Here is a 70,942-nt window from a genome sequence, read left to right as displayed (position 1 = left end):
TAGGAACTTGTATTTGTTTCCATAGGCAAATTCACAGAAAAATAACATAGCCACTATCTGCATTATGATTAGGATAATTCACCAGCATTCACTCGAACTATGTATAAAGTACTAGTAAGGTGGTGAAAAAAGACATTAATTTAGTTCTAGTGTCCATTTAAGTTCATTCAACCTTGCTCTGCATTAGACACATTTTTTTCTTTAATTTACAAAAGTTTGTAATCTTTTTCAGTTTTTTGGGGGGGAAACAGAACAGTGACTCCAATATTTCACATTTCTCCAAAGCTGGACCTTTCAGAGATTCCCAGTGAGAGGACTCACTATTTTTTTACAAAGCCAAGAATCAGGAAGTAGACAATCTTAATCATCAATGACTTAAGAAATGGGAGAGGGGGACAGACCCCCCCAAATAAACCCTGGAAACACAGCTGCCATAAAATATCTTCCACATCACACAAAGAAAGCCACACAAACAGTGCCAAAATAAGGATTTTGTTTTTAAAGGCAAAGTTCAGTGAAGGTCAGTGGCCCACCGGCTTTTTTAAAAAATAAAAAACAATTTAAAAAATCAGCCCAAATCAGGCAAATTCCACTCTTAGGATTTTGAGGTGAGGAAAAAAAGCAGAAATAGCAATGTGAACAAGGGGGGGAGGGGGGAGAAAAATGAAAGAGGTTAATGACTAGTAAAACAAATGGAGAATTCCTCCCTGAGAAAAATAATCCATGTGTCTCACATAAGTTAGCCTCAAACACCCCATACCCCCAAATAGAAAAGACTAAATTATCCCCAGTTCTTCAGGTTGCTAAACTATGATGGCAAAGACCAAAGGCTGGGCAAGAAGTGGGCAAGTGCCAGGAGAATATGATGGTCTCCAGAGAACCTTCTTCCCTCGAAGCTCAGCCATCTCCACAATCTTCAATATGGCCTCTAAACTTTTCAACTTCTCCTGTGTCCTTACAGCACAGAGGTCCGCATTGAAATCAATTCCCAATTTCCTTCAAACCCAAAACATTTTGTTGGAGAATGAAGCTTTTTATTCATCCGGGCAGGAAATGGGCAGAGGCAAGAGCTTTCTCTCGTAAAAGCTCCAAGTTGTGAGGCAACAAGAATCCCCTTCTATTAAAAGGCCCACAAATCTGCTGGTTGGGGCATTTGTGTCCAATGGGGAGGTTTTTTATTAATTTTTTATTTTTGGGTGAAAAGTGACTGCCAGCAACAATTCAGACTCCCAAGCTTCTCTGTCTGTTGCGGCCTTTCCATAATTGGATGATACCCCAGTCCATTTCTACATGCATTAACACAGCCCTGACATACCAGCAGGTAGCTAAGAGGTGTTGAAAACAAGTGTCACAACACAACTTGTGCCAAGAGACACAAAACCCTCAACTGTAGCCAAGGCACTCACAAAAAAACTGCAGGCGTAATTTCACTGTTGTTCCCTAAAGATATCCCATGGACTGCTAATTTTGTGGGGATTTTTTTTTAGCTTTTGCTCTCAATAAATGAATGTTGTATTGGGAAACTAGCTTATTCTTTCTCTCTGGATAAAGAAGGAACTCCTTCTTGCTCTCGTTTCATAGTTGTGGTCAAATTGCAGAAAGGAAAGAAAAAAAGAAACGGTTTCTAAGATTTTAGAGTTAAAGAGAAAACAATGGAGCCATGAAAAATTCGGAAGCGATGTACCATTTATGAAATACTAAACACAATGTATGAAATACTAAATGAAATAAAGGGGAACGCTGATGCCAGCTTCTCCTTCAACTGGGAGATTGAATGAGAATCACTTTTCCCAAAAGTTTTTTTTTTCAATTTTTGGGGGGAGGGTGGGGTTGGAGTTTGCTAAGATTAAAGGAAGAAGCTGTTATTTTGGGGTTAAGATCCTGTCCATTATGAGCAATCAAAGATTGGCTGTCATCCAACAGCCTGTTTCAACTACTTCAGAAAGCTGTTATAAGCCCTCGGCAAGAAAAAAGTCACTTCTGAATGCTCAGCTTTACTTTGGACCTAGGAAGAGTAAGAGGACTCGTTTAAACAATATTTGTGTTCACATTACAAGCTGACAGACCACAACAGCCTGGCATGGACAAGGGTGGCACAAACAGTCCCCACATTCTAGGAATGTTGGATTTACTTAACCATTATAATCCAACCAATTAGGCTGCCAATTAGGGTTTTTATATCAGAATTGGAAAGAAGTAATCTAATTACCCCCCCTCAAGAAAAAAAATATAATCAACTACCATGTCCTTCACCAAAAATCCGCTGGTCAACCTCTTTGAGTGAGTTTCTAACATTTGCCAGCCTGATGCTCAAAAAAACCTGCCCAGTTTTCGATACCGCCACATTTAGAACTATCTTACAGGAACATCAAGGCAACCCCCCCACACACACACACATACACACCATCTAAATTGAAAATATAAAACTTTCTTCTTCAAGCTGCTTTGGAAATTCAACCTCCAGTGGGGGAAAAATAATAATAAAGTCTGCCTATTTGGTCCAGCACGTTTTTTAAAAAAAGAAAAAGAAAACTGTATTTCCATCCAAAGTGGTTAAGAAGAGAGAGAGGCACAGTAGAAAACTGTTTTAATTTGACAAGATCGAGACCTTAAGTGACATATAATTGATTTTACAGTCTGCACTGCTTCAGAATATTGTTCTCCTTGGCTGCACAGTCTTATGATTTCCTAGAACTGACTTCTGGATGACTGATTTAAATATTTCTTATTTTCACCAAGGTGCCCAAATATAGGACAACTGCTTGTCCGTGACTGTGTGTGTGTGTGTGTGTGTGTGTGTGTGTGTGTGTGTGTGTATCTATACCCCCAAATATTGAATTATTTTGGGGGATTGAGGCATGGGGAAGAGATGAGAGACAGAGGGCACCCCAGTAAAATTTATCCAAGTTAGCCTGAAACTAGCAAAGAGATGTGAAATTTAAGCAAACCTAGCATTCTTGGCCTCTAGAGAGTTTTGTAGGGGAAAAATGATCTGACCCAAATTTTTGCTAAAAAAAAATCCAGGTATAAACATTCGCTGCAATGCCCCCTCCCAATGATGACTAAGCAAATATCCATTTGCAAAAAGGAGACTAAAAGTGTTTTATGCGAGGTATTCTTCCAGCCCCTTAGTATAAACTATTTGCAATCATTACAAATTTTAGGAAGATGGGATTGCCTGATCTAAACTTCCAGACAAACCTAAATATGACACAAGAACACAGCAGCTGAGCTAGAAAGAGACCAAAATAGCATCTCTCCGCCAGCCAAAAATCGCCCCCCCCCCAAAATTTGGTCATCATTAAAAAGAAAACAAAAACAAAAACAGGTCACTTCCCAAGAGTTTGTAGGTTAATCTTCCTCACGCCACTCAGGATAAAACTCCACTTTCAAACTCTTCTGTCTTCTGCACAGCTTGTACAGTGATGATACAAGCGACAATGTGGGATGCATTTTTTTAAAAAAAGGTTAATAGTTTGGAAGAAACTTTTTTTTTCCTGAGCTAGAAATATTTCCTCCAGCGGTCTCTTTTTGCAGCAATTTTTTAAAGTGTCTTTACAAAGGGGTTGTGTGTGGGGGGGAGAGCCAGAGATTAGATTGTTACCTCCATTTCAGGCATCCCAAGTGGAAAACTCTTATTCATCCCACTTTGTCCAACGTCCCCCCAAAAGTCTACAGGGAAAATCCAAGCCCCCCCCACCATTCCCCAACCTCTTTTCCCCCACAGCCCCACCCCATTCAAACGCAACTGAGGACAGACAAAAACCTTCCCCCCACCCCAGTTCAGCTCGGTTCCCTTTTCCACTTACCTAGAATTGGTTTTGTTCCAGTACACCGCGAAGCGATCCGAGATAACTTTGCTCCCGTCTTCCGTCCAGACACAAACCCCAATAAGGGCGACCACAAGCGCCGCTACCTCCGAAAGTTGCATTTTACTTGATTGGCGCTCGGCTAACCTCCTCCTTTTTCCTTTTTCAGAGAGATATTTTTTCTTCCTCGCCTCGTATTTTTTTCTGTTTTCTTTTCTTTTCTTAAAGCACTTTGGTGCTTCAAGAAGAAGGACTCCCCCAGTCCAGTTCTCCTTTTTATTTTGGCATGTTTCTTAAAATGTCTGAGGGTGGGTGGGAGAGGTCATCTCCCCATTAAATCGCCTCCGTCTGGCTTTCTCTTTCGCCCCCCCTCCCGCCCCCCTTTGTAATGCCAACTCTTTTTTGGGGGGGTGGGGAGACTAGGATTCCTAATTTATTGCAAGGAGATGAAGCCGGTTCTGGGTATCTTTGCAGTTCTTAAGATCTTCTTAGGCATGAAAGGATGCAGCATCCTACCTGCCATCAAGGTTGGGGAGCTTTTGCAGAGCTATCGAGAGTCAGGATCATAAGCAACAGCAGCGGCTTTCAAATGGGAGGAAAAAAAAGTCTTGCTTTCTAGGAACAGATGGTTGAGGGTCGTTTTGCTCTTCTTCTTCTTTTTTTGTCTTCCCCTAAAAAGGAGCGCTCTGCAAACTTCCTCCTCCTGTTCCCCTCAAACTCTCTGCAGGCGTGAAACCATCGCTACAAGACCTCCATCCGCTGAGGGTTCAATTTTGGGGGTGCTTCAAGGGGGAAATCCAGAGGGAAAGTAGCTAATGGAAATCACAGGGTTTGGGAAGAGGAATACACCCCCACACACACCCACACACCCCCTCACAAGTCTCCCAGTCTCACAAAGAGGCAGAAAAACTGTCAAGTCAGCAAGCAAAGTCTCAAGAGAAGTCACTTCTGGATTCTGCCATGTCTAACCCCGGCAACAGCCACAAAAAAGAAGGAATTAAAACAATTCCTGGTTTTGGTTGTTGTTGGTTTTTTTTTTTTTTTGAAGGGGAGGGGAGAGAAAAGCTTTTTAAGAGCCGAGCGCTTTCTTTCCCAGATGGCAAGCAGTTGCCCAGAAACGGAATTAGATTAGGAATTGTTTTTTCATCTTCCACCTCCTCCTCCTCGCTACAATAAAATAAATCTACTTTTCTTTTTAAAAGAAGGTTCCAAGCATACGTACACGGTTCAGTCCGAATTTTCCAGTTTTAATGAGCGTTCAGCTATTCTTTTCCTCGGTATCTTCTCCTCCGCTTTTCTTTCTTTTTTTTTTAACCGAATCTGTCACGCCGAGGCTTTTTTTTTTCCTTTAAAAAAAAGACAAATAGATAAGTCAAACGGATCCTGACTGAACTGAAACACCTCTTGAATACTTCTATTTCATTTGCCTTTCTTCACTCCCCAGAAACTCCCAAAGACGCCTCTCGCTCGTTCACACAACAGGTTTCTCACTTGCGAGACGCCCCCCCCTTCCCCCCCAAATCTACTTTTTTCCGCTTTTATTCGCACTCTACTTTTCTTTTTCAACAATGCGAGAAGCTCCCCTTATAAAAGCGAGAAGAAAGAACGGCGAGGCGCAGCGGCACAAGCAGCATTGCAAGGGGGGGGGGTGAAAGAGAAGGAGGCAAGCAAAGGGGTGTGTGTGCGCGCGTTTGTGAATATATTAAAAAAAAATAAATGCAAGGTGTGTGCGCCCGCAGGGGTGCCGACTGCCCCTGACTTCCTTCCTTCCTTCCTTCCCTCCATCCTTCCTTCCTTCCCTCCCTTCCCAATTTAAAGATTTTTTTTTAAATTAGGATCAAGACTGCAATGCCCATCCTGATTTGAAACGCACGCGCTGGCAACGTGAGTCTGGATAAAACATGCGCCCACCTTTTCTCTCTCTCTCTCTCTCTTTTTTTCCCCCGTTCTGGAATCAAATGGCAAAAAGAAAGAAAGAAAAGAGAGAGAGAGACAGCAAGAAAGAAAAGGTAGCTAAATCAAGGTTCTTTTTTCTTTTTCTTTTTTCGTTTAAGCCTCTGCCGGCGATTCCCTTTTAAGCCTCGCCACTTTTATATGAAGAGGGTCTCTCCCCCTCCGGCTCGCCCGTCCGTGCCGGGGCTTCGCAACGCCGCCGGCTTCCTTGCCACTCTTCCAAAGAGCTGCGCCGTCGCCACTTGGCCGGGAAGCCTAAAGTAAGCGCGGCTCTCTCGCCCCAACGCCCCCGCCCCAGCGTTCCATCGGGGCGGAGCCCGCCCGGGCTCAAGGTTGGTTGGCCGGCGAGGGGAGCCCCACCTTCCGCCATGTGCTGCTGCTGCTGCTGCCGCCGCGCCTGGCGCTGCTGCCGCTCCGGCCTCTTTGAGTCAATTTCACGTCTCTCGGGGAGGGTCCGGGGGAAGGCAGGGAGGAGAGGGGGAGGAGGAGGGGGGAGAGCGTTAAAACACAGGCCGGTGTTTTTTTTGGGGGGGGGGTAAGGGGACACTTTATGAAGTCCTCCGCCGCCGCCGCTGCTGCTGCTGCTCCTAAAAAAGGTAATTCTCTCCTGCTTTTCTCTTTATTTCATTGGTTTTATAATATAATAGTAATAATAATAATACTGTTTATTTGCATCCTGCCTTTGCTATTATATTTATATATGAATTATACACATTTCATATAAATAATTTTACATACATACATATATAATTCAGGGCGGCAGATAAATCCAGCCTCCTATAATAATAATAGCCCACAATAACAACAACCCTATGAGGTGGGTTGGGCTGAGGGGGGGGGACTGGCTCAGGCGGGACTAGAACTCTTTGGGATAGAATAGAGCTGGAAGGGACCTTGGAGGTCTTCTAGTCCAACCCCACCCAAGTGGCTTCCAGTGATGGAGCACCCACAAGTTCTGGAGGCAAGTCGTTCTACTGGTTAATTGTTCTCACTGTCAGGAAGTTTCTCCTAGGTTGCTTCTCTCCTCGGTTAGTTTCCATTCTCTGCTTCTTCTCCTGCCTTCAGGTGTTTTGGGGAATAGATTGACTCCTTCCCCCCTTCTTTGTGGCAGCCCCTCATATACTGGAATACTGCTACCGTGTCATCCCAGTGCTTCTTTTCTGTAGACTGGCCATACCCAGTTCCTGCAACTGTTCTTAGTCTCCAGGCCTTTAATCATCCTAGTTCAGTGGTGGCAAACCTATGGCACACGTGCCAGAGGAGCACTCGGAGCCCTCTCTGTGGGTTGCCCCAGCCTTGCCTCCCCCACGACCCCCTCCTCACAAGCAGCCCCCCTGGAGGAGAATCACCCCCAAGCATGGCCCACACGTAGCAGTGCAACCAAGGACATGGCAGCCAGACAGCGTAGACAAGACTCTGCCCTCATGCCCCATCGCAGGCAGTTGATGCTGCGGGGCACGGGCAGAGGGCGTGGCCGCCATGGCGCTGCTGGGCTGCCTGGGTGATCTGCTGTGAGCCCTGGAGGCGGTGAGTGGCCCTGCGGGCAGGCGAGGTGGGGGCGGGGCTGGAGCGGGGGCAGGGCCAGTTTTTGGGCACTCGGTCTCTAAAAGGTTCGCCATCACTGTCCTATAGGGCAGTGATGGCGAACCTTTTAGAGACCGAGTGCCCAAACTACAACTCAAAACCCACTTATGCATCGTTGGGTGTGGCCATTGGCTAGGTGTGGCCCATTGGGTGGGCGTGGCTGCAGTGGTAACGGCAGACTGGGTGGGACTAAAAAGTTCAATTAATCAATTCCAACTTTGCAAGATCTTTTTTTTTCCCCCCGCAAGAAGTTGAAATTGACTAATTGATTGAACCTTTTTTTTTTTTTTTTGCACACGGTGGCAGAGGCCTAAAGCGAAAAGATTTTATAAAACTCAGCTGAAGGCCTAGGACTGGGGTGACAGCGCACGTGCCCACAGAGAGGGCTCTGAGTGCCGCCTCTGGCACCCGTGCCATAGGTTCGCCACCACTGCTATAGGAAGATAATCCCCTTGAATATAGTACGGCTTATACCCATATAATTGGCACTAAGGGCTGGAGACTCACTTTATTTTCATAAAACTGAGAATTTGTGTGCACATTTTTCTAAGATAGTGGGATTTGGGCAACAGGATGTTGGCTTGTAAGGAAATCTCTAGATTATTGATCCTAGCTTGCATACAATAGCATGAACCTAACTGAGTTTGTGACCTACAGGGGGTCCTTGACTTACGATGACAATTGGGACCAGATCTTCTATTAAGCAAGGAGGTTATTAAGTGACTTGTGCCTTTTTTGCCACAGTTGTTAAGCAAATCACTGCGGTTGTTAAATGAATCATGCCGTCATTAAGCGAATCTGGTTTCCCACATTGACTGCTTGTTGGAAGCCGACCGGGAAGGTCCCAAATGGCGATCATATGACCCCGGGATGTTGCAGCTGTCGTAAGTACATGCCAGTTGCCAAGTGCTCAGATTTTGAGCAAGTGACCCTGGGGATGTTATAATGGCTATAAGTTCAAGTACCAGTTTTCAGTCACTTTTTCAGTGCCGTTGTAACTTCGGTCACTAAATGAATGGTTGTAAGTCGAGGACCGCCTGTACTTGACAAAGTGTGTCTTGACTGACTGGTCTTCCTCTTAAACAAGGTTTGCTGCATGTGATGTGGGCACCACAAAAGCTGCACAAATTATGTATCTGCTAAAAAAAAGTGAAGTGGATGGGACAGAAGCAAGCATAGACTGCAAGAATGGAGAAATACAGTGAATCAGAATGGTGCAAAATTGCTTTGCTATTTTTGATCATTTTTTTCTGCATTATGAAAAAGATCACATGCCCTAAAAGGGAAGAGAGTAACAGGTATGCATGCGGTTACAAACCTAGGGACTGAATTTTATCTGCGGCGTAGCCTGATATAATAATAATAATAATAATAATAATAATAATAATAATAATAATAATAATAAAAAAAATTGGAAGGGATCTTGGAGGTCATCAGTCAGGAAACTCTATATCATTTCATACAAATGGTTGTCCAGTCTCTCCTTAAAAACTTCCAGTGTTGGAGCATTCACCGCTTCTGGAGGCAGGTTGTTCCACTGGTTAATTATTCTCACCATCAGGAAATTTCTCCCTAGTTCTAGGTTGCTTCTCTCCTTGCTTAGTTTCCATCCGTTGCTTCTTGTCCTGCCTTTAGGTGCTTTGGAGAATAGCTTGACTCCCTCTTCTTTGGGGCAGCCCCTGAGATATTGGAAGACTGCTATCATGTCCCCCCTCGTCCTTCTCTTCCTTAAACTAGACATACCCAATTCCAGCAACCGTTCCTTATATGTTTTAGCCTCCAGTCCCCTGATCATCTTAGTTGCTCTTCTCTGCACTCTTTCTAGAATCTCAACATATGCAAACCAACTTAAGATTGTTTGTTTGTTTCTATCCTGCCTGTATTATTTTTATAAACAACTCAAGGTGGCGAACATGCCTAATGTAGGTAGTCCTTGATTTAAGACCACAGTGGAAGCCAGAATTTCTGTTCCTAAGCAAGGCATTTTATAAAGAGAGTCACGTCTGATTTTATGATAGTGTTTGCCACACTTGTTAAATGAATCACTGCTGTTGTTAAATGAATCATGTGATCCTTTGTCCGAAGCCACCTGGGTAAGTGACAAATGGTGATCACGTGATCCAGGGATGCTACAGCCATCCGAAATGCACACCAGTTGGCAAACGCCCAAATTTTGATCACATGACCATGGAGATACTCCCGTAATCATAATTGTGAGGACCAGCCATAAGTTACCTTTTCAGTGCAAGTGTAACTTTGAAGGGTCACTAAACGAAACGGTTACAAATTGAGTTTACCTGTACTCCTCCCTCCTCCTCCTTTGATTTCTCCAAAGCAAATCCTGTTAAGTAGATTGGGCTACAAGAAAGCGATTGGCCCAAAATCATCCAGGCAGCTTTCATGCCTTAGGCAGGACTAAAACTCAAAGGCTCCTGGCGATTGGCCCAAAGTCAGCCAGCCAACTTTCATGCCTAAGGCGGGACTAGAATTCTCAGTCTTCTGGTGATTGGCCCAAAGTCACCCAGCCAGCTTTCATGCCTAAGGTTCAGTGTATTACATACGTCCCCAAAGCAATTAATTCATTAATAATGGCAAAGCCTGTTGCAGTACATAGTGATAATGTTTCATGAGCAATAATCGTATTTTATTAAAATAAGTCTACTCCTTTTCAAAACATTATTATTATACAAATCTCAGTCCTATTATTACCGCCAGTTCTATCTTTTTCTAATTAAGAACTGACAAAATAGTTTATAAAAAGTATAGTGGCATCAGCTGAAGGCAAAAGAAGCTACATAAGTCACTTCCTGCCACAAGAAGCGGTGGGAAAGACATTTTACCCCCCTTTTCTTAACTAAGAGCAGAGTGAAATGGTGTTTACAAGTCGTCCTCAATTTACAACCATTCATTTAGTGACTGTTCAATGTTACAATAACTCTGAAAAAAGTGAATTATGTCCATTTTTCACACAACCATTGCAGCATCCCCATGGTCACGTGATCAAAATCCAGACACTTGGCAACTGACTCATATTTATGACGGTTGCAGCATCCCAGGGTCACGTGATCACCTTTTGTGACCTGACAAACAAAATCAATGGAGGAGCGAGATTCACTTAACAACCATGTTACTAACTTAACAACTGCAGTGATTTACTTAACTGTGTAAAAAAGATCATAAAATGGGGGCAAAACCCAGTTACTAACTGTCTTGCTTAGCAACAGACATTTTGGGCTGAATTGTCATAAGTTGAGGATTATTTATACCAGAGTTCCCCAGCCGGCTTTCATGCTTATGGCGGGATTAGAACTCACAGTCTCCTGATGATTGGCCCAAAGTCTCCCAGCCAGCTTTCATGCCTAAGGCGGGTCTAGAACTAAGAATCTCCCAGTGATTGGCCCAAAATCACACAGGCGGCTTTCATGCCAGTTTTCTAGTTTCTAAGCCACTGTGCCAGGGGTAGGCAACCTTGGCTCTTTTATGACTCGTGGACTTCAACTCCCAGAATTCCTGAGCCAGCATGGCTCAGGTTGGAAACCTCCCTCTCCCCTCAGCATGGCTGGCTCAGGAATTCTGGGAGTTGAAGTCCACGAGTCATAAAAGAGCCAAGGTTGCCTACCCCTGCTCTATGCTAAGCTGGCTCTACCTCTGTTCTGCTAACAAACCAGGGGAGAGGAAATTCCTGGCTTCTTGGATCTGGGACTAACATTCCCATCATCTTTGATAGAGGCCCATAGTACTTTTAGCTGCTGGAGATTGGAATTTAAAACTCTCTGGAAAGCCACCGAGATCTGTTCATCCACATACACTTATACACATGTACACACACTACAGATAGTCCTCAACTTATGTCCACAATTAGGCCTGAAATTTCTGTTAAAGGTTGGTAAAGTGGGTTGTTGCATGACCAGATCTGATTCTTTTTAGCATTTTTACCTTGGACATTAAGTGAATTACATGGCCATTAAGTGAATCATGTAATTGTTCAGCAAATCTGCTTCCTGAATAGGCTTCGCTTATCAGAAACCAGCTGGGAAGATCACGTGGTGATCATGTGATCACCAGACGCTGCAGCCATCATAAATATGAGCTAATTACCAAGAACCTGAATGTACTTCTGATTTCAGGCAAAAAACACCCATTGGCTAAAATGGGTTCGCTTAATGACTGCCACAAAAAAGACCATAGAATCGATCATGGTCACATGATGACCCCTTTTTAACAACTACCATGATTTATGATCGTAATTCTGGACTTAATTAAAGTTGAAAGTTGAACATTACGTATAGCTGGCATTGTGTACAGGAACATCTGCACAGTGTATTCTCCAAAGCACCAGAAGACAAGAAGCAATGGATGGCAACTAATCGAAGAGAGAAGCAACCTAGAACTAAGGAGAAATTTTCTGACAGTGAGAACAATTAACCAGTGGAACGACTTGACTCCAGAAGTTGTGGGTGCTCCATCACTGGAGGTTTTTAAGAAGAGACCGGACAGCCATTTGTCCAGAATGGTATAGGGTCTCCTGCTTGAACAAGGGGTTGGACTAGAAGACCTCCAAGGTCCCTTCCAACTCTGTTATTGTATGAGCTAGAGCAGGGGTCTTCAAACTTTGCCCTTTTATGACTTGTGGATTTCAACTCCCAGAATTCCTCAGCCAGGCAAGCTGATTGAGGAATTCTGGAAGTTGAAGTTCACAAGTCATAAAAGGGCCAAGTTTGAAGACCTCTAGCTCGTACAATGAGCTAGAGCAGGGGTAGGGCCAAGTTTGAAGACCCCTGGGCTAGAGCATCCCAGATCCAGAGATTCTTGGAGATTCCACAAAAAGTTGTGAGAATAAGAAAGCTAAGATCCTGTGGGACCTCCAGATCCAGCCAGGCAGGCAGGTACTAGCCAATCAATGAAACATTGTGGTAGTAGACAAGGACCTGAAGACAGCAGCAGTGATAGATGTAGCCATGCCAAGTGACAGCAACATCAGCAAGAAGGAATGGGACAAGATGGCTAAGAGCCAGGGCCTCAAAGAGGAACTAGAGAGGATGTGGAAAGTCAAGGCCAAAATGGATCCAACTGTGGGAATTGCACTTGGGGCTGTGACTCCTAAGCTGGGAGAATGGACCCAACTGTCATAGCCCCATCAGAGCCCAGTTTGGAGGAGAAGGAACTGGGACTGTCCGACAGGGATGGCACTTCTCACTTGGTATGTTTGGAGAGGCCAGGGGCTAAAGATGATGCTGTCCCAGGCCCCTCAGCATTGGGGCAAGTGGTTGACCAGACGGACAGCTGCCTGCCTTAACAGATGCAGCGGAGGATCAGCTCTGACAGGCAGTGGTGCTGATAAGCAGCACATCCCCTGTGACGAGGAACAGCTGCCTCCCTCACTCGATCCAAGGGCACGGAGAGCAGAGCATAGGCAAGCCCAGAGAAGGGCTGCAAGGCTACCACAAGGAACACCTGGAGTGGAGTGGCTTAAAGAGAAGCCATGGGGAGTTAGTCTTTGACAGGGATGATTGTTTATTTTGGCTTTGACTCTGTGCCTTTCTGCCTTGCTTCGAGGACTGCTTTTTGCCTTTGCTTTGAGGACGGCCATTTGTCTGGGCCTAGCCTTGTTTTTGCCCTTTGCTTTGCTTTACCTTCAGAACTGCCTTTGCCTTGTACTTTGTCTTTGCTCTGAGGACTGCCATTTGTCTCATGTCTGAACTTTGCCTTATGGACTTTTCTAGTAATATACGGGCTGTTGTTTGGGAGACTGAGGGCGGCTGCCTTCAGGATAGCATGGGATGGAACCAGTGGTGGGATTCAGATATGTGAACAACCGGTTCTCTATATGGATGCCGCTTCTGGAAGTCTGTTCTGGGCCTGGGCAACAAAAAATTAGCTACCGGTTTTGCCGAACTGGTGCAAACTGGCTGAATCCCATCACTGGATGGAGCCTTACTGGTCGTTGAAGGACTGTTTGTTGAACGCTTCTTGAGGACTCTCTAAAGGCCTGCCTTGCCTTGACCACCTGGGTCATAACAGACCCCAGGAATGACATCAGAACTCTTTGTCCAGAAGTGTGCAGGGCTAAGAACAGCTAAAATACTGTGCAGAATCCTTAAACTCTCAGTCTTTTCATAGAAGACCCGAGATTGAGGAAGACATAGACCAGGGGTAGGCAACCTTGGCTCTTTTATGACTCGTGGACTTCAACTCCCAGAATTCCTGAGCCAGCCGTGCTGAGGGGAAAGGGAGAGGTTTCCAAGCTGAGCTGTGCTGGCTCAAGAATTCTGGGAGTTGAAGTCCACAAGTCATAAAAGAGCCAAGGTTATGCTACTTATTATCATATTTGGTGGTCGTGTAGAGAGATAAAAGTATTTTGGATTAAGATATGGTGGAATATCCAGAGAATTTTTAAAAGGAGGGTAAAATTTACTCCGCAATTATTTTTGTTGGGTATAGTTATTGATTGTGATACAAAGGAGGTTATATTGATGTTAAATTTGATTACAGCCGCGAGGCTGTTAGTTGGACAATATTGGAAGAAGGAATCTTTGCCTACACTGCAGGAATGGTTTCTTAAAGTGTCCTATTTGGCGGAAATGGCAAAGATTTCGGCTTTTTTAAAGCAACAAACGCAAGAGAAATTTCTTGCTGTTTGGGATAAATGGATAAAATTTATACAGTTTAAAATGGATATTAAAAAATATTATATAGCTTTTTCTTAATTTTTATTCTTATATATATACATATATATTCTAAAATATAATTTTTCTAATTGTTTTTTAATTAAGCCTATATTCTGCTCTGGGAAGCTTGGGGGGGAGAAGGGGGGGTGTTTGGGGGAGGTTGGGGAAGGGAGGGTTTGTTGTGTAATGTTTAGTTTTTTCTTTGTATATGTTTTTTGTCTTTGTATTGTTTTGTTTTTTTCTTTTTTTTTGTAAAACTTATAAAACTTTTAATAAAATAAAAAAAAAGAGCCAAGGTTGCCTACCCCTGATATAGACCATCCATAGGGATGAGATTTTTTTGTAGGGAGTCGGGCAGTATACAGACTTACTACAAAAAAATCATGTTTCACAAATAACGATATTAAAAAGAATAAAACATGAATGAAGGTGAATATACGTGTCCCTGGATAATGTTGCAGGATCCAATCTGGGTCGGTTACCGGGACTAGAAGTTTTGTTTTCCGAGCTTTCGGACTTGTCCTTGAGCCCATCCTCAGGGAACTGAAAAGGTGAGTCTGGGGGCCGATCCAGATTGGATCCTGAAAGAATAAAACAGTTTAACAATAAACAAGAACAAAAGAGTAAAAAAAACAAAACTACCGTATATGCCGGCGTACAAGGCGACCCGGCGTATAAGACGACCCCCGTCTTTGTTGTCAAGCCGCATTCCTAGAATGTCGTCTTATACGCTGGAAACCACCAGTATTTCCGGCGTATAAGACGACTCGGCGTATAAGACGACCCCCTTCTTTGGCGCCGATTTTAGCGCTTGCGGAAGTCGCCTTATACGCCGGCATATACGGTAAGCAAATCAGACAGGAGCAAAAAACCCAAATCCACGTCATTTAAAAGACGCTTCGCTCACGTTCACCAAAGGCCCTGCACATGATGCGTGTACACGCACACACACACCCCACAACATAAATACACATCAGAATCGGGCAAGCCACAGTATTCCCCGTGACCTTCTCTGGAAGTGAAAGTTGGACTTTAAAGAAGAACCGGGATAGGAAGGGTAGTGATAGCTTTGAACGTCGGTGTAGCAGAAGATACCCGAGGAGATTCTCGTGAACAGCCAAGAAAACAAACATGGATCATTGAATAAATCAATCCAGAGTTCTCCCTCGAGGCACCAGTGACCAGGCTCAAGTGATCCCACTTAGGACACACGAAGCGAAGACCCAGCTCTCTGCCTCTGATAATGGGAAAGGCAGAAGGGAAGAGAAGAAGAAGGGGACGACCAGCGATAAATAGATGAACTCAGTCACCGGGATGTTGGCTGCACCGCTGGAAGACTTGAAGGACCAGATTAGGGACTTATCATCACAAGAGAAAATCTATCCGAATGGTTGCTAAGGATTAACCCCGAGTTTATGGTACAAGAAGTTCTTGACTTACAGCCATAATGGAGCCTGTCCATCACAGTCGTAAATCGTGACTGTTGTAAACTGGGTCATCACATGACTGACCCAGTTTTATGACTTTTTTTTTTTGCGGTGGTGATTAAGCAAATCACCATGGTTATTAAGTGAATCCATATTCATTAACTGAAACCATTGTTCGCTAGGGGGAGTATGTTGCCAAAAACCGGATGTCAACACCGGCTTTCAGCAAAAATGTTGTAAATCGTGTGTCATGTTTGTCATTAACGAAACACTTCAAAGAACTTTCAGGCATTTTTTCAACCTAAAAAGCCTTTATTAATATTACAGAGATGTCAGCACAACATGGTGGATGCTAAGATCTGAATTTCCCTTCCTTTGCACATAACATTCCAGGCATTTCCCCTCTCCTATTTTGGGGTCATGATTCACATCTTCCAATTAACTTGGAGGGCAAAGATTTACTTCAGTTTCTTTTTCCAGAGCTTTCCTTATATTCTCCTCCCCTTTCACTGTCACCTGATTTAACTCTAAAAATACCAGACAGTTCTTCATATATTGTCAAAGCAAGAATATTCAATATTAGCAGCGTTGACATCGTGGTCACTTGAGCACAGGATGCTGCAAACAACTAATGCAGGCTGGTGGTAGAGTGGCCAAAATGCAGTCATGTGATCGGGGGGAGGTGGTTGTCAACCACCAGAACTTTGGAACCGGATCATAACTACCTTTTGGAGGGTCCATGATAGCTTTGAATAGTTGCTAAGCGACTGGTCCTAAGTCGAGAACTACCTGTACATAATCAACCAATGAATCAATGAAATAGTTGCACAGATAGTCCTCGATTTACCACAGTTTGTTTAGTGACCGTTCAAAGTTACAACGGCACTGAAGAAAAGTGACTTATGACCATTTTTCACACTTACGATCATTGCAGCATCCCCTGATTCAGATGCTTGGCACAACTGGTTCATATTTATGACTGTTGTAGTGTCCCAGGGTCACGTGATCACCTTTTGCAAATGTCCGACAAGCAAAGTCAATGGAGAAATCAGATTCACTTAACAGCCGTGTTGCTAACACAACATCTGCAGTGATTCGCTTAACGATGGAAAGAAGGGTCGTAAAATGAGGTAAAACTCACTTAACAACTGCCTCGCTTAGCAACATAGACTTTGGGCTCAGTTGTGGACGTACGTCAAGGACTACCTGAATACGTGATACGTATTTGTTCAAAATGGCCCTCCAGATCAGGATTGCCCAAATGGAGGGGATTAAAAACGGGGAAGAAATGTTGTATTCAGTACTTCTGGGTTTCCTGCAGACACACAATGCTGACCTGTCCTGGAAACAGGAGAGGAGGCGAAGAAAGATTTTTGTTCCGCTTGGGTGAATTTCTTCTCAAGTTACCTTGTGAGGTAGGACGCTGCTGGCTTTTATCAACAGTGGCAGATTGCATTTACTTTCTTGGACACAATTTAGAAATCCTTGTCTCCAGGTAGGTGTGCAACTTATTTCCTCCCCACTGTGCTTCAGGATTGCACCCAACGCTTTTCAGACCTCCAGAGGCGGCCTTTCATTTTCTTCAGGTTTAGATCGGAGACATGATTTTGTCAGCCCGTTTAGCTTTTACTCTAACACAGAAACCTGGGTGGATTTGAGGAAGAAGCGTATTGGGAGCAATATTTACTCCTTTCAAGGTAAAAAAGGGTAAAGGAGTCCCTGTGGATTTTACTCCACTGGTTGTTGCCAACTATAGGAGGTGGTGCTCATCCTCCGTTTCAAGGCTATTGAGCCAGTGCTGTCGGAAGACATTTCCGCAGTCATGTGGCCAGCATCTATTACCTTCCCACCAAAATGGTACCTATTTATCTACTCGCGTTTGCATGCTTTCAGATGGCTAGGTTGGCAGGAGCTGAGGCGAGGATGGGAGCTCACCCCATCGCGTGGTGCTCAGGTCTCGAATCTGGGTTGCTGGCTTTCCAGCTGACAAGACCAGTGTCTTAACCACTGAGCCACTGCAGCCCCATTTACTCCTTTAAAGCAGAGGTCCCAAACTATAGGCCGCGGCCCATTACCGGGCCACGGCCTCTTGGCCACCAGGCCGCATGAGTAGTTGGCCAGTGCACATGCGCTCACCTCTTGTCCTTATGCCGTTACTAGCTGGGCTGCGAGCTTCTCGCCAGAGCTAGGAGAGCTGAGAGTCTCTCCCTGGCATTAGGACAGCTGCGAGCCTCTCCCCGGCACTAGGAGAGCCACGAGCCTCTCCCCGGCACTAGGACAGCTGCGAGTCTCTCCCTGGCACTAGGAGAGCCACGAGCCTCTCACTGGCATTAGGACAGCTGCGAGCCTCTCACCGGCACTAGGACAACCGTGAGCCTCTCACCAGCACTAGGAAAGCCACGAGCCTCTCCCCGGCACTAGGACAGCCGCGAGCCTCTCCCCGGCACTAGGACAGCCGCAAGCCTCTCAACGGCACTAGGAAAGCCGTGAGCCTCTCCCCGGCACTAGGAGAGCCAGGTCTTAAGCAGCTTACGGAAAACCAACAGGGTGGGAGCGGTCCTAATCTCCGGGGGGAGCTGGTTCCAAGAGGTGGGTGCCATCACAGAGAAAGCCCTCCTCCGCGGCCCCGCCAAATGGCACTGCTTGGCCGACCGGACCTGAAGGAGGCCCAGCCTGTGAGATCTAACCGGACGAAGGGAACTATGAGGTAGTAGGCGGTCTCGCAAATAGCCTGGCCCTGAGCCATATAGGGCTTTAAAGGTAATGACCAACACCTTGAATTGGACCCGGAGACCAATAGGCAACCAGTGCAGCTCACGGAGGATAGGTGTAACGTGGGTGTATCGAGGAGCACCCACTATCACTCGCGCGGCTGCATTCTGGACCAACTATAGTCTCCGAATACTTTTCAAGGGTAGCCCCATGTACCCTAGTGCCGGTGAGAGGCACTAGGAGAGCCGAGAGCCTCTCACCGGCACTAGGAGAGCCGAGAGCCTCTCACCGGCTCTAGGACAGCTGCGAGCCTCTCACTGGTGTTAGGAAAGTCACGAGCCTCTCACCGACGCTAGCAGCCCCATTTGTGGAGCGCGCATGCTGATGGCCCCGTTCACATGCTTGCGCATGCAGCCACATTTGTGTGCGCGCGCATAAAGGTGGCTGTCCCTCCCTTTCCCACCGGGCGGCCAACCCCTGCTTTAAAGCATCTGGATCCTGCCTTCCAGCCCCAAAGGTTCCTGACTTATGTTAGAACACCGTGCATTTAGTATCTGTTCAAAGTTACAACGGCACTGAAAAAAGTGACTTACATCCAGTCCTTGCACATACGACCATTGCAGCATCTTCACAGTCATGTGATACAAATTCAGGCACTTGGCAACCTGCATGTACTGTATTTACAGGGGGTTGCAGCCTCCCGGGGGTCACGTGATCACCATTTGCAACCTTCCCGGCCAGGTTTTCACAAGCAAAGTCAATGGGGGAAGCCAGATTTGCTTAACAACCGCATGATTCACTTAACAGTGGATGTGATTTGCTTAGCAACTGTAGCAAAAAAAGTCATAAAATTGGGTGCGACTCGCTTAACAACCAATTTGTTCAGCAATGGAAATTCTAGTCCCAATTGTGTTTGTAAGTCAATCATTATCTGTATTACAGTGTTTCTCCACCTTAGCAACCTTAAGATAAGTAGACTTCAGTTCCCAGAATTCCCTACCCTAGCATAGCTATCTGAGGAATTCTGGGAGTTGAAGTCCACACTTCTTATAGTTGCCAAGGTTGAGAAACGTTGGTCTATTTACAACCTTAAAGACATGATTTAAGAGGCAAAGGTTTTTCAAGGGAAGAAGACAGCAATGCAGTTTATTTTATAAGTTTATAAAGGTCTTTTCACCAAGAAAAGGACAAAGAATTCCCCCATAATTAGTGTTCCTTGGAGGCAGAAGAGGTTTCTTCGGATAGGTCTGGGCTCCCTGCCTAATGAAAAAGGGACAGATTAAATTAATTTTTAGGCAGTTGTTGGAATTAAGTGTTCCTGGAATTGTGGCCTCTTTGGCCGATATATGGAGTTCATTTGTGATGCGGCTATCGCTTTTGCAGAAATGCTAAATACATAGAATCACAAAGTTGAGATTTACCCCAGAGGTCATCTATTCCAACCCCCTATTTGGAGCAGATAGCATTTGGAGCAGAAATGTTGCAGAACAGAAGAAATGCCACTCTTAGCCTATTTCACCTTGCAGGGTTGTTGTGATGGGAAAATAGAACGCAGAAGTATTTGGTATGTTTGCTTCATTGAGATAACCAACATACATAAAAGGGGGGATTAAAATATTATAACAGTAATAATAGTAAAGCAATTATTGGGTATGTCTAGTGAAAATAAGGACTAGGGGACGACATGATAGCAGTGTTCCAATATCTCAGGGGCTGCCCCAAAGAAGAGGGAGTCAAGCTATTCTCCAAAGCGCCTGAAGCAGCGAATGGAAAATAATCAGAGAGAGAAGCAACCTAGAACTAAGGAGAAACTTCCTGACAGTGAGAACAATTAACCAGTGGAACAACCTGCCTCCAGAAGCGGTGAACGCTCCAACACTGGATGTTTTTAAGAAGAGACTGGACAGCCATTTGTCTGAAATGGTATAGGGTCTTCTGCTGGAGCAGGGGGTTGGACTAGATGACCTCCAAGGTCCCTTCCAACTCTGTTATTCTGTTGTTGTTATTATTAATCTCCAACATTTCCCATGGGGTTCTTAGCACTAACCCTTTTCTTCTTCCCTCCCAAACTTAACTCTGTGCTGGAGGTAAGCAAGACATTTTAGATTCAAAACTTAAAATTAAGTATTTTAAGCTCAAAATGTTTTCCCACATGCATGAAACAGCACAAAGGGCTGCTTCGTGATGCAGACGAGACTTTGCAAACTTGACATGGGATATTTTGAGCAAGAAACGGCTCAGATGTAAAGCGTTTTGCACAATACTCTGTTAATGCATTGCATCTGGGTATTTTTAGTTGTAAAACTCAATGCATGCTGTTCTTTAACGCGTAAGGAAAAAAAACAGCCCTCCTGGCACATACCTCTCTGCTCCTGAATGAGTGTGGCAAACTTCTGTGCTGTTTGGGCTAATCGAATCCAGTGCGGAAGCCCCTTTGCTCCATCCCAACCGGGACGACTCCCCCGCAGCTTCCCCGTTTCCAGATGTGCTGCATGGCAGCATCCGGATTGGATAGCTGAGCTCAGGGCTCAGGAAAAGATGGAGGGAGGTGACAAATGGCTGGCGCTTCCAGATGAGGCTGTGTGAGGGATGGGGGGGGGTCGGATGTGACTCGTGCACCGAAGTGAAGAAAAGAGAGTAATATATATATATATATATATATATATATATATATATATATATATATATATATATATATATATATATATATATTCCAGCGACACAAACATTACTCCAGCTTTTTTTTCTTTTTTCCCTGTGGGTATGTTTGTGTGCATGCGTATGCTGGAGAGAGAATGAATTTAGGGCATGTGAGGAAATATATGGCGATAATTATGCAATAATAATATGCATTTATACAGCTCTTTTATTCCTCGGTTGTAGGATATTCAATAATTAATTGCCTTGGCTGCATTCTCATGCTCCACCTTCTGCCACAGATCTTCAAGACAGAGACAGTTCGTTCTCTACGCCAAGGACAGAGCTGTGGAGAATCGAATATTGGGCACCTCTGACGCTATTCGAGACTGAGGAATGCTCAGTGGCTTTCCCTAAATCCACCAAACTTCAGACAGCGTCAGCCGGGAATCAGAGAGAAGAAAAAAAATCAGGACATCTTTCCTTGACCTCCAAAAAGCTTTCCCAGAATTCCCTATGACTGGGCTGGGAAAAACTTTGGCTGCTGTACAGGTCATCCTCGACTTATAACCACAATTAGGACCAGAATTTTGGTTGCTAACCAAAATGGCGGCCATGGTTGTTAAGTGAATCACTGCAGGTGTTAAGTGAAACATGTGGTTGTTAAACAAATCCAAGACACTACATTGACTTTGCTTGTGGAAAGCTGGCTGGGAAGGTTGCAAAGGGTGATCACATGATCCTTGGAGAGAGGCAGTTGCCAAAGGTCTAATTCAGGGGTAGGCAACCTTGGCTCTTTTATGACTCGTGGACTTCAACTCCCAGAATTCCTGAGCCAACATAGCTCAGCATGGAAACCTCTCCCTTTCCCCTCAGCATGGCTGGCTCAGGAATTCTGGGAGTTGAAGTCCACGAGTCATCAAAAGAGCCAAGGTTGCGTACCCCTGGTCTAATTTATGACCCTGAAACTGTTGTGAATGTCTGCTGGTTGCCAAGCGGGCCAAATTTGAATCAAATGCTTCAACAGTGTTAAGTGCAAGGACCAGTCATGAAACATTTTTTTTCAGACCTCTTGTAACTTAGAACGGTCACTAAATGAATGGTTGTAACAGTAAGGCAGGGGTCTTCAAACCTGGTCCTTTTATGACTTGTGGACTTCAACTCCCAGAATTCTTCAACCAATGTGCCTGGCTGAGGAATTCTGGGAGTTGAAGTCCACAAGTCATAAAAGGGCCTAGTTTGAAGACCCCTGCAGTAAGGTATCAAGGCAGTCTTTCTCAACCATAGCAACTTTAAGATGTGTGGACTTCAACTCCCATGGCTGGCTGGGGAATTCTGGAAGTTGAAGTCTACACCTCTTTAAGTTGATAAGATTGAGAAACACTGCACTAGAATGTTCTTTTCTTGGTGCAGTGTATTAATGTGAGTTTCCCTGCTATGTAAAGATGAATGAATTTCTCAATTTCCATGTTATTCAGCCTTTGATTCCCTCTGTCTGGTCTCCCTATCCCCCGGCAATATTCTTATGCATTTTCATGTATCTTTTTCCTATTGATATCTCCTTTTCTTCCTTGAGTTTTTCCAGCAATTCCAAAAATTTAAAGGGTTCGGTTTCATATTTATTTACAAGCTCCACTCCGAGCAGGGTAGAATGTCCCCAAAAATGCATTTGTATATAAAAAAGAAATCAACAATACCCCCAACAAATATACAAGTTGTTCTTACTAATGCAATGCTTTCAGAGAGCACCTTTCCTCAAGATACATTCTTTCATAAATGTTTTGCTGATGTGTGCAACCTTGCCATTCAGAATCTGGAAAAATGTATATCTCAATGGAGAATCTGGTCCCAGTTCACCTATTGATTTGGGAAGTACAGGCTTAGTACGTTTTCATTAAATGTTTAGTAAGTGTGCATTAAAATATGGACTGAATCATCCCTGGACATCCTCATATATAACTTACCTGCTGAGTTTTTGATGATCCCAGCTTTTTGGGGTGACATGATAGCTGTTTTCCAATATCTCAGGCGTTGCCACAAAGAAGAGGGAGTCAAGCTATTCTCCAAAGCCCCTGAAGGCAGGACAAAAAGCAACGGATGGAAACTAATCAAGGAGAGAAGCAACCTAGAACTAAGGAGAAACTTCCTGACAGTTAGAACAATTAACCAGTGGAACAACCTGCCTCCAGAAGTGGTGAATGCTCCAACAGAAGTTTTTAAGAAGAAACTGGACAGCCATTTGTTTGAAATGATATAGGGCAGGGGTAGGCAACCTTGGCTCTTTTATGACTCGTGGACTTCAACTCCCAGAATTCCTAAGCCGGAATGGCTCAGCTTGGAAACCTCAGGAATTCTGGGAGTTGAAGTCCACGAGTCATAAAAGAGCCAAGGTTGCCTACCCCTGGGTTTCCTGCCTGAGCAGGGGGTTGGACTAGATGACCTCCAAGATCCCTCCCAACTCTGTTCTTGAGGAAGCTAGCACATATGCACTCCTCAACTTACAACCAGCCACTTATGAGCATTTGCTATTATGACAGCTACCCCGCAAAAGATACTTACGACTGGTTCTGATGGCTGCCACACTAGAGCAAACAATGGGCTCACTTAATGACTGTGTTGCTTTCTTAATGACTGCAAATGTATTTAACAACCATGGTGATTTGCTTTAAAAAATGTCATAAAATTGGGTCAGTCATGTGATGACCCGTTTTACAGCCAACATGACTTATGACCATAAGGCTTCCTAAGTTGAAGTCTACCTCTTTTCCCAAAAGTGCCTTTTTCTGATCTCTTCAGCCTCATAAGGAAGTTACATGAAATATATTTATTAGTGTGGCTTGGATATCAGTCAGCTCAAATCTCCTTAACCAAAGGACGTGCCGGACACCATTATATTATATTTTGAGTATTTACTGCTCCTTGTTATTTATCTTGGGTTTTTTTTTCAATCTAATTACAGGTGACCTTTGCTACAGTCACTAAGTGAATCATGTGGAAGTTAAGTGAATTCGGCTTATTGATTGATTTTGATTTTGCTTGTTGGAAACCAATGGAATAGAATAGAAATAGAAATAGAATAGAATAGAATAGAATAGAATAGAATAGAATAAAATAGAATAGAATAGAATAGAATAGAATCTTTATTGTGACTTTAAATGTACACTAATCAGCATACATTAAAATGAGATTTCGTTGCATTCAGCTCTCAAAGGGTAACCACCTCCAATATACACTACATAAACATGACAAAGGATTATGCATATACCCACATACACACACATGTATGACACAGAAACAACACACTATAGTTCAGATGTATACAGCTGAGAAGGTTGCAAATGGGGATCAAAGAATATTGACCTGGTGATTAACAACATTTTATTTCCCTTATTTTCTTGAGTCGTCTGAAAAAGCATCAGGTTTAGAAACCTGCTTGTTTTCAAGAAAATGGAAAAGTCATTCATTCAGGTAGAACCAAGAACGTTCCCCCTTTATTTAGACACCAAGTTTCTCAACCTCAGCAGCTTTGGACTTCAACTCCCAGAAGTCCCCAGCCAGCCATGCTTCATTTGCAAGGTGATCTTTCTTCAGTGCAGACACCCACAAATTATCCTTGACAGAAGGCGGCCCTTGGAAAGGGATAAAAGAGTCAGCCTTCCTTTAAACACGACTTGGATTTTTGTAATGCACTTTTTCTCTTTTTTCCTTGCCTTTCCCAGCCTTAAGGGATGTTAGAGGGGTCCCCTTTGGTCAGCCATCTGCTTTGAGGAAGATCAGGTACTGCAGAAAAAGAAGATGAATAACAGAATGGCAGAATAACAGAGTTAGAAGAGATCTCAGAGCAGTGATGGTGAACCTTTTAGAGACCAAGTCCCCCAAAACTGGCCCTACCCCCACTCCACCTCCCTGGTCCACCCTCCCCCCGATCTCTCACCCCACAGGACCACTGACCGCCTCCAGGGCCTGCCACAGATCGGCCAGGCAGCCCAGAAGTGCTATGGCAGCCACACCCTCTGCCCGCATCCTGCAGCATCAACTGCATGATGGGGTGTTAGGTCAGAGTCTTGTCTACACTGCCTAGCTGCCATGTCCTTGGCTGCGCTGCTCCGTGTGGGCCACGCTCAAGGGCGACTCTCCTCCGGGGGCTGCTGGAGAGGAAGGGGAAGGCAAGGCTGGGGCAACAGCATGTGTGCCCACAAAGAGGGCTCCGAGTGCCGCCTCTGGCACCCGTGCCATAGGTTCGCCACCACTGCCTTAGAGGTCTTCTAGTCCATCCTTTGGCCAATCAGAATACCCTGTACCGTCTTCGACAAATGGCTGCCCAATCTCTTCTTTAAAACCTCCAGTGATGGAGAACCGCAATTTCTGAAGGCGAGCTCTTCCATTGATTAATTGTTCTCACTGTCAGGAAGTTTCTCCTTATTTCTAGGTTGCTTCTCTCCTTGATTAGTTTCCATCCGTTGCTTCTTGTCCTGCCTTCAGGCGCTTTGAAGAATAGATTGACTCCCTCTTCTTTGTGGCAGCCCCTGAGATATTGTAAGACTGCTATCATGTCACCCTAGTCCTTCTCTTCATTAAATATTAGACATACCCAATTCCAGCAACCGTTCTTTATATGTTTTAGCCCCCAGTCCCCTAATCATCTTTGTTGCTCTTTTCTGCACTCTTTCTAGAGTCTCGCTGTGTTTTTTTATATCGTGACGATCAAAACAGGATGCCAAATTGGCAGCAAGATAGAGAATTTCTCACTGATCTACTTTTCTCCAAGTTGGAGGAGAGCACAAAGACGTCATTGGGAACAGCCCTAAGAAAGGGATTATAGGTACCATAGTTCTCATTTGGGAACCATTCATTCAAATGTATGATAGCACTGATCAAGAGGTAAATATGAACAGGTCCTCATAATTGCCATTTACCAGCTTCCTACAGATTAAGTGGGGAAGCTGGCAGAAAATCACAAGTTTCACTTAATGGCAGAAACCCAGGACTGTCAGAACTGCTGTTGCTAAGAGGCACAGCCATTTGAGGTTGCACTTAGCAGCCGCATTACTTAGTGATGGAAATTTCCGTCCCAATTAACCTCATTAAGTGAAGACTACCTATATTTGCAGCCATTCACAGCCCAGTCTCCCACTGAAAATCTGCAGAGCGGTGATTATATTTTTAAAGGACTAAACCAGCTTCTGTCCCAATTGCAAAGTCTTGGGAAAAATGTCGTCTTCTATCCAAAGCCAGATTGTTGTTGTTGTTTTTTGGTGATGTTCTTATTATTGTATTAGATTTTTATCCTGGCTTTTTATAAGTAACTCAAGGCAGTGAACAAATCCACAAAGAAGAAGGAGTCAGGCTGTTCTCCAAAGCACCTGAAGGCAGGACAAGAAGCAATGGATGGAAACTAACCAAGGAGAGAAGCAACCTAGAAACTTCCTGACAGTGAGAAAAATTAACCAGTGGAACAACCTGCCTCAAGAAGTGGTGAATGCTCCAACACTGGAAGTTTTTAAGAAGAGACTGGACAGCCATTTGTCCGAAATGGTATAGGGTTTCCTGCCTGAGCAGGGGGTTGGAGTTGATGACCTCCAAGGTCCCTTCCAACTATCATCATCATCATCATCATCTTTTTCTTATATGCCTTCCTCCACCTATTTTCCCCACAACAACAGCCCTGTGAGGTGGGTTGGGCTGAGAGAGGGGGATTAGCTAAAAGTCACCCAGCTGACTTTCAAGCTTAAAGCAGGCCTAGAACTCACTATCTCCTAGATCAGTGTTTCTCAACCTTGACCATTTTAAGGCACGTGGACTTCAACTCCCAGAATTCCACAGCCAGCAATGCTGGTTAGTGGAATTCTGGGAGTTGAAGTCCACGTGCCTTAAAATGGTCAAGGTTGAGAAACACTGTCCTAGATTCTCAAGCCAGCACCTTCACCACTACACCATTCTGGCTCTAATGAGCTTAAGCCTGTGTGCATTTTTCTATTTTATTTTATTTATTTTCTATTTCATCTTCAACTTAACGATCATAACTGGGATCATAATTTCCATTCTGAGCAAGTGAGTTGCATCTGATTTTACAAACTTTTTTTTTTGCCACGGTTGTTAAATGAATCACTGCAGTTAAGTAAATCACATGCTGTGGTTAAGCAAACCTGGCTTCCCCCATTGATTTGCTTGTCAGAAGCTGTCTGGGAAGGTCGCAATAATGATCACGTGACTCCGGGATGCTGGGACCATCGTAAATGCATGCTGGTTGCCAAGTGTCTAAATTCTGATCCATTGACCCTGGGGATTCTGCCGTGGTGGTAAGTGCAAAGACAGATAATAAGTCACTTTTTTCAGTGTTGTTGTAACTATGAACCATCACTGGATAAATGGTTGTACACCCACAGCATCTAGCTTAATAGAACACCCTAACTAAAGACGTTTGCAGGTTGAGGTTCGGTTGCATATGTTGTGTGAACAGGGCATTTTAAGACTTCCTCGGATATATTGGTTCAGGCATTATAGGGGTGCAGCAGTTTTGTCCTATTCATTCAGGGTGGGGCTTACTAATAATAATAATGTTGGAAGGGATCTTGGAGGTCATCTAGTCCAACCCCCTGCTCAGGCAGGAAACCCTATACCATTTCGGACAAATGGCTGTCCAGTCTCTTCTTAAAAACTTCCAGTGTTGGAGCATTCACCGCTTCTGGAGGCAGGTTGTTCTACTGGTTAATTGTTCTAACTGTTAGGAAGTTTCTCCTTAGTTCTAGGTTGCTTCTCTCCTTGATTAGTTTCCATCTGTTGCTTCCTGTCCTGCCTTCAGGCACTTTGGAGAATAGTTTGACTCCCTCTTCTTTGGGGCAGCCCCTGAGATACTGGAACACGACTATCGTGTCACCCCTCCTTCTCTCTGTATCATATGAACATAGCTTTGGATTTCTGACGTGTGGAGAGAAATGAACAAATCAGCTTTTCTTTTTTTTTTTTCTTTTTTCTTCTGTTTTGGCAAACGAGCTACTCCAGAGTGCTCATTGCAAGCGCCTGGCAAACAGGTGCACAAAACCCTTTCGGAATTAGCCTTGTTGTCGTGATTTAGCAGGGAGAGTCTTTTCAATGACATTCTGCTTTTCCTTCAAAATTTGTCCCCCCCCCCTTTTTTTTTTTTAATTTGAAAGCCCTGGCAGGTGTTTAGTGGATCGGTTCCCCCAGGATGTGGATGGCACCAAAAATTCCCTGGAACCAGTCTCCTCGATTCCACACACACACACACACACACACACACACCCCTCATTGTGTCTTTTCATACAAGGTGTTAGGTTCCCCCTCCGTTCTACCTTCCAAACACCCACCCTCCAAAGATCCATCCAGGTCAGACCTGTCTCCTTCCCTCCAGCTGCCGTCAGCAAAATTGCTCCCCCACCCAACCAGCAAACCGATCATAAACCTGCCGGCTTGTTGGTCAGTTTTATTCGTTTTCATTTATCAAGGCAAGCTGCCAAGGCTGGTATTTGCAGCCACTGTTGCAACGGGAGAAGCAGCAGGAGGAGAAGAGGGATGCCAGGTTGTCATTGCCTGCCTGTGTGGCAGATCTGCCTTCCTTGTCTAAAATTTTGCAACGGAAACGAAGCCGGGAGGGGAGAGGGGGACACACACACAGACATGGGCGGTGAACATTGCCGGCTCAGCACAACTAGACGCCTAAACTACTTTTTAAGCCAGTGGTTCTCAACCTTTTTAATGCCGCGACACCCCCCCCCCAACCGGTCGCAAGTCGAGGACTACTCAACCGGTCGTAAGTCGAGGACTACTCAACTGGTGCAGCACCATTTGCAGAATGGGACTTTTGGCGGGCTCAGCAGGGCAGAGACAGCCTGGACAATTCCTATTGGCTTTTGAAAGCCAATAGAATTAGACTTTATTCAAGAGAGTCTATTCTATTGGCTTTCAAAAGCCAATAGAATAAAAGGGAGTAGCACAGCTAAGGAAAAGGGGGAAAAAATGGCGGACTGCGTTGTTTGGCGACCCCCGTGAAATGATCGTTCGACCCCAAATGGGGTCCCGACCCACAGGTTGAGAACCATTGTTTTAAGCCCAGGATACAGGCAAGCAGCATTCAGAGCTTGTGCAAAACTCCTTTTCTGTTTTCTAAATGTTCCTGCAGGTCGTCCTCGCCTTACAATCGGTTACTCTGTGACCGTTCCAAGTTACAACCCACCCAACACAAAAAAGGGGGACTTACGGCCCCAATCCAAAGTTCCAGTGATCAGGTTCCCCCCTCCCCCGTGTTTACATGACTGATCCCCAGGCACTTGGCAACCGGGCAGTGTGTACAGTGTGTTTGCAGCATCCTGTGGTCGTTGTAACTTTGAACGGTCACTAAATGAAGTGTTATAAATCGAGGATTACCAGTAAAGCAAAAATCTTGGCCTAACACAAAGTTGGCAGAGAAGGGCCATTTCCTACATGATTTGAAGTCTTGAGGTCCTGTCACCCACAATCAGATGCTCCAAGATTCCTGCTTTTCCCCAAAACATTTGCTTTGCAAACATTTGCAACGGATGGAAACTAATCAAAGAAATAAGCAACCTAGAACTAAGGAGAAATTTCCTGACAGTTAGAACAATTAATCAGTGGAACAGCTTGCCTCCAGAAGCGGTGAATGCTCCAACACTGGACATTTTTAAGAAGAGACTGGACAGCCATTTGTCTCAAACGGTATAGGGCAGGGGTAGGCAACCTTGCCCCTTTTATGACTTGTGGACTTCAACTCCCAGAATTCCTCAGCCAGCCATGCTGAGGGGAAAGGGAGAGTTTCCAAGCTGAGCCATACTTGCTCAGGAATTCTGGGAGTTGAAGTCCACGAGTCATAAAAGAGCCAAAGTTGCCTACCCCTGGATAAGGTTTCCTGCCTGAGCAGGAGGTTGGACTAAATGACCTCCAAGGCCCCTTCCAACTTTATTATTATTATTATTATTATTATTATTATTATTATTAGTTTGAAACTGACTGTTGGACATCCACTTGTCCAGAAGCTGGAAAAGATATCAAAATGGCCCAGTGGATACAATGCAGGTAGTCTTTGACATACAACGGTTCATTTAGTGACCGTTCAAAGTTACAACGGCACTGAAAAAAGTGACTTAGGACCATTTTTCATACTTAACGACTATTGCAGCATCCCCCGTAGTTATGTGATTTACATTTGGATGCTAGACAACCGACTCACATTTATGACAGTTACAGTGCCCCGGGGGGTCACATGATCCCCTTTTGTGACCTTCTGACAAAGTCAGTGGGGAAGCCAGATTCACTTAACGACCATGTGACTAAGTTAAGAGCTGCAGTGATTCACTTAATGACTGTGGCAAGAAAAGTCATCAAATGGGGCAAAACTCACTTAGCAACAGAAAGTTGGGGCTCAGTTGTGGTCGTAAGTTGAGGACTGCCTGTATTTGCAACCAAAGAGGACAAGCATTTTTCACTGCGTCCCCTGGAAGAAGCATCGTGGTTGTTTTCAAAACGGAGGTCCTTCCAGGCGCCATGCAAACCTTCTCATCTCCATTTCCTATAATGAGTCCTCATTTTCAATGAGGAAAATAATAAAAAAAACATTTTTTTTGCATTGTTCTTTTCTCCTCGACCTCCATACTGCCTTTCCCTGATCCCTCCCCAATTTTCTTTCTTTGTAACAATGCCACTCTCCTCCCCCCCCCCCCACACACCTTAATTATGCCAGATTCTGAAACCTCCAATCTCTTGCACCCCAGAGGGGGGTAAGGACTTTGGATTGGTTGCTTAGAGGCGTAATTTACACTTTTTCTGTCCTGGCTTCAATCAATCTGGCTGTACATACACACACACACATGCAAGCACGCACACCCCAACAGCTTTGCTTTAAACAAGAAAGAAAAATCTGTTGTTTTTTTTATCAAGGTGAAAGGCTTGTTAAAATAAAAAAAATATGGCAGTTTTTTTCCCCCCACTAACACAACACAAACAGAGAAATTAAAATTATTGGGAGGAGGAAAGAGGGGGGGAAAAAAATCAAACTGAACAGCTCCAAGAACTGTTTCACATCTGCACCGGTAGAAGAACAAAAAATCCTTCCGCCGTGTGGTCCTACAGTTATCAACACTGTCTTTTTAAAAGGAGAAGTATTTATTTATTTATTCAGTAAATAAACAGGGTGACCTAACCATAATTAAAACAAGATAAACATGTAAGTTAATAAATAACATAAAAGAGGTGTTTTGAATTTTGCACTCATCTATGGCTTGTTTAAATATCTCAGGGGCTGCCACAAAGAAGAGGGAGTCAAGCTATTCTCCAAAGCCCCTGAAGGCAGGACAAGAAGCAACGGGTGGAAACTAATGAAGGAGAAAAGCAACCTAGAACTAAGGAGAAACTTCCTGACAATTAGAACAATTAACCAGTGGAACAACCTGCCTCCAGAAGTAGTGAATGCTCCAACACTGGAAGTTTTGGATAGCCATTTGTCTGAAATTGTATAGGGTTTCCTCCCTGAGCAAGGGGTTGGACTAGATGACCTCCAAGGTCCCTTCCAACTTTATTATTATTATTACCCGATTTTCAAGACACACTAGGTCCAAAAACACAACCAATGTGATGACATAATTTCCATGGTCAAGTGGTAGAAGACGCCAGCGGTGGATTAAACACATAAAGGGATATTTTAGAGAACCAGTTCGGTGTGGTGTGGTTAAGACAGCAATTGGGAGGTTGTGAGTTCTAGTCCTGACTTTGGCATGAAAGCTGTCTGGGTGATTTTGGGCCAATCATCAGGAGACGGTGAGTTCTAGTTCTGCTGTAGGCATGAAAACCAGCTGGGTGATTTTGGGCCAATCGCACAGAGAAGGTGAATTGTGGTGCCGCCTTAGGCATGAAAGCAGGCTGGGTGACTTTGAGCCTGTCACCAGGAGACAAATTTTGCCCATTTTATGACTTTTCTCGCCCCAGCTGTTAAGTGAATCGCTGCAGTTGTTAAGTTAGTAACACCATTGTAAAATGAATCTGGCTTCCCCATTGACTTTGCCTGTCAGAAGGTGGTATAAGGAGATTACCTGGGCAACCGTCGTAACTATGAATCAATCGCCAAGTGTCTGAATTTTGATCACGTGACCATGGGGATGCTGCAACTGTCGTAAATGTAAAAAATTGTCATAAGTCACATGAATCCTACATGTTAAATGTTACATGTAATTGACTGCTTTTTCTTCTTTTTTTTGTACACTATTTTTTTTTCTATTTTGTTAGGTTTGAATATATGCTTTTGCTTTGTTTCGTTGTTTTGTATTTATTCTCTAGGACAGTGTTTCCCAAACTTGACAATTTTAAGGCATGTGGACTTCAACTCCCAGAATTCCACAGCCAGCGTTGCTGGCTGTGGAATTCTGGGAGTTGAAGTCCTCATGCCTTAAAATTGTCAAGTTTGGGAAACACTGCTTTAGGATAAAACAATAAACATAAGAAAAAGATAAGTCACTTTTTTCAGTGATGTTGAGAAGGTTCACTAAGCAACTGTTGTGAGCGGAGGACTAGCAAGATTTGGAGAATTATTTTCCACCAAAAACTGCCCATGGTTCCAACGTGGAGTGGGCTGAATTTCACCTCCCAAGGCCAGATCAGGCATGCCCATTGGCCAGCAATGAATAACAGAATAACAAGAGTTGGAAGGGACCTTGGAGGTCTTCTAGTCCAACCCCCTGCTCAAGCAGGAGACCCTATACCATTTTAGACAAATGGCTGTCCAGTCCTATCTTAAAAACCTCCAGTGATGGAGCACCAACAACTTCTTGAGGCCAGTTGTTCCACTGATTAATTGTTCTAACTGTCAGGAAAATTCTCCTTAGTTCCAGGTTGCTTCTCTCCTTGATTAGTTTCCATTCATTGTTTCTTGACTTGCCTTCTACTTCGAAAATAGTTTGCCCCCCTCTTCTTTGTGGCAGCCCCTCAAATATTGGAATATTGCTATCAGGGCTCAACACACACACACACACACACATACCCCAACACAAAGTGTGCTGAGCGGAAGACCAAAGCTTCTTTAAAAAACGCTGATGTTTCCCAAAACATAGAATAACAGAGTTGGAAGGGATCTTGGAGGTCTTCTAGTCTAGCCTCCTGCTCAGGCAGGAAAGCCTGTACCATTTCAGACAAATGGTCGTCCTGTCTCTTCTTAAAACATAACCAGTGATGGGATATCCACAACTTCTGGAGGCAAGTTATGCTGCTGGTAAATTGTTCTCACTGTCAGGAAATTTCTCCTTAGTTCTAGGTTGCTTCTCTCAGTTAGTTTCCATCAGTTACTTCTTGCAAAGAAACAAACAAAAAAACGAACAAAAAACCCATGTCTGCAGTTGCATAGTTTTAAAGGAAGATTGGAAGATTGGCAGCCCCAATTTGGAGAAGCTCTGCATTCAGAGCATGGCAGGTCACGAGAGGTCAGGATGGAAGGGCTGTGGTCAAAACTTGCACCCAAAGAGAAAAGAGTCAATTGGTGGGAGGTGATGTAGGTCAGGTCAAAGGAGAGGGCCAGAGGGAGGTGTGGGGCCCGCGCGCATGGAAGGAAGACACGGGCAGAGCTGGCACGGTTGGGGGAGAGCTGGCACAGCTCAGGAGCCAAGTGGCCACTGTTGGGCAGAGAGGATAGGAGAAAACAAGCTTGAAAAGCAAGAACAAGATAAACATGCAGAATCTGAAGGATGCTACAAGGCCAAGGCAGGGCAGTGGAGGTTAGCAAAGGCCGGAGTGCCGAAACTCAGAAATAGGAATCCAGATGCTTCCCAGAAAATGGTGACTTCAGTTCTGCAGGCTTAAGCATTGCCCAGGAGCTGTGCGGCCGAAATAAAAGGCATATATCCTTATCTGGCTCTCCACAAATTTTGGAGGTAGTATAGTCTCCTTTGGGGGGGGGGTGTGAATCCTCTATGTTCCAAAGACCCAAGAAAAGCAACTGGCATGTTGCTATCCTTGGTTGTTGAGACCCTAGAAAGAGTGCAGAGAAGAGCAACTAAGATGATTTGGGGACTGGAGGCTAAAACATATAAGGAACGGTTGCTGGAATTGGGTATGTCTAGTTTAATGAAGAGAAGGACGAGGGGGGACATGATAGAAGTCTTCCAGTATCTCAGGGGCTGCCACAAAGAAGAGGGAGTCAAGCTATTCTCCAATGCGCCTGAAGGCAGGACAAGAAGCAACGGATGGAAACTAACCAAAGAGAGAAGCAACCTGGAACTAAGGAGAAACATCCTGACAGCAAGAACAATTAATCATTGGTTGGAAGTTGAAGACTTCCTGTATTTCTCCATTTAGGTTCATGATTTTATTTTTATTTTTATTTTGCTCATGGAGGCAAAGGAAATATGAAAAGAGCAGTTTGCAAACACACAAAAGCCCAAGTAGAGCTCAAACGGCAAGCACTAGGAAGCCAAGAAATTCTTTTTGTCCTTTTTCAGCATGTTGCTAGTCCTCAACTGCAAGGAGAAACTTGAAAGTGTGTATAAACCCTAGGATTTTCCTACCTGTCTCCCCCAACACGGAGACTCCAGCTTTTAAAGCTGCAGACCTGAAGACACTCAAGAAAAAAACTGAAAGTTGGAAAAAAAGGGATGGGGCAAGACAAAACTGGAAATGTAAAAGCCAGGTAGCCGTGCAGCCAGGAATTTACAACAAACACAAATGTCTAGAGCACTGATTCTCAACCTTGGCAACTTTACGACGTGTGGACCACAACTCCCAGAATCCTTTAGCCAGTATGCTTTTAGTTGTGTGGACTTCAACTCAGTGCACTGGTTGGTGGGATTCTGGGAGTTGAAATCCACAAATCTTAACATTCCTGGGGTTGAGAAACACTGGTCTAGAACATCTGGGGCCCCACTGGATTGAAATGCTGTGACTTATTGCTCTGATATTTCTGGAGTATTTTGAGAATGCTGAATGTATTCTACTTTTCCAATCACATCTGATGCAGTCTGTACAAAGGGATAGAATAATAATAATGTGCAAAGATAATCCTAATAGCAATTGGTCCCTTGGTTGCAATCCCAAAACATCTGGAACATCACTTGAATGCCATAGGCATTGACAAAATCCCCATCGGTCAATTGCAAAAGGCGGCTTTACTTGGAACAGCTTAAATAGCGATAGCACTTAGACTTATATAGCACTTCATAGTACTTTGCAGCCTTCCCTAAGCAGTTTGCAGAGTCAGCACATTGCCCCCAACGATCCGGGTCCTCATTTTAGTAGCCTTGGAAGGATGGGAGGCTGAGTCAATCTTGATCGAACTCCTGACTATGGGCAGAGTTAGCCTGCAATACTGCATTCTAACCACTGCATCACCTTGGCAATACCATTAACATCATCAAGCAACAAGATCTATCTATCCCAGGTCCTTGAGAAGAACTCGATAGCTGGATAAAAATGCCAAATTCAGTCTAAACATCTGGCTGTCTCTGCAACCAAACATAATAGTAGTAAAGCTGAATTGGACAGTTTGGGCCAAAAAAACCCAAGAAAACTGAAGACAATTCACTATACCTTGCACCCCTGTAGTGATATTAATAAATTATATTGCCCTGCAGAAATAAGAGGCAGAAAGTTTACTTTAAGTCAAACTGCCGAAGAAGAAAAAGCATGCATTGGTTGCTTATGTAAAAAACAAAAAAGCCAAAAACAAGCATTGAAGCAAGTTAAAAATGGAAACTTCCTAAATATACAGGACACAAAAGGTGAATATTGAAATAATAACATAGAACACTGCAAGAAAAAAGCATTACATGGTCAATTTCTACAAAAGATCAAGGGAAAAGTGGATAAAAATAAAACCGGACAATGAATTACAATCAGAATGTTAAAAAAAGAAAAGAAACTGAAGGCTTAATTTTGGCTGTTGTTGGCTGATTCATAATTTTGGCAAGCTATTTAAGGCCACCACTGAAAAATCATCAAATGATTCAAATTGCAGATTGTGTCAAGAGGCAGAAGAAACAGTAGCTCATGTACTCAGCTTATGCAAGAGGATCACACAAACGGATTACAGGTAGTCCTCAATGACCACAATTGAGCCCAACACTTCTATTGCTAAGTGAGTTTTGCCCCTTTTTACAACTTTTCTTGCCACAGTTGTTAAGTGAATCACTGCAGTTGGTAAATGAGTAACACAGTTGTTAAGTAAATCTGGTTTCCCCGTTGCCCTTGTTTGGCAGAAGTTGGCAAAAGGGGATCACGTGACCCCGGGACACTGCAACCGTCATAAATATGAGTCAGTTGCCAAGCGTCTGAATTTTGATCATGTGACCGTGGGGGGGTGCTGCCACTGTTCTGTGAAAAATGGTCGTAAGTCACTTTTTTCAACGATGTTGTAACTTTGAATGGTCACTAAATGAATTGTTGTAAGTCAAGGACTGCTTGTGTATACAATGACATAACAAAGTCGCCAAAATGATTCACTGGAACATCTGTCATGTGCCGGTAATGAAAAATTGGTGGGAAGCTATAATTTAAAAAGTGGTTGAAAATGAACAGGTTAAAAATACATGGTTCATAACACACCAAATTGAATGTGGCTGAAAAGGAGAAGGAGTGGATAATTGATGTGGCAATACCCGGGGATAGGAGAATAGAAGACAAAGATACACGGAGTATCAAATATGAATATGAATATCTTCCCAGAACGAAGAAGAATCTGATTATGGCATAAGCCTGCCAGGATGCTCCCAGTGATTATTGGCACACTGGATACCATACCCCAAAATCTTGGATGGCACTTAGAAAATTTGCACATTGACAAAATGTCCATCTGTCAATTGCAAAAAGTGACAATGCTTGATACTAAGCTGATACATTACAACATGCTAAGTTTCTTGGGATAAACTCAGTGCAAATGAAGGCCAACACCAGCTAAAGAACTGGCAGCTGTGACTTCACACTGTTGTCAATTCGTTGAATTACAGAATATTACAGAGTAGGAGAGTTGGAAGGGATCTTGAAGGTCTTCTAGTCCAACCCCTTGTTCAGGTAGGAGACCCTATACCATTTCAGACAAATGGCTGTCCAATCTCTTCTTTAAAAACTCCACTTACGGAGCACCCACAAATTCTGGAGGCAAGCTGTTCCACTGGATAATTGTTCTATCAGGAAATTCCTCCTTAGTTCCAGATTGCTTCTCTCCTTAATTAGTCTTCATCCGTTAGTTCTTGTTTTGCCCTCGAGTGCTTTGGAGAATAGCTTCACTCCCTCTTCTCTATGTCAGCCCCTCAAATACTGGGAGACAGCCATCATAATAATAATAATAAAGTTGGAAGGGACCTTGGAGGTCATCAAGTCCAACCCCCTGCTCAGGCAGGAAACCCTACACCATTTCGGACAAATGGCTGTCCAGTCTCTTCTTAAAAACTTCCATTGTTGGAGCATTCACCGCTTCTGGAGGCAGATGGTTCCACTGGTTAATTGTTCTCACTGTCAGGAAGTTTCTCCTTAGTTCTAGGTTGCTTCTCTCCTTGATGAGTTTCCATCCATTGCTTCTTGTCCTGCCTTCAGGCGCTTTGGAGAATAGCTTGACTCCCTCTTCTTTGGGGCAGCCCCTGAGATGTTGGAAGACTGCTATCCTGTCCCCACTCATCCTTCTCTTCATTAAACTAGACATACCCAATTCCAGCAACTGTTCCTTATATGTTTTAGCCTCCAGTTCCCTAATCATCTTTGTTGCTCTTCTCACTCATAATCCTTCTCTTTATTAGAGTAGACATACCTAGTTACCTCGTTCGTTCATCTTATGCTTGAGCTTCCATTGCTCTTCTAGAGCAGTGGTTCTCAACCTTTTTAATGCCGCGACCCCCAACCGGTCGTACGTCAAGGACTACTCAACTGGTGAAGCACCGTTTGCAGAATGGGACTTTTGGCGGGCTCAGCAGGGCAGAGACAGCCTGGACAATTCCTATTGGCTTTTGAAAGCCAATAGAATTAGACTCTATTCAAGAGAATCTATTCTATTAGTTTTCAAAAGCCAAAAGAATAAAAGGGAGTAGCACAGCTAAGGAAAAGGGGGAAAAAAATGGCGGACTGCGTTGTTTGGCGACCCCTGTGAAATGGTCATTCGACCCCAAATGGGGTCCCGATCCACAGGTTGAGAACCACTGTTCTAGAGTTTATACTGTATGCTGCCCAATTCCCAGTGACTCTGGGTGGCTGTAATGCCATGTGGGAAAGACCTTGCGAGATACGGGGCAAGCGATGCTGCCAAGGAAATGGTCAGATAAGAGACAGCTTAGCCTACAGCTATAAAACAGACAGGGCAAGAGGCTCAGACGAGACCTTCCGCAGTTCTCAAGCTGTAAAGGACGCGGCGAGAGATTCGTACTTTCAGACTTGCAAGATTCTGTTAATGTAGCTCAGGGATCTTCAAACTTGGCCCTTTTATGACTTGTGGGCTTCAACTCCCAGAATTCCTCAGCCAGCATTGCTGGCTGTGGAATTCTGGGAGTTGAAGTCCACATGCCTTAAAATTGTCAAGGTTGAGAAACACTGATCTAGTCTAAGACGGCTGTTTCAAACAATTACTTTTCCCTGTGATGCTGGCCCCTAGTGGTAAAGTGATGACACTGTCCCTTATACATATAGTCCTTGACTTACAACAATTCATTTAGTGACTGTTTAAAATTACAACAGCACTGAAAAAAGTGACTTATGACCATTTATCACACTTATGACCGTTGCAGCATCCCCAGGGTCAGGTGAGTTATATTCGGATGCATGACAACTGACTCATTTATGACGGTCACAGTGTCCTGGGGGTCACATGATCCCCGTTTGCGAACTTCTGACAAGCAAAGTCCATGGGGAAGCCAGATTCACTTAACAACCATGTTGCTAACTTAACAACCACAGTGATTCACTTAACAAATGTGGCAAGAAAATGAGTTTGTAAAATGAGACAAACTCACTTAACTCACTTAACCTTTATCAACAGAAATACTGGGCTCCAGTGTGGTCTTTGTGAGTTGAGGACTACCTGTACAGTGCTAGATTAAAATCAGGCAGGGCTGTCACCCCTGAGGACTGGAAACATGAAGAAGAGGAGATGGGGAACTTTTATGAAGATTGAAGAGACAGCTAGGCGGTGGTTGATCAATCTGAACTGGAATGGGGATTTTATAAGCATTTCGTGACAGATACCCCTGAAAGGAGAAAGTGAACTGAAACAAGGAGAAATTGCTGGGGATGGGATGAAACCAACATTCAGAGCTTAAGGGGAATTTAAAGCGAGTTTGGCATTGTCTGGTGGGGCTGTCTGTGAAAAGCCAAAATAGGTTCTGAGCAAGTTGGACCTTAGCCAGTTGCCAAAAAAACAGAGACCTGGACTAGAAACTGCGAGTTGTGTGCACATTCATGTGTGAATTCATCACCTTTTCTGCAAATAGCGCAAATGACTAATTTGGTAGCTGTTCTCCATTCCATCATCTCCAGAGTACCTTTTTTTAAAAAATAGCACAATCTGTTGGGGCAACACTGCCCCCTGCTGCATTTTCTGGGTTAAGGCATCTATTCCATCCTGAGACATTTCTAATTCAACTACACAGCCTGGAAAATTTAAAAAAAAAAAAAAAGGTTTGCAGGGCACAAAGACAAAACTTTCTCCGTGCTTTTGCCAGAAAATAGCAGTGTTCATCAGTTGCCTAAAGCTGAAACTTGACTGGAGACTATCTGCATTTCAGCCATCCACAGATAAACTGCAGCTTCCTATTACCTGAAGTAGAATAACGGAGACGGAAGGTACCTTGGAGGTCATCTAGTCCAGCTCCCTGCTCAAGCAGGAGACCCTATACCATTTCAGACAAATGGCTGTCCAGTCTCTTCTTAAAAACATCCAGTGTTGGAGTATTCATAGCTTCGGGAGGCAGGTTGTTCCACTGATTAATTGTTCTCACTGTCAGGAAATTTCTCCTTAGTTCTAGATTGCTTCTCTCCTTGATTAGTTTCCATCCGTTGCTTCTTGTCCTGCCTTCAGGCGCTTTAGAGAATAGCTTGACTCCCTCTTCTTTGTGGCAGCCCCTGAGATATTGGAACACTGCTATCCTGTCCCCCCCTCGTCCTTCTCTTCATTAAACTAGACATCCCCAATTCCAGCAACCGTTCCTCATACGTTTTAGCCTCCAGTCCCCTAATCATCTTTGTTGCTCTTCTCTGCACTCTTTCCAGAGTCTCAACATCTTACAGCTTTTGGCTTTCTTGAGTCCTCGACTTATAACTTTCATTTAGCAACTGTGTGAAGTTACAAGGGCACTGAAGAAAATCGGTGTAATAGATTCCTGTGTGGAATAGTTTTTAAAACAGACGCTAGATTTTCCTCGATTGAGGAGGATGTAGCAAGGAGTCCTTGGTGCTCTCTGAGCTTGATTGTTCTCTTGCAGACGTTTCATTACCCATACTAGCTAACATCATCAGTGCTAAGTCCTGAATAGTCCCCACTAGCACTGATAATGTTACCTAGTTTGGGTAATGAAACATCTGCAAGAAAACAGCTAAGATCAGAGAGCACCAAGGACCCCTCATGTCAACCCAGAGCTACACATATTCTCCTTTATAGGATGTAGTGAATCCTGTATTCTGCAGGGGGTTGACTTGATGACCTCACAGTTCATTTCCAATGCTCTGGTCCTGAGGCTTTTTTTCCCATCTGATCAGTTGGCCATGGACAGGCCCAAATGACAGCAAATGGACACCAGAGGGGATATTTTTCCAGATCAAGTGAATCGCTTCAGTTGTTAAGTCAGTGGTTCTCAACCTGTGGGTCGCGACCCCATTTGGGGTCTAATGACCATTTCACGGGGGTCGCCAAACAACGCAGTCAGCCATTTTTTTCCCCCTTTTCCTTAGCTGTGCTACTCCCTTTTATTCTATTGGCTTTTGAAAGCCAATAGAATAGACTCTCTTGAATAGAGTCTAATTCTATTGGCTTTCAAAAGCCAATAGGAGTTGTCCAGGCTGTCTCTGCCCTGCTGAGCCCGCCAAAAGTCCCAGTCTGCAAACGGTGCTGCAAGTTGTCTGCAGCGAAGGCAAGCTGTCTGGAAGTCTCCACCCCTCCCTGCTGAGCAACTACTAAAACTGTAAGTAAAAGAGGGCCAGGGGTGGGAGGTGGGAGGCCAGCGGGCGCAGGGAGGGTTGCTGGCGCGCGTGGGGCCCAGCGGGTGCCTTACCTCCCTTGGGCTGGGCCAGCTGGTGGCCCAGCCGGTGGTCGCCCTGCGCCGTCGCTGCCGCTTGCCAGCTACACCTCGGCCGCACAGGGGGCGGCACCACGCATGTGCGGCGCTCCCGGGCAGGGAAAGTCCTCGACTTACGACCGGTTGGGTAGTCCTCGACTTACGAGTGGTTGAGTAGTCCTCGACTTACGACCGGTTGGGGGTCGTGGCATTAAAAAGGTTGAGAACCACTGTGTTAAGTGAATCAGGTGGTCGTTAAGCAAATCCAGCTTCCCCATTGACTTTGCTTGTTGGAAACCAGCAAGGAAGGTTACAAATGGCGATCCACGTGGCCCTGGGACATCGCCACCATCGTAAATATACGCCACCGGAATTTTTTATCACGTGACTGTGGGGATCCTGCAACTGTCGTAAGTGTGAGGACTGGTCTCCATTTTTTTCAACACTGTTGTAACTTAGCTAAACAGTTGCTAAACAAATGGCTGTAAGCTGGAGACTGCCTGTAAGATAAAATTAGCAGTATATTTTCTTTTTCTTACCTGGTAGTTGTATTTCTTACTCCATTTCTACGCCACAGTACGCCTACCCAAAAGAGAGCTTGCACAATAGAAAACAACAACCACAATAATAGCAACTGCCTCCCCTTCTTTTTTTCCCCCAACCTCCCAGCAGCCCCCCCACCTTAAGATATGTTTTTTTCATCCCCGTCTCCGTTACTCTGTAGCTGGGAGAGCTGCCATTCAGTGTCAGCCTGTCAAAGGTGATGGGCGTGCGCCTGACACCACTCTTCCATTGCAATTCAAAGTGGATTAACTTCTTGAGCAGCTTTGCATCGGGGTGAGCGCTTCCCCTTCTGCGTCTGTCTCCTTGCTTCACTTGGGCAGGCGCTCGCTAAACACCGTTACCGCTTTTGTTCCACTGTCAACATTCAAGAGAAGAAGCAGTGGGCTTAGAGATCGGCTTTTCAAAACACACACGGACCCCAGACTCAAATTCCAAGTTTGAAACATGGATCCTCCTGGTCGACAACTAAGTTTTTGCCAGTGGGCCAAGTCCATTTCAGTAGTCCTCGACTTATGACAATAGAATAGAATAGAATAGAAATAGAAATAGAAAGGAATAGAATAGAATAACAGAGTTGAAGGGACCTTGGGGGTCATCTAGTCCAACCCCCTGCTCAGGCAGGAAACCCTATACCATTTCAGACAAATGGCTGTCCAGTCTCTTCTTAAAAACCTCCAGTGCTGGAGCATTCACTGCTTCTAGAGACAAATTGTTCCACTGAGTTGGCTAATTTGGCTAATTTCTGGATGGGATAGGATAGGATAGGATAGAATAGTTGAAAGGGACCTTGGAGGTCTTCTAGTCCAACCCCCTGCTCAGGCAGGAAACCTTATACCATTTCGGACAAATGGCTGTCCAGTCTGTTCTTAAAATCTTCCAGGGTTAGAGCATTCACAGCTTCTGGAGGCAGGTAGTTCCACCAGTTAATTGTTCTAATTATTCTAATGGATCCTGCCTGTTATGTTCCTGAGTCATGACACTGATAAAGCAGGTCTTTGTGTGACCAGACCTATTTTTGCGACTTTTCTTCTGGTGGTCATTAAGCAAATGCCACGGTCATTAAGCGAACACATTGTTTGCTATGGATTGTTTTTGCCAAAAACTAAATGTCTGTTTTTGGCAAAAACGCCATAAAATCCAGGCAGATGACTATGGGATGTTGCTTTGGTGGAATTTGTGAAGCTGACCAGATTTTTCTATTCCACGTACTGTAGTCCTCATTTAATGACTGCCCTGTTTGGAAGTCATTTGAAATTGTGATAGTGCTGAAAAGGTAAAGTCCTTGAACTTACGGCAGTCATTCCTGACTGAAATTGACCAATCTGAGCGAAGCTATCTTACATGATTGGCAGCCATGTTTCCTAATTAGATACTATAAAATAGCTGCCATCTGAAGAACGATAACCAAAATATCAAAACCACACACACTCGGAGTCTCCCTCTGCATATTTTATTTTATTTGGAGATAAAATAAATGCCAAAGGCATTAAAAGATGCAGGGAAGAGAATGAAGGGTAAGGAGACATACGTTAACATAGCAAATATGTATTCGTTTTGATAGCCAGCTTTCAATGCAGATAGTCCTCGACTTACAACAGCTCGGTTAGTGACCGTTTGAAGTTACAATGGCACTGAAAAAAAGGACTCAGGACCATTTTTCACACAATTGTCACGTGATCCAAATTTCAGACCCTTGGCAACAGGCAGAGTCCCGAGGACATGGGATCCCCTTTTACGACCTTTTGACAAGCAAAGTCAATGGGGAAGCTAGATGCATTTCACAACCGTGTTACGAACTTAACAACTGGAGTGATTCACTTAACAATTGAGCTTGAGCAGAGGGCTGGACTAGAAGACCTCCAAGATCCCTTCCAGCTCCTATCCTACCCTACCCTACCCTACCCTACCCTACCCTACCCTACTCCACTCTAATCCACTCCATATTTTCTATTCCACTCCACTCCACTTTATTCCATTCCATTCCATATTTTCTATTCTATTCTACTCTACTCTACTCTACTCTACTCCTATTCTATTCTATTCTATTCTATTCTATTCTATTCTGTTTATGGCAAGAAAGGTTGTAAAATGGGGGAAGACTTACTTAACAACTACCTCTCTTAGCAACACAAATTTTGAGTTCAATTGTGGTCATACGTCAGGGATTACCTGTGTACCCACAGTGGTGAATTTGTGGAGTGGCGATTGCTCCATAAACGGACCGAGCTACCACCCAACCCAGCCTTCTCCAGCCTGGTATCCTTCATTGGCATTAAGACTCCCAATTCCCCAAAGGCATGCTGGGAGTTGTAGTGCCATTGGCAGGGTGCCAGGGCAGGGCAGATGCTTATGGGGAAATGATCAATGCTATCAGCTTTTCTTTTGGAAACAGAAAAGGCTGGTTTTTCCCTCCCCCCTACTAAAGGATGCTGTCAAAGGCATTTATTCAAATCTTCTGACACAGAAAAGGAGGGTTTTTTTAAAAAAATAAAATGGAAAACAGGGGAGGCATTATAGAGAATATAATAACAGTTTAGCCTCTCAGCCTGAAAGTTTTTATTTTTACTTTAATAACCTTTTTCCTCTGAGGTTTCCTGCTTAGGGGGAAGATTTTTTTTTAAAAAAAAAGGCAGAGCAAAAAGAGACAGATGGGGCAAAGGAGCTGGCTTTTAGGTGAGTATCAGCTGACTTGCTGGCACGGGGAGGGGAGGCGTAGCTGGGGCCTTCACAGCGCACACTTCATAGGCTCATTACCCCACAGCCGGAGGTTCTAGGCCCTCCGAGACCCGGGCGCATGGGAGCGCAAAGCTCGGGTTCCTATGACGACCGGCAAGTTGTGGATGTCACTGCCTGCGGCAATACTTTCGGTGGTTACAGATCAAACACAGAAGGGGCAAATCACGCGAAGGAAAAAATACACCCAGCGCACAGGAGAAGGAATGACTGGAATTCACAACACCCAGTCCCACAGGGGTTGCGGTCAGGCTGGGCTATGTCTGCCTCTGCCCATGTGCCCAGACACGGGAAAGCAGCCGGGGTTGGCCCATCCAAATTCCCACACGGGAAGAGCTTTGAACCAGAGGTCCATCATGCAACAATCTTATCTACGGAATCTTACGGGGCAGAGGTGGGGAATTATGGCCCCTTGATGACTTGTGGACTTCAACTCCCAGCATTCCTGTGACCAAGCGGGATGCTTCAACGGTTTTAAGTGTGATGACGTCATATTTTGTAAGTCACATTCTTCGGTGCTGTTGCGACTGAGGACTGTTGCCAAAGTTGAGGACTGGAGGCACTTCTCGAACTTACGACCGCTATCGGGCCCAAAATTTCTGTCGCTAAGTGAGACACCTGTTAAGTGAATTTTGCCCCAATTTGCCACCGCAGTGGTTAAGTGGATTGCTGAGGTTGTTAAATGAGTAACACGGTTGTGAAATGATTCTGGCTTCTCCATTGACTTTGCTTGCCAGGAAGTCGCAAAAAGAGGTCATGTGGCTTGCGACACTACAACCGTCGTAGAGATGAACCAGTTGCCCAACGTCTGAATTTGGATCATGTGACCCTGGGGATGCTGCAACGGTCGTAAGTGTGAAAAACAGCCCTAAGTCACTTTTTTCAGGGCTGTCGTAACTTCGGGTCACTAAATGAACTGTTGGTAAGTCAAGGATTACCCAGATCTCTCTTACAGCCAATAGTAATCCACAATATTGCAGCTCTGGGGATAAGTCGCTTCTTTTCGCACTCAAAGGGCCTCTGATCTTTCTCCACCCACCTCTAAAAAGGCATCCATCTCTGGCTTTGCCAAGCTGTGTAGCTCCCAAGACCTAATCACTTTTGGTCCACTAACCTCATAAAACTCTCTCCCAATTGCAACACTAATTAAGGTCATTTGGAGCACTGATTTTATTTTTTTGCATGCAAAAATATAATCCTGTACAACAAAAACAGGTGCGCGCTCCCTCTCTCCGCCCTCTCCTCCTCTTTCTCTCTCTCCCTCTCTTCCTCTCTCCTTCCCCCTCCCTCCCTCCCTCTCCTTCCTCCCTTTCCCTCTCCCTCTCTTCTCTCCCTCTCCTCTTTCTCCCTCCCTTTCTTCCTCTCTCCTTCCCTCCCTCTCCCTCCCTCTCCTTCCCTCCCTCTCCCTCTCCTCTCCCTCCCTCTCCTCCCTCCCTCTTCTGTCCTCCCTCCCTCCCTCCCTCTCTCACACACACACATCTCTCCCTCCCATCCATTTCATTAAAAGATTTTTTTTCAGATTGGGATGTGAACTTGGTACAAAGGAGGGGGATGAATTAAGAAACCAGAGACTGATCATCTCTTTACAAATCAGTGTCAAAAAGGAAGGAAGAAGAAGAAGAAGAAGAAGAAGAAGAAGAAGAAGAAGAAGAAGAAGAAGAAGAAGAAGAAGAAGAAGAAGAAGAGGAGGAGGAGGAGGAGGAGGAGGAGGAGGAGGAGGAGGAGGAGGAGGAGGAGGAGGAGGAGGAGGAGGCATAGGGGCATTTGCTTTTTTAGCCAAAATAATAATAATAAAAAAGAACAACAACCCCATTTCGTATTCTTTTAGCAAGAGAAACACCAGGTCTCCCCTGACTTCATTAGGATAATTAGTTTAAAAAAAATTACTTTTTTTTTGAAGCTAGGAAAATAACTTTGAGCTCTGGGAAAAGGAAGAGAACAGAGTGCTCTTTAAAAGGGCCATCTTTTGATTTGGGTGAAAGAGCAGATGCCCAAAAAGAAGTAAACAGTGGCTGAATTAAAAGTGGCCCACACAGACAAGGTTTTTAGGAAAACTAAACCTTGAGTTTAGCTAGTTCTGTCCTTTGGCTCTTATCAAATCCTTTAGAGCCCGGTTTTTCAACCTTGACAGCTTTTCAGATGTGAGGACTTCAAGTCCCAGAAACTGGCTGGGGAATTCTGAGAATAAACAAAGAGTTGGAAGGGACCTTGAAGGTCACCTAGTCCAGGGGTAGGCAACCTTGGCTCTTTTATGACTGGTGGACTTCAACTCCCAGAATTCCTGAGCCAGCATGGCTCAGCTTGGAAACCTCTCCCTTTTCCCTCAGCATGGCTGGCTCAGGAATTCTGGGAGTTGAAGTCCACGAGTCATAAAAGAGCCAAGGTTGCCTACCACTGGGCTAGTCCAACCCCCTGCTCAGGCAGGAAACCCTATACCATAGGTCGGGAACCTACGGCTCCGGAGCCGCATGTGGCTCTTTGAGCCTTCCCCTTTGGCTCCTAGCCTCCTCTGCCATTTGCACAGAGAGAGAGAGGCACTTGCCTTTCCCTCTCTCTCTCTGTGTGTGTGTGTGTGTGTAAAAAAGAGAGTGGACTCACGGTGTTCTCCAACGAGCCAAAAAGCTTTTTGGGTGGGGCTTCCCCCTTGGCTGCATCTCTGCAGGAAGCAGGAAACAGGAAGGGCAGGTGAGAGCTAGCTAGCCCAGATATGCTGGCTCAGGAATTCTGGGAGTTAAAGTCCATGAGTCATAAAAGCTGAGGTTGCCTACCCCTTATTAGAGAACAGCTTGAAGTCAGCTTTCCAGGTGAGCAGAAGATCGGAGAGAGGGGGAAAAAGAAAGAGAGAGAAAGAGGGGTGAAGAGAAAGAGAGAGGGAGAAAGGAAAGAGAAAAAGAGAGGGAGAGAAAAAGGGGAGAGGAAAGGGGGAGAGGAGAGAGAGAGAGGAAAGAAAAAGAGGGAGAGGAAAAAGAGAAAGGGAGAGAGAGAGGAAAGAGAAAGAAAGTGGGTGAAGAGGACTGGCAGACTAAGGGCAGAAAGAAAGAGGGAGAGGGAGAGATGGGGGAGAGACAGAGGGAGACCCTTTTGACATCTAAAATGAAGATAACACTGCATATACCCTTTTTTACCTATATATAAAATGGTAAAAAAGGATAAATGCAGTGTTATCTTCATTTTAGATATCAGAAGGGTTTTGCGGCTCCCAGTGTTTTGTTTTCGGTGGGAAACGGGTCAAAGTGGCTCTTTGAGTGTTTTGAGTTGCCTACCCCTGCTCTATAGCATTTCAGACAAATGGCTGTCCAGTCTCTTCTTAAAAACTTCCAGTGTTGGAGCATTCACTGCTTCTGGAGGCAGGTTGTTCCACTGGTTAATTGTTCTCACTGTCAGGAGGTTTCTCCTTAGTTCTAGGTTGCTTCTCTCCTTGATTAGTTTCTATCCGTTGCTTCTTGTCCTGCCTTCAGGCGCTTTGGAGAAGAGCTTGACTCCCTCTTCATTTGCACATAGCCCCCAACAATCTGTCCTCATTTTAACGACTTTGCAAGGATGGAAGGATGAGTCAACTCTGAGCCTGTCAGGAACAAACTCTGGGCTGTGGGCAGAGTTAGCCTGCAACACCGCATTCTAGGCAGTGCCCCATCAGGGTTCCTTTTAAAAAGAGTTAATTTTTTAAAGATTTTGAAATACAGGAAGCATTCGGCCAAAAGGTCCGACAAATACAGGTAGTCCTCGACTTACAACAGTTCATTTAGTGACCATTCAAAGTTAACAGCACTGAGAAAAGTGACTTGGGATCATTTTTCAGTTATGGCCACAGTAGCATCCCCCGTGGTTATGTGATCAAAATTCAGACGCTTGGCAACCAGCATGTATTTATGTCGGTTGCCGTGTCCCAGAGTCACGTGATCAGGTTTTTGCAACCTTCTGACAAGCAAACTGGATGGGGAAGCCGGATTCACTTAACAACCAGATTACTAACTCGACACCTGCAGTGATTCACTTTCTTGCAGTGTGGCAAGGAAGGGAGTGCACTTAGCACTTAACAAATGTCTGATTTAGCAACAGAAATTTTGGGCTCAATTGTGGTCATAAGTCGAGGACTAGCTGTATAGAAAACTGTCACCCACAAGAACAAAGAGTTTGAAATTGCAACCTCTAGGGATGTTGTGATTCCTCGCCAGCCAATGGAGCCAGCAGCTGAGTCTGAGGAATCACATGAGGAGGAGGGGCCTGGAGTGACATCAGAGTTGGAGGAAGGCTCTGAGGAGCTCCAAGACTTACAGTCAGACAAGGAGCCTGGCCCCTCTACTCGCACTCAGGCTGTGCTGGGAGCCTGAGTTGGACAGCGATGAAGAACAGTTGGGACAAATCACAGATGCACGAAAGCGCAGGCAAGAGAAGCGAGTAGGACAGAGGCATGCAATGGGACGGCTCCAAAGGCAAAGGAGAAGGCATTAGGAAGCCACACCTTGGCTGAATTGTAAGAGGAAAGGTGCTGAAGGTGCTGGTTGCTGAAGGCAACAGTTCGTGTTGACAATCGAGTTTCTATGAACTGTTTGTTTGCCTTGGACATTGACTCAGGTCTGTGAATAATAAAAGGGGGTTTGTTTTTTTCCTGCGGTTCCAGCCTGCTTGATTGGAAGAGGAGTTTCTCCTTGTGAGCATAGCAAGGACTCACATGGGCTGGGACAAAACAAGGGAGGCTAAGTCAGGGCCCTATGACTTCCATACTCTCAGCAACAACAATTCAATAGGTTTCTAAAGGAAATGCACTGGCTGTCATCACTCTCTAGTAGTTTTTATTAAAAATCATAGAGCATGAAGGACCCATAAAGAGTGCTGGAAAGAAGAGATGGGAATAACCATGGAATAAATGCATATCCCGGTAGTTATGAGACAGGATAGAGGCCCTCAAAATACTGCTCATAAAATTTAGGTAGTTTGAAGTCCACTCTTCTTACAGTTGGCAAGCATGAGAAACACTGGCCTACGGTCATCCCAGAAAAGAAATTGATCTAGAGCAGGGATAGGCAACCTTGGCTCTTTTATGACTCGTGGACCAACTCCCAGAATTCCTGAGCCAGCCATGCTGAGGGGAAAGGGAGAGGTTTCCAAGCTGAGCCATGCTGGCTCAGGAATTCTGGGAGTTGAAGTCCTCGAGTCATAAAAGAGCCAAGGTTGCCCACCCCTGCTATAGATGTAGTCCTCAACTTATATCCATATTTCTGTTGCTAAAGGAGACAGTTGTTAAGTGAGTTTTGCCTCATCTTACGACCTTTCTTGCCACAGTTAACAACTGCAGTTGTTAAGTCAATAAGACAGTTGTTGAATCTGGCTTCCCCACTGACTTGGTCAGGTTGTAAAAGGACGACCACATGACCCCAGAGCACGTCATAAATATGAGCCAGTTGCCAAGCATCCTAATTTTGATCACCCGGTTATGGAGACGCTGCAAAGGTTGTAAGTCTGAAAAATGGTCGTCACCTTTTTTTCAGCGCCATTGTAATTTCAAATGGTCACTAAAAGAATAGTTGTAAGTCGAGGACTACCTGTACACTGGCTGCGGGGGGGGGGAGTTCCAACCCAACACATCTGGAGTTCACCCTTTGGCGAAGGTTGTTTTTCACAAATGCAACAAACACAATCAGCTCTCTGCAGATCCACAAAACATAGTTTTTAATCCCAGGTTTGAAGAAGACACAACAAGCAGGAGAGGGGTGTTTATTATTCATTAACTGAAGAATTTTGGCTTTTTTCTCTCTCTCTGGAAACAACAACAACAAATCCCACGAGCATCACAGTTTAGCATAAAGGTGCTCTCTTACCCTGCTTTATTTTTAAAAGTGAAAACATTTTATTGCATTGTTTTAATACACGTTTACTGTCTTAAAATCATTTTTTAAAAACCTCCCAATCTAAACAGCAGCTGGTCCCAATAAACCACGAAAGGAAAAATGCCTGACTGATCATCTCGCAGTTTGGTAATTAAAATACTGCTGACTTCTTGGGTCCCAAGATTTTTATTTGAGGACACAATACCTCTGTTATTGGCCAGATACACTAGCAAAATGTTTCTCAACCTTGGGAACTTTAAGGCACGTGGACTTCAACTCCCAAAATTCTTGGAGTTGATGTCCGCATGCCTTAAAGCCCCCAAGGGTGAAAAACACTGCAATAACAGATTAGTATTGCTATTCACGTATTGGGCTGAACACATCCAATTCTTATTTCTCCAAGTACCATCTTTTCCAAAACAATCTTCTGTATTCAACTGGAAATATTATTTTAAAACTGGCTTGTCATATATGATCGCTGTGAAAGAGGAAAGAACTACCATGAATTAAATGTTCAAGATGTCCCGAATTAATTTATTTGGGGAAAAAGTATTTTTCCTATCTAACCAGGAAGGGCCAGGTTTTATGTATTTATGTCTGCAGCTACTGGCCCAGCCTGTGCACGCGCGCGCACGCGCGCGCGCACACACACACACACACACACACACACACACACACACAAACACACACACCCTTAAGGTACAGCTGCCATCTCGTTACATTTTTAAGATGCTAATGCAGCATTTCCGGCTATCCCTCATTGCAAACACGGTTTTTTAACAATTGTTAAGCAATCTATTGTGGTTTTGTGTTACTTCTCCTTGGGAGAAGAAGGGATGGCCAGCATGGATCAAGTTGAGCCCTGAACAGGGTCAACTGAAATGGAATCAACCGAAAAAGGAAAACAAATTTCTTTGCAAAAATTACCAGGTGCCAGCACCGTTGTTTGTAATCACCAGAGTAACTAATGGCTTGCATGTTTCTGGCTCCAGCAATTTGTAGAATGATATTGCTTCACAAACAACCAGATTCAAAAGCAGACAGTAACTTTTTTTTTTCTCGATGACACAACCAAAGGAAAGCAGAACAGGAAATCCAAGCGGAGGCCAAACGAGGTGGGCAGCCTGCAGTTCCTTAACACAGAAGCTGGTGAATGACCTGACCTTGCTCGGGTGTTCTCCAATGTGCCACACCTCAACTGGACCCGCAAGCTTTTTCCTAAGGGCGGCGATTGCCACAAAGTGCACGCTTGAATTTTCCAATCTCTTAAGGAGGTCCAACTTTCTTTATAAGAAAGATCCCATCTGAAGCGACAGCAGCCGGCACCCGCTTCAAACTGTGAATGGCAGCTTTGCCATCTTAGCCGCTCGTCCCAGATTGGTTAGCAAGGTAGAAAGACCCACCCCTGAAAACCCTCGTAATTTTTTTCTGCAATTCTGCAACTCCAGGCAGATACATTCGCTGTGGTGGCTGTACGACAGTTCTCCTGTTGAAGGGAACCGAAGAGAAAGTTTCACGCTGCTAGGTTTTCACATCGCAAGAAACTTCAGGAATTTTTTTTTTTTTTTTTTAAAGTAACAGAGGTTCAAGATTCTTCCATTGGTGAATCTGCATCTTCTCTGGTCGAGTTGGAAAAACCACAAGTCCTATTATCACCTAGGAAACAAAGCAATAGCATTAAACTCAACTTCTGGACTCAGTTTAGTAACTTACCTTTTAAAGCAGTGTTTTTCAACCTTGACAATTTTAAGGCATGTGGACTTCAACTCCCAGAATTCCACAGCCAGCATTGCTGGCTGTGGAATTCTGGGAGTTGAAGTCCACATGCCTTAAAATTGTCAAGGCTGAGAAACACTGTTTTAAAGTAAGTTCAGTTTTAGGTTCAGCTGGACTAAATGTGCTCAGCTGACATCAAGTTGTGTAACTTTACAAGTCAACGTCCTACTTTCAGTTGATAGAGTGGATTGGTTTGTGCCTTTAGATCAGGGGTGTTCAAACTTGGCCCCTTTATGACTTGTGGACTTCAACTCCCAGAATTCCTCAGCCAGGCATGCTGGCTGAGGAATTCTGGGAGTGGAAGTCCACAAGTCATAAAGGGGCCAAGTTTGAAGACCCCTGTTTTAGATTGTATTTTTGAAATGTGCAGATTGTCAGGAGACAGTGGTGCCTCCAAACAAAACAGCCACTTTGACTGCTTACAGAAGCAGAAATCTACACTTAAACCTTTCAACATATTTTTTTTTAAAAAAATAGGATCAGATTATTTGAAAGACCATTGCAACTCAAGTGTCCTTACTTAAACATCAGTATCTGCTTCAAAGATCTTTTTTTATTCCTCGAAGACAAGGGTTTTCAAACTTGGCCCTTGTATGACTTGTGGACTTCAACTCCCAGAATTCCTCAGCCAGCATGGCTCAACTTGGAAACCTCTCCTTTTCCCCTCAACATGGCTGGCTGAGGAATTCTGGGAGTTGAAGTCCACAAGTCATAAAAGGGCCAAGTTTGAAGACCCCTGCTCTTAAGATTAATTCAGTGAGCACACACTATATAGGTAGTCATGGACTTACGATCATAAATGGAACCTGCCCATCATGGCCATAACTTGTGACAGTCACAAAACAGGTCGGACGCAGGACTGACCCAACCTGACCTTTTTTTTGCAATAGCTGTTAAGCAAATGCCACAGTCATAAAGTGGCTGCTGTAGTCATTAAGCAAAACAGGGGTTTGCTATTGGCACCATTTTCAGCAAAGCCATCATAAAACGTGGTCAGGTGATTAATGGATGCTGTGACCCAACTGCCAAGCATCCCCACGGTCAGTCACGTGACCAAATCCAGCTCATAAGTAGCCCCCAGAAAAGTCCACCGTAATTTTGAACCATTGCTAAGCAACCAATTGTAAGTCAAGGGCTATCTGTATAGCAAGAGGATAATTTTTCAACTCAGGAATGCTTTGCAACTTTCTTCCCACTGAGATACCGGCTTTGCCAATATTCAAACAGCTTTTAGCATTTAGTTAATCTTTTTCCCCCATTTCCAGGCGTTTCTCATTTTTCCATTCTTAACATCAATAATCCATTAGGGCAGAGGTCCCCAACCCATGGGCCGAGGCCTCTTGGCCGCCGGGCCACATGAGTAGCTGGGCAGTGCATAAGCGTGTGCTCGACCCTCCTCATGCCACAAGTGTTGTGTGCAGGAGATGGCAGCACTGCTAGTATTGTGCGGGCGACAGCATTGTCATGAATGTTGTGTGCAGGGCATCAGCATTGCCACGAACCTTGTGCAGGCGGCACCACCGCAAGCAACAGGTGGGCCGTGGCGCGATCCTCGCACGGGTGGCAGCATGAACCACATGCCGGGTCGGCATTGCTGCAGGCTGTGACACAATCTTCGCATGCGGTGGCAGCGTGATCCTCGCACCAGGATGGCATCACTGCAGGCCGCACCATAATCCTTGCACGGGGCGGCGGTGCGGTCCTCACACCGGGATGGCAATCCTGCCGGCGTTAAGCCTCGCGCAGGGACAGGGACAGGGGCATGAGCCTTGCACCGGGGGCAGCATCACGAGCCTCTCGCTGTGGCAGCATCGCCATGAGCCTGGCGGCGGTGGTACCACAAGCCTCACAAAGGCGTTGCCGCCACTGAGAGCCTCACGTACATGCTCGCAGCCCCACTTGTATGGTGCACCTGCTCACAGCCTGGTTCTACGCGCGTGCGTACATGTGGCCACATTCATGTTTGCACATGCGTGCATAAGGTGCCTGCCTCTCCCATCAGGCCACCAATCCAAAAAGGTTGGACACCCCTGTTATGCCTACTGGCCTATATGCCAATAGGCATAACAGCTGCAGTGCTTCAACTGAGCAATCTTAATTGCTGAGGTGCTATAGTGTTTTATTTTTTTTTATGTGTCCAGACCACGCGTCCTAAAAGGCAGGATAAACGAAGTTTATTGAGAACATCCTTTCATCACCGTAGATGGGCATTTTAGTAGCAGATAGATTAGTCAAAGCCGTGTTCTACCAAAATTTACCATGGGTGTTTAATCATATTTGTTAAAAGCTACTGTTTAGTGCAGTGTTTCTCAACCTTGACAATTTTAAGGCATGTAGACTTCAACTCCCAGAATTCCACAGCCAGCGTTGCTGGCTGTGGAATTCTGGGAGTTGAAGTCCACATGCCTTAAAATTGTCAAGGTTGAGAAACACTGGTTTAGTGTAAAGCTTCCTTGTCTAAAGGAGACTTCTGTTCACTGCAGGAAGCCAAATAATTAGCTACAGCTGCAATTCTGTATATTGTTTCACTTCTATTTAATAACATCCAATAATATTCAAAGCGATCAGATTCTTAATTTGAATAAGTGCACCTCTCTTTAGTTGGATTGCTGTCCTGTCACTGCCTAATTTTGAGTCTCAGATTACTCTGAGGATTAATAGGATTTTTCAGCACAGCATAATTTAGTTCCAGTCTTGAGAAGGGGCAGGAGAAGGGAAACAGTTGCTCAGCCCTGGAAAAGCAGAAAAGGTGAGGAAGAGAATCGGAGCAGCCTTGGCTCAACATGTGTTCCTCCTTCCCTCCCTCTATTACAGTAGTTCTCAACCTGTGGGTCGGGACCCCATTTGGGGTCGAACGACCATTTCACGGGGGTCGCCAAACAAGGCTGTCCGCCATTTTTTTCCCCTTTTCTTTGGCCATGCCCCTGGCACCCGATGATGTATAAGTGGTTGGGGGTCACCACAACATGGGGAACTGTATTATGGGGTCGCAGCATTAGAAAGGTTGAGAACCACTGCTCTATTATTTTTGTAACCAACTCAAGGTACTGAACATGTATTTGATTAATACAGTTGCCGTTCTCAATTGGATAACTCTGGACAAATTGCAATTTAAAAATTACAAAAAATAGTACAATCAAACCACATAAAGAATGTCTAGGAAACCAATATAAATTAAATTCTGTTCAATATTAAAGCTATCAAATTAAACATCATAATCCAGGCTAGCAAAGGCTGATGCAAACATAATCGGAAGAGTCTTAAGGTCTCCAGCTCTGAACAAAATAGGCAAAAAGTAATTAACATGCAAAGAATCTATAATTCATTGCAATCCAATCACAATATCCTGCAGCCCTGTCGCTAGGAATCATTTGTGTTGCTGCAGCAAACTAAAAGAACACACAGCGAAACTGATTCTCACCGTCTCAAATTCCTGATTTCAAATACCGTATCTTCGTCGCTTTCTAGAGAAGCCATCTCCATGGGATCTTCTGAGTTGGACAGAAGTCCGTATTTTTTCCGTGGAGGTTTCCTGGTCCTACAAAATAAGTCTACAATCAGTTGCAGAATTTATTCACAAATTTACTTCACAGATCCAAACGATTGGCCATCTTCCTCAGCTAACTCCACATGGTTAACAAAGCATAAAACAGGAACTTATATATAAAACCAGCAAAAAAAAATGTAATCACATTTTCAAAGCACAAAGCCAACAGGATCAGAGCCATCTAAATCTCAAGGGGAAGCTGTTCCACAGGGCAGGTCCTCTGACTAAGAAGGCACAACATAAAACGACACTGTTCCATAAAACAGCACAGCTTTACAGAATGTCCTGGAGGCCCATTTTGCCATATTTAGTGCAGGGCTTTTCAAACTTGGCCCTTTTATGACTTATGGACTTCAACTCTCAGAATTCCTCAGCCAGCGTGCCTGGCTGAGGAATTCTGGGAGTTGAAGTCCACAAATCATAAAAAGGCCAAGTTTGAAGACCCCTGATCTAGTGAGACAGATGGGAGACTATTGACCTCTCAAGCATCCTGGCTCCATACCATAACTGGCACCTTATGTTGCAGCTGGAAACATACTGAAAGAAAATATAGCTTCAGTAAGTAGTGGCGTGAACATGGGTGCACACCCAAAACTCTGTCACAAGCTGGATCAGCTGCAGCTTCCAAATGCTTTTCAAGGGCAGCTTCATGTAGAGCAGTGGTTCTCAACCTTTTTAATGCCGCGAACCCCAACCAGTCGTAAGTCAAGGACTACTCAACCGGTCGTAAGTCGAGGACTACTCAACTGGTGCAGCACCGTTTGCAGAATGGGACTTTTGGCAGGCTCAGCAGGGCAGAGACAGCCTGGACAATTCCTATTGGCTTTTGAAAGCCAACAGAATTAGACTCTATTCAAGACAGCCTATTCTATTGGCTTTCAAAAGCCAATAGAATAAAAGGGAGTAGCACAGCTAAGGAAAAAGGGGAAAAAAATGGTGGACTGCACTGTTTGGTGACCCCGGTGAAATGGTCATTCGACCCCAAATGGGGTCCCGACCCACAGGTCGAGAACCACTGATGTAGAGCATGTTGCAACAGCCCAACCAGGAAGTGACGAAGGCATGTTCTACCCTGAGGGCAGCCTCTTGATACAGGCACAACTAGTGTGTAAGATGCAGTTGTATAAAAGCTTCCTGACCACAGATGGCAACTGCTCCTTGAGGCTGAACCATGAAATTACAAGCACCTCCAAATTTTAGCCCACTTTAGTCTAGGAGAGTGGAATCCTGTCCAGAACTAGTAATGGAAGCTATCCGGATCCAGAGACCTTTTGGTACCATTGCTTTATTACTTCTGCCAGTTTTGGAGGACTCCCCCCTTAAAGGCAATGTTAAATCAAGTTTATTAGACTAACGAACAGTGTTGGGATTTAGTGACTGAGGTCTAAACCAGTTTTCCACTGTGGCTGACATTTCCAGAGGAAAGATGGTCTCAGGCAACTGAGCAAAGACTGAGCTCCTGTCTTTATACTATATATATTAGATTTATCAGACTAACCAATGTGTTCTAAGTAACAACAAATATATAATAAGGACACTACAGGCAGTCCTCGACTTACGACCACAATTGAGCCCCAAATGTATGTTAAGTGAGTCATTTGTTAAGTGAGTTTTGCCCCATTTTGCAACCTTTCTTGCCACAGTTGTTAAGTGAATCACTGCAGTTGTTTAGTAACACAGTTGTTAAGTGAATCTGGCTTCCCCATGGACCTTGCTTGACAGGTTACAAAAGGTGATTACATGACCCCAAGACACTGCAACCGTCACAAATATGGATCACTTGCCAAGCATCTGAATTTTGATCACGTGACCATGGGGATGGCTGCAATGGTCATAAGTGTGAAAAAGGGTCCTAAGTCACTTTTTTCAGTGCTGTCGTAACTTTGAACGGTCACTAAACGAACTGTTGTTAAGTTGAGGACTACCTAGATATAAAATTGGCTCCACATGGTAGTCATATTGAAGTGCTCCTCATGGTTTCTTTCAGAGAACTGCCACTATTTAGTACCAATCTAACACTTCCAGTTAATACTGAATAATTTTCATACAGAATCAGCGTTTTACAAAAGTAGGATGCTTGCTTGGCTGCTAATAGTTTCTCCATTAGGAAATGAATAACAGAGATCAAGCTTACTCCAAGCTGAGTGCCCTTCAGATGTTCTAAGACTGCTTTCTCCATCAATCCCAGCTAGCATGTCAACTGATGGGCTGGATGGAAGGTGAAGTTCACAACTTATGGAGGACTTCCTCTCCTTCCTTCCTTCCTTCCTTCCTTCACCTCCCCCATCTCTCCTTCTTTCCTTCCTTCCTCCACCCCTCCCCTCCTCTCCCCTCTCCTTTCTACCCCTCCTCTTTCTCCTCCTCTCCTTCCTTCCTTCCTTCCTCTCTTCACCCCTCCCCTCTCCTCTCCCATTTCTCCTTCCTTGCTTCCATCCTTCCTCTCTCTACCCCTCCCCTCTCTCCTCCTCTCCTTCCTTCCTTCCTCTCTTCACCCCTCCCCTCTCTCCTCCTCTCCCATTTCTCCTTCCTTGCTTCCATCCTTCCTCTCTCCACCCCTCCCCTCTCTCCTCCCGTCCTGCCTTCCCTCCTTCCCTCTCTCCTGAACTGAAGTAGATCCTTAACCTAAAGGCGGCGGCCAAATTGGATGGTATACCTAGAGGTCATCTAGACCCACCCCACCCGTATAGAAGCCGCTCTTCCTCACCGAAACGTGCGGCCTCCGAGATAGTAGAGGAGGCCGATGCCTGCCAGGCCGGCCACGACGTAGAGCGCGCGGTGAAGGGCCGGCAGGCCCAATCCCGACAGCCCCGACGGCGGGGACCCGGATGTCGTCGCGGTTGTGGCACTGGAGGCGGGCCGTGAGGCACTCTCGTGGGTTTTCTCTTTCGGCGGCAGGGAAGGAGCAAGAGACGCGGCCTCAACGGTCACCGTCTTATTCGAGTGGGTCGTCGTCACCGCTGCGATTATTACGATCCAAAGCGCCAGCGGCCAAACGAAGCAAGTCGCCGCCATTCGGATCGGCAAACGCCGATTTCTGAGAAAAAGCGGCCCGGACCGGAAGTGTCGGCGGGGGGCGCAGTGCAGAGTCGGACCAACTTCCGATTCTTTTATCTCAATTAGGGAAGTAGGCCCCTAGACGAATCTCTGTCAGGAATTCCCTTATTCTTGGAGCCGTGAATGGAGGTAGTCGAAAGCGGAACCTGAATATCTTAAACCTGAAATAAGGTGAGAAATATCCGCACAGGGCTAAATAACAGAGATTAAGTGAATATCGGATCGACTCGCAAAAATCGGGACTACAGTTCCCACCCAGCACCGCATGAGAGAGGCTTAATCGCTATTGGTCAATTTCCCAGGGGAAAGGCCTTATCAGAGGCGACGTATCAGGCTGTTGGCGGTATGATCTGCTGGGAAATGCAGTTCGGCATTGAGCAACGTTTTCCTTGAAGTGGGTGGAGTTTATGCCACGGTGCTTCTTGGGAAAATCTCGGTTCATATTCACCAAAAAAAAAAAAAAAACCAACCAAAAACCATCCTGCTTCCCGTCATGCCTCGTGGCAAACCCTCTTTCCCTCGCGGAGCCTGCTGGGACTTGTAGGCCAGGCCTGGTTGCCGGTCGACCTCGCTGCTGCTTTTCCTGTCTGCCCTTGGCTTCGCCATGTTCCCCATCGGTCGTTTTCTCGCCCGCGCTTTGGTGTTGGGGTCCCGGTCCCCGTCCCGTTATTATGCTGAAGCGGCAGCAGCTGCTACGGGCCCTGCACAGCTGGCCTTCACCTTCGCCTCGCCCGCTCAGGTATTGTCATGGCAACCGAACTGAGGCGGGCATGTGGGCCTGCTGGGTCGCGTATTCGTTATCGGAACGATCTGCGCGAAGTCTGGTTGCCTTCTGGGTTTGGGCATCCCTTGTTCCGTGAAGCTCGTGTGAGTTGTTAATCCGGGTTTACTCTGTTGTGTGAACGTGCCCAATGGAGAAGGGCAGTTCCTAGTTAACCAGATCGAGATGCAAGCAGGTAATGTAGGCGGAGAAGGAGGCTGGATTCGCTAACAACTTCACTTAATAAAAATGGAAAAAGGCTTTAAAATTGGGCACGATTCACTTAACAACCGCCTTGCTTAGCAATTGAAATTCTGGTCTCAATTGTGGTCGTAAGTCGAGGATTATCTGTATTGGGCTTCCTGGATTGGAACTGAAGGCTGTCGTTTCAATTTTTTGGAGGCCGTGGGTTCTGTACCCAGATAAATTATTATTTTAAAATTTATATACCACTTGATTATCAGCAACTCTGGGCAGTATATAAGTATCCTTCATATGAATCAAGAATAATAATTATCAGCTCTCTTCTCTTTTGTTTTCTATGTTTTTTTTTAAATCCTGCTGCAGTGTCTTCTCTCCTTAACAGGTTCCTTGAAAATACACCTTTACAGGTAGTCCTCGACTTAACGACCACAACTGAACCCAAAATTTTTGTTAAGTGAATTTTGCTCCATTTTACAAGCTTTCTTGTCACAGTAAAGTGAATCGCTGCAGTTGTTAAATTAGTAACACGGTTGTTAAGTGAATCTGGTTTTCCTATTGACTTTGCTTGTCAGAAGGTCACAAAAGGTGAACATGACCCTGGGACACTACAACAGACATAAAGGTGTGTCAGTTCCCAAGCATCTGAATTTTGATCACGTGATCATGGGGATGTTGCAATGGCTTTCATCAGTTGTAAGTGTGAAAAATGGTCATAAATAACTTTTCAGTGCCATTGTAACTTTTAATGGTCACTAAATGCACAGTTGTAAGTCAAGGACTACCTGTATTTTCTTTCCCATTTTTTTTCCTACAGATTTTCTACAACGCTGCCATTGTGAAACAGGTGGATGTTCCTACCTTAAGTGGATCCTTTGGCATCTTGGCTGCTCACGTTCCCACTCTGCAGGTCCTGAGACCTGGCGTTGTGACCGTCTTTGATGAGGATGGCTCCTCCAAAAAGTACTTCGGTGCGTTTGGAAATGGTGGCTGGTGAAAGAACAGGAAATTATCTTAGCTGGGAGACATCTTTCACAAGAGAACTGTGGTCCCTTTTTTCCCTTGAATGAAGATCTGCAAATTGGGCTTGGGAACCATCGATAATTTATGTCAATTAGCTACTGCTGAAGTGTTTCTGAGCTCAAGCTTTCCCTTGAATTAAAACATTCTCGTCATATTTTGCAAAACTGCTGTTCAGAACTACAGAGAAAGGACTCGCTCACCTTCCCAAATTCTTTCTTCCAAATGTTGGCTAGTTACTAACGTTCAAAGATTAATGGCAATAATAGATCAAGGTCATGACAAACAATATCACTTTGTATTGCGCGAGTGAAGCCACACTTGGAATAAAGCATCCAATTCTGGTCACTATGATACAACCATGTTGCTGAGACCCTAGAAAGTGTGCAGGGAAGAGCAACAAAGATGATAAGCAGTCTGGAGGCTAAATCCTATGTTGAATGGCTAAGGGAGCCACGTATGTCTAGTCCAGGGGTAGGCAACCTTGGCTCTTTGATGACTTGTGGACTTGAACTCCCAGAATTCCTGAGGCAGCATGGCTGGTTCAGGAATTCTGGGTATTGAAGTCCACAAGTCATAAAAGGGCCAAGGTTGCCTACCCCTGGTCTAGTCTATCTAAGAGAAGAATTAAGGAAGCCATGATAACTGTCTTCCAGTACTTGAGGTGTTCTCTCAGAGAAGAGGGGACTGATTTATTCTCCGAAGTACCAGAAGGCAGGACAAGAAGTAATGGGAGGAGGTTTACTAAAGGGAGATCCAACCTAGAAGTAAGAATAAATTTTCTGACAGAATAATTAATGGAATAGCTTGCCTTCTGAGGTTGTGGGTGCTCCATTAGAGGAAAATAGACTGGACAACCATTTGATTTGGATGGCATAAGCCAAGGGTCTTCAAACTTAGCAGCTTTAGGGCTTGTGGACTTCAATTCCCAGAATTCCTCAGCCAGCCCTGGCTGGATGAGGAATTCTGGGAGTTGAAGTCCACAAGCCCTAAAGCTGCTAAGTTTGAAGACCCCCTGGTATAAGCTTTCCTGCCTTGAGCAGGGGGTTGGACTGGAAGGCCTCTGAGGTCTCTTCCAGATTCTTACATTCTGTGTATATGGACAGAAAGAATTAAAAGTGGCCAGGCTCACTCCTCTTGGCAACAAACTAGTCCTTGACTTACAACCGTTCATTTAGTGGCCATTTGAAGTTACAACAGCACTGGAAAAAAGTGACTTGGGATTGTTTTTCATACTTGTGACCCTTGCAGCATCTCCCTGGTCACATGGTCAAAATTTAGGCTCTTGGCAACTGGTTCATATTTATGACGGTTGCCATTTTCTGGGGTCATGTGATCACATTTTGCGGCCTTCCGGCCAGCAAAGCCAGTCATGGGAGCCAGATTCACTTAACAGCCATGTCACTAACTTCACAACTGCCATGTTAACAAACGTGGCAAGTATGGTCGTAAAATGGGGCAAAAAATTCAAAGTGTCTTGCTTAGCCACAGAAATGTTGAGCTCAGTTGTGACCGTAAGTTGAGGACTACTTGTACTTTGTCTCAGTTAAAAGAGGAAGCCTTTTGGGTTTTTTTTTTACACCCTAATCCACTCTAGCTATATTTAGCTTAATTCAGTTTGCTGGTTAACTTTCTCCGGGCATGTTAGATTTCAGCTCCCAGGATTCTTCATTGTTTTTTCAATGAAATTGGAACAATTTGGGGGGGGGATATGAGGAGAAATGAATGGGGTGGTTCCCCCCCACACACACACACTGAGTTTTTGTGGAGAAAAGGATATGCAATGCAATGATATAGAACAGGGGTCTTCAAACCTGGCCCTTTTATGACTTGTGGACTTCAACTCCCAGAATTCCTCAGCCAGGCAAGCTGGCTGAGGAATTCTGGGAGTTGAAGTCCACAAGTCATAAAAGGGACAAGTTTGAAGACCCCCTGATATAGAAGGATATATGTGGGGAAACCTGAGGGTGTGCCTTAAGCATCCAGCAGAAATCTTCCTTTTCCTCTGGATATTTTAAATAAGAGTATTTCTGATTGCTCTATTTTGCTGGTGGTTTTGCTTTGGCGCTTGTTATAGCCTGCATTTTCTAACCTTTTGCTGGTCCTCCCACCCTCATTGATTGTAGTTTTCTACCTCATGCGCTTCATTAGTCAGGTGTCCCCCAGAGAACATCCATCACTAGCCATCTAGGAAAGGAATGGAACAAGCCAATCTTTGTAGGCAGGGAATTCTAACCACTGGAGGCCTCGTCGTTGACTGATTGTACCATTTCTTTGCAATTGTGTAGTGAGCAGCGGTTCTCTCACTGTGAATGCAGATTCCTCTGTCCAGCTGTTAGCTGAAGAAGTGGCTTTATTGGATGAGCTCGATGCTGCGGTTAGTATTTGTCTGTCTTCTCCCCTTTTTCATTTCATCTTCCCTCCCTCTCCAGACAATCCCCACTTGGCTGCCAAATTAGGAGGGATTTCTCTCTACCATGCTGACTCAGCAGCACTGCAGTTCGGTCTCTTTTTTAAAAAACAAAAATCAATTCTTCTGCAGCTCAGTTACCATTTCAGTCATTTAAAGCGGAAAAAAAGCTTTGATTAAAGAAGTACTAATCTTTGTGGTCAAGTTTGAAATGAAGGCTTCCTTGGTGCTCTCTGAGCTTGGTTGTTTTCTTGCAGGCCTTTCATGACCCAAAGTAGGTAACATCCTCAGTGCTAGTAAGGAGTGGGGTGTAAACTGAGATCACCACAGCCAGGCCTCCCACACCCCGACACCTGTCGTGCTGCTGCTGGACGTCTTCTGCGGCCCGCTTGCTGCCACTAGCTTCCAGATGCCATTGCACCATTGCTGCTGCTCGCCGCAGAAACGGCCTGAAGCGCTACGTCGCCTCCTGCCGTGAGCAGCAGAAGCGGCCCGAAGCCCTGTATGAGCAGCAGAAGCAGCCCAAAGTGCTGCACGAGCAGCCAAAGCAGCCCGAAGCACCATGCAGTGCTCTGCCTCGAGCAGTGGCAACAGCACAGTGCGCCACATGGCATCCAGCCACAAGTGGCAGCAAGCGGCCGCAGAAGACGTCAAGCAGTGGCACGACAATTGTCAGGGTGTGGGAGACTTGGTTGTGGTGGTCCTACCGGTAAGGTAAGCGGTTGCAGGGCGCATGGGGCAGCTTCACCCCACCCCCACCCCTGCCCTAGCTTGATTTTTAGGAGTGCGCCTCGCTCCCAAACTAGGGCTTAGTTTTGGGGTAGGGTTTATATTAGGCCCGCCTCCCCCAAAATCAAGCTAGGGCTTACTATCAGGCTGGGTCTTAATTCCGGGGAAACACGGTAGTTGGGTAATGAAATGTCTGCAAGAAAACAGCCATGCTCAGAGAGTGTTGGAATATTCATGAACAGGAAGAGTCATGTGGTAACTCAGTCAGCCAATGTGAAGAAAGTGCTACTGAGTCTGTGCAAAAAAGAGTATTGAGTTAGGAGCTGGATTTCCAGTCTCAGTTTTGTCTCTGGTTTAGTCTCTGGTCTGTCTCTGTAAGAAGTCTTCATTAAGCTATGTTGCTGTGAAGAAGAATGGTATTGTAAATATTTTTATATAAATATAAGTTATTTGAATTAGCTAAATGCAGTCAACTGTGAGAGCTTCTGATTTATTTTTCACCAATTAGAGAAATTAAAATTCTCTAACAGAGAGCACCAAGGATCTCTCAAGTACTGAGTATAGGACTCTATAGATGGGAAGACATAAACGAGACATCCTAATTAATGCAAATCTACTGGTTGACAGTTCTGGGAGTTGAGGTCCCTGCATCTTCAAAGTTCCTGAGGTCGAGGAACACACTTCCCTGTATGGCAGGTGCCTTTTGGTCCACATCTATTCCTCTTTTTCCTAAAAGGTCCTATCACGACCGATGTTGCTTCCTTGGTGTTAAAGGCCTGATGTTTTTTTCCTGTGCGCAGACAGCCAAGTCAAACCTGGACAAAGCCTTGTCGGCGCTTGCATCGGCCACCGATGAGGTAGCCAGAGCAGAAGCACAGATCAATGTGGAAGCCAACGAAGCAATTGTGAAAGCTTTGGAGTGAGCAGGTGAGTAATTTCCCGTTGGGCTTCTGCTCCGGTCTCTGCCTCTGAGACCAGCTTCGAGCTCCCTGTGATCACCTTGTGTGATCTTCTGACAAGCAAAATCAATGAAGAAAGCAGGTTTATTGGAGGATCTATAGTCGAGGAGCAGAGGGGAGTTTTTTGGGGGGCCAAACAATACAGGTAGTCCTTGACGTATAACCACAATTGAGCCCATAATTTCCATTGCTAAACGAAACGTTAAGTGAACTTTGCCACATTTTACTATTTTTCTTGCCACGGTTGTTGAGTGGATCACTGAAGTTGTTAGTTTAGTAATGTGGTTGTTTAAATGAACCTGCTTTCTTCATTGACTTTACTTGTCAGAAGGTCACAAAAGGTGATCACAGGACCACCACCACCCCGGGACACCCTGGAGCCGTCCAAAAAATACATGCCAGTTGCTGAGAGTCTGAGTTTTGGTCACAGACCGTGGGGATGCTGCAACGGTCCTAAGTGTGAAAACGGTCAGACTGGCATCTGTGGGTTTAGGATATTGGGGTGCTTTCCACGGCAGCAGGGCCTGGTAAGGTCAGAACCTGGCTTGATATCTGGATAGGAGACCACCAGGAAGTAGGAGGACAGTCAGCTAGTCTGGGAAAGTTAAAATGAGCCGGGTGAAGGCAACTCTATGAAGTTGGGGTGTTAAACGGCCGGCCCGCAGGGCAGATGTGTTACACAAAAGCCGGGCTCATCCCAGCTCCAGCAAGGGGAAAAAAGTCACGATATGTCACAATACACCACATGACGAGTTTGACACCCCTGCTGTAAAAGCAACTCTGTAAAATAATATTGCAGGTCCTTATTTGTGAAATCACCACAATTTGGGCTGAATAGAATAGAATAGAAAAGAAAAGAATAGAATATAGAATAGAATAGAATAGAATAGAATAGAATAGAATAGAATAGAATAGAATAGAATAGAATAGAATAGAATAGAATCTGGAAGGGACCTTGGAGGCCCTCTAGTCCAGCCCCCTGCTAAAGCAGGAGAACCTATACCATCTCAGACAGGTGATTGTCCAGTCTCTTCTTGAAAATTTCGAGTGATGGAGCGCCCACGATTTCTGGAGGTAAACTGTTCCACTGGTTAATTGTCCTCGCTGTCAGGAAGTTTCTCCTTAATTCCAGGTTGCTTCTCTCCTTGATCAGTTTCCAACCATTGTTTCTCGTCCTTCTCTCTGGTGAACTATCTGACCCCCTCTTCCTTGTGGCAGCCTCTCAGATACTAGAACACTGCTATCATGTCTCCCCTATTTCTTCTTTTCTTTAGACTGGCAAAACCCAAGTTCCGCAGCCATTCTGTGTATGTTTTAGTCTCCAGGCCTTTGATCATCTTAGTTGTTCTTCTCTTAATTTTTTCCAAACTCTCAACATCTTTTTTGTGATATGGGACCAAAATTGGCTGCAGTATTCCAGGTGTGATCTTACTAGGGCTTTATAAAGCGGTACTAATACTTCACGTAATCTTGATTCCATGCCTCTGTTTATACAGCCCAGGATTATATTAGTTTTTTTGTTTGCTGCTGCACACTGCTGGCTCATAGTCAAGTGATCGTGCACTAGGACTCCAAGGTCCCTCTCACAGTTACTGTTTTTGAGCCAAGTCTCGGCCCAGTCTGTATTTGTTCCTTTGGTTTTTCCTGCCTAAGTGAAAGACTTTGCTGGAAAAAACCAAAGGAACAAACAGAGACTGGACAGCCATTTGTCCGAAATGGTATAGGGTGTCCTGCCTGAGCAGGAGGTTGGACTAGATGATCTCCAAGGTCCCTTCCAACTTTATTATTATTATTATTATTATTATTATTATTATTATTATTATTATTATTATTATTATTATTATTATTATTATAAGACAATTATAAAAAGCCACCTCTTGCTATCCAGCACAGCCTTCTCTCAGCATGGAGGGGCAGCTACATTTTTTCTCTTTCTTACATTTATCAATCATTTTTGTTTATACATATCCTAGTTGTTTTAACATTCAATTTAAAAAAAAAACAGTCAATGTCTTGGTTAGTTTTTCCCAATTTTTAGTTTCCCATTAATATTTAGATTTAATGTTTAATGTTGATAATGTCCAAGTTTTTAAATAACCCCCAATTTCCTTTATCACAATTCATCACAAGATCTAGTGTTCAGGATACACGTCTTTCTCTATTTGAATTCTCACCATCTTAACATCAACCAGTTAATAATACAATATAATATTCTTGTTTTCTGGTAATTTCCAAATATCTTAAATCTAGTGACCAAAATTTCTCTTATTTCAACATTTAGACGAGTGTGTTTCTCATCTTCACCAACCTTAAGATGTGTGGACTTCATCTCCCAGAACTGCCCAGCCAGAGATGCTGAGTTTGGGAAACACTACTCTAGAGACTTAATCAGATGGTAGAGCTTACACCAGGGTCTTCAAACTTGACCCTTTTATGACTTGTGGACTTCAACTCTCAGAATTCCTCAGCCAGACACACGTGCCTGGCTGAGGAATTCTGGGACTTGAAGTCCACAAGTCATAAAAGGGCCAAGTTTGAAGGCCCCTGGTTTAGACGTAGGAGGTGTTTAAAGAATAATTGAGCATTTGTGAGCAAAGGGATAATTGTAAGCAAAGGGATAATTGCATTTCCTCTGAATTACTAATTTCCTGACAATCCATGGCAGATAATCTGCCTCCAGTCGGATTATAAACGTCCACAATGCATCTCCGGAGTGCTAAATCATTGGGAACGTTGCTCGGCATCTGTCTGCCACTAGGTGGCGCAACAGGATAAGAAACCTGCATTGAGGCACCTTGCAAAGAGGCAGGCAGGCCATCCCCCTGATAAGAACTTACTGAACGCCCTTTGATTTCAGTACAGGTGGTCCTCAACATACGACCAAAAAAAAAAAAACCTACTTTACAATCCGGATTTGAAGTCAGGATGTCCGGCAGAGGATAGTCACATGACCACATTTTGGGCACTCGTGAGCGTTAGCGGCGTTTTATCCTGTTTGCGGCATCTGCAGTTTATAACGCTTTTGCCAGAAAATCAACCTTTGCTTCCATTTTCCAGACCAAAACACCCCACGGCAAACAATGGGCCCACTTAATGACGGTGGTGTTTGCTTTGCAACCGGCACATTTTCTGAACGACGGCCGGGGAAAAAAAGGTCATAAAATTGGGCAGGGTAACTTGGTGACCCGCTTTACGACCATCACGACCTCCGACGGAAATCGCGGGCTCGATTATGGTCATAGGTTGACGGCTGCTCGTATTTGTAGTACAGGCTTCTAAATTAAGGCATAACGTCCACCTGGAGGAAGAAGCGCAAAACTGTCCCTTAGGACAAGTGCTTGTAAAAACTGAGAGGCCAAACTGCATGCAGATGTTCATATATGTGTGCCAGTTAACTGCTGATGTTACCTAGTTGGGTAGTAAAACGTCTGCAAGAAAACAACCAAGCTCAGAGAGCACCAAGGACCCCACAGTTCAACCCTGGGCTTCAAATTTGGCAGCTGCCAAAAAGGCCAACGCAGTGCTAGGCTGCATTAACAGAGGGATAGAATCAAGATCACGTGAAGTGTAAATACCACTTTACAACACCTTGGTAAGGCCACACTTGGAATCCTGCATCCAGTTTTGGTCACCACGATGTAAAAAAGATGTTGAGACAGTCTAGAAAGAGTGCAGAGAAGAGCAACAAAGATGATCAGAGGACTGGAGGCTAAAACATACGAAGAATGGTTGCTGGAATTGGGTATGTCTAGTTTAATGAAGAGAAGGACGAGGGGGGACAGGATAGCAGTCTTCCAATACCTCAGGGGCTGCCACAAAGAAGAGGGAGTCAAGCTATTTTCCAAGGCGCCTGAATGCAGGACAAGAAGCAATGGATGGAAACTAACCAAGGAGAGAAGCAACCTAGAACTAAGGAGAAACTTTCTGACCGTTAGACAATTAACCAGTGGAACAACCTTCCTCCAGAAGCGGTGAATGCTCCAACAGTGGAAGTTTTTAAGAAGAGACTGGACAGCCATTTGTCCGAAATGGTATAGGATTTCCTGCCTGAGCAGGGGGTTGGACTAGATGACCTCCAAGGTCCCTTCCAACTACTACTACTGCTGCTACTACTACTACTACTACTACTACTACTACTACTATTATTATTATTATTATTATTATTATTATTATAATAATAATATATTGGATAAAGATCTATCTGCTCCTCTTTAATCTTTGGGAAGGTTGCAGCTGTGAGAACATGGCAGGGAATGATTTTCTGCAGAGTCCCTCAACCAAACCACATCACTTCTAGGCAGAAATGCTTCTAAAAGAATTGCATTGTCATCTCAGGGGTAGGAATTAATTCACTCTTGCTGCCAAAACAGAAAAAAAAAACAGTGCTGAGTTGCAAATCTTGTCTGTGCCTGATTTGTTTTGATTGGCAGAAGCTCTGCAAAGTTTTAGACAGGTTTTTCCCCCCAGTCCTAATGGAGATTAAACACAGGACCTCCTGTATGTAGAACAGGTGTTTTACCACTGGGCCTGTCACTATGGGGAAGTGGAATTATACAGCTTCAGCCTGCCCCAGGGGAGAGGGACAGGGGGCAGGACTTGAGCGGCAGTAAAGTTGTTTTTTTTTCTTTTGTCTAATTTCTTTTCCAAACCCAGAAAGCAAATAGCCAGGGTCAACTTGCAACACCCGAGCCGTACAAAACCTGGCTGTAAAATTTCCTGATCTTCCTTCTCTTTCTTTGTTACAGGAAATTCCACCGCTGTTGTTTCAGAAGTGGCCTCCTTAAGTTCTGGACCTCTCCTTGTCCTTCCCTCTCTTTATTTTGGTCTGTACAGAATTTGTGAATAAAGCCTGACACTTAACTGTTACCGATTAAAGCAGAAGGTGAGGCCAAGGTCCTATTTTATTCCTTGACTTTCCTGTTGGTTTTTCAACTAGACTCCTGAAATCAGCTTGGGATCTTTATAAAATACAGGCGAAACGATGCATCTAAAATCCAAATTGTCTCTGTTTCTTGACAGGGCAAATTGATGCTCTTTCTGGGGCCATCCAGGGGCTGGTGGGTACGTTCATTGGGTAAAAAAAGAAATGGCTAACTTCAGATATCTAAACAGTTTTCAGACGCGTTAGGGGTCCTTGGTGCTCTCTGAGCTTGGTTGTTTTCCTGCAGATGTTTCATTTACTCAAACTAGGTAACATTTTCAGTGCACTGATGCTGTTAGCTAGTTTGGTAATGAAACATCTGCAAGAAAACAGCCAAGCTCAGAGAGCACCAAGGACCCCCTCATTTCAACCCTGAGCTAAAATTTCTCCTTTATTAGTTTTCAGACAACAACGGATACGTTTTCAGTCTTTGGCGTGGGCGAGAATGAGTAGGTAAAAATGAAAAAAAACAAGCACATTTTTGTTAACGGTTGGAAAATAATGTCCTGATAGTAAGAGGTGCTCAACGGGGGAATTTCTTCTTTACTCAAAGTATCGACGCATAAGACGAATAGGTATATATATGAGGTATACAAAGGGTGTAACGTAAATATGAAATTTTAGCGTCAAGCTTAAGAGTTGGACTCTCTCCAAATTCCCTTATGGGATATCTTTTGATTAAATATGTCAAGCCCATTAGGCACAAATTACTTAAGCATTTGCTTCCAAGGTGATTCTTATAAAAACCAAATGTACAGCCCACATTCCCAAACATTATTTCACCAAGGTCGCCTTTCTTAAAAAGTTGCTTCTTAAAAGAGGGCCGTTAAAGCACTTCCCTTGAAGCCTACCTCGTTCCCTGCAGTATCCTGAGATCTTACCTTTTAAAAATATGACTTTAATTTTAAAAAATGTGTGCTGCCGGCCTGCTACACATAACAGCCATTCCTGGCGTGATCTTTATTTCCAAGAATGCCTCTAGCCCCCGTTTTCTTAGAAAAGAAAATTACGAGGGGGGGGAACGCAGAGTCGTGTTCTGGAAAGGCACCCACCACAGGTCCCAAATAAAGGCCCAGGAGGCGGAGATAGTAGAAAACGTTGGATGGAGTTAGAGAGGGTGGCTGTAAAATTAGTTGCAGTTTCCCCCCTGAGAGTCATCGGTGGCTTTTTTGAGAATGTAGTCAGGAAAAAAAACAACAACCCCGAATCTAGCAAGATTTGCTGTCCTTGCAAAAAATCCCAGACACTTTTAGATATTTACTTTTGAAAGGAACGAATTCATTGGGAGGTGTCCCAGATTGGAGGAGGAGGAGAGTTCCTCACAAGCTGTGGTACTTTTTCCAGGCACCGAGTTAGGTGGAAGGGATGTGGGACATGTTCAGCCGCCATTGAGTTATTTGTAAAAATAATAAAAAGGCGGGATACAAATAAATAAAAATATTTTTTTACAAA

General features: G+C 44.6%; 3 protein-coding genes and 1 long non-coding RNA gene across 5 annotated transcripts in view; 1 reads left to right on the top strand and 3 right to left on the bottom strand.

Moving 5' to 3' along the window:
* EFNA2 (ephrin A2) overlaps positions 1-4,206 on the bottom strand; it is a 276,512-nt gene extending 272,306 nt beyond the window's left edge. For both annotated transcript variants that reach the window (XM_039319312.1, XM_039319313.1), the window contains exon 1: positions 3,810-4,206. In XM_039319312.1, coding sequence (XP_039175246.1) covers positions 3,810-3,931 — 122 coding nt within the window. In that variant the 5' untranslated portion in view covers positions 3,932-4,206. The remainder of the gene's footprint in view (positions 1-3,809) is intronic.
* A 259-nt stretch (positions 4,207-4,465) lies between these two features.
* Positions 4,466-6,022, bottom strand: LOC120297079. The gene is made up of 2 exons (XR_005553678.1): positions 5,721-6,022; positions 4,466-5,155 (listed from the first exon to the last, which is right to left on the bottom strand). It is a non-coding gene; the product is annotated as an uncharacterized LOC120297079 (long non-coding RNA).
* Positions 6,023-49,940: 43,918 nt separating this feature from the next.
* On the bottom strand, positions 49,941-58,819 carry FAM174C (family with sequence similarity 174 member C). The gene is made up of 3 exons (XM_039319276.1): positions 58,141-58,819; positions 55,311-55,427; positions 49,941-51,769 (listed from the first exon to the last, which is right to left on the bottom strand). Exons 1-3 carry the CDS (start codon positions 58,446-58,448, stop codon positions 51,766-51,768), a joined length of 429 nt encoding a protein of 142 aa, XP_039175210.1. The 5' UTR covers positions 58,449-58,819; the 3' UTR covers positions 49,941-51,765.
* Positions 58,820-58,972: 153 nt separating this feature from the next.
* Positions 58,973-69,473, top strand: ATP5F1D (ATP synthase F1 subunit delta). Its single transcript, XM_039319275.1, has 5 exons — positions 58,973-59,229; positions 60,269-60,422; positions 62,760-62,848; positions 64,411-64,537; positions 69,315-69,473. Exons 1-4 carry the CDS (start codon positions 59,095-59,097, stop codon positions 64,531-64,533), a joined length of 501 nt encoding a protein of 166 aa, XP_039175209.1. The 5' UTR covers positions 58,973-59,094; the 3' UTR covers positions 64,534-64,537; positions 69,315-69,473.
* The last annotated feature ends 1,469 nt before the right edge of the window (positions 69,474-70,942 follow it).

Source organism: Crotalus tigris, unplaced genomic scaffold (genome assembly GCF_016545835.1).
Source record: "Crotalus tigris isolate CLP2741 ecotype Arizona unplaced genomic scaffold, ASM1654583v1 scf7180000022970.308977840:1548163, whole genome shotgun sequence".
NCBI classification, from domain to species: domain Eukaryota; kingdom Metazoa; phylum Chordata; class Lepidosauria; order Squamata; family Viperidae; genus Crotalus; species Crotalus tigris.
The sequence above is the reverse complement of the archived record's forward strand: the minus strand, read 5'-3'. Positions and strand labels throughout refer to the sequence as shown.

Bases quoted from the DNA above. Each gene is read 5' to 3' on its own strand.
- ATP5F1D (XM_039319275.1), top strand. From the start codon at position 59,095: ATGTTCCCCATCGGTCGTTTTCTCGCCCGCGCTTTGGTGTTGGGGTCC. The intron at 59,230-60,268 runs GTATTGTCATGG...TTTTTCCTACAG, and splicing joins CCTTCGCCTCGCCCGCTCAG to ATTTTCTACAACGCTGCCAT. The intron at 60,423-62,759 runs GTGCGTTTGGAA...GCAATTGTGTAG, and splicing joins CTCCTCCAAAAAGTACTTCG to TGAGCAGCGGTTCTCTCACT.
- FAM174C (XM_039319276.1), bottom strand. From the start codon at position 58,448: ATGGCGGCGACTTGCTTCGTTTGGCCGCTGGCGCTTTGGATCGTAATA. The intron at 55,428-58,140 runs GTGAGGAAGAGC...CTTATTTTGTAG, and splicing joins CTCGGAGGCCGCACGTTTCG to GACCAGGAAACCTCCACGGA.